We start from the raw sequence: 72,089 nt of genomic DNA on the forward strand, positions 1-72,089 counted from the left end.
AGTGAAAAGATATGGGGGAAACGTATGTGTAACTGAATCACTTTGCTCTACACCTGAAACTAATACAACATTGTAAGTCAAATATACTTCAATAAAATCAACAAAAAATCTTTTCTGGTTTTCTAATTTTCCTTGATATTCTGTGGTTTCTCTACAATGTATTTAAGTATCAATTTGTTTTTATTTATCTTGCTTCATCGCCACTGCTCTTTTTTCAGTCTGCATCTGGTGTTTGTTTTCAATTCCTAAATTCTCTACTATCGTATTTTTGAATATTATTTGTTCCTATTATCTCTAGTCTTTCTTTTTGGGAATTTCTATTAGACATTTGTCAAAACCTCTGCTTCTGTTCCCTATACCTATTCACTTTTCTTCCAAATGCTCTACTCATTTTTCTTGATCTATGATATTTTAAGTGGTTTACTCAAAATTATTTTTCAATCCATTAATCTCTCCTCTGGTGTTTATAGTTTAGTGTTTATCTTGTGTGTTGTGTTTATTTTTACCACTCATTTTTCATCTTTGAGAATTTCTAGTTTTCTTTTTCAAAAGCACCTGTTCTCCTTCACAATTTCCTATTATTGTGTTATGAATTATTTTCTTTTCCTTATACTTGAACATCTTAAACATGTTCATTTAAAAAGTTTTATTTTTCTGTTTTCATGTTGAGAAATAACTAAATATTTATTAGACCTGTCTTACAAATACTTCTTATCCTTCCCCACAGTCTGAAGATGTATCCTAAAGTCATTGTATAGTTTTTGCTGAGACCATTTTGAGTTCACTACTTGTATTGATTCTTACTGAGTTAGTAATAGAAGAGATTTATCTCACTCCAAAACATGATGGAAGTAGGGGTTCTTACTTGTTATAGTTGAGTCTATTTCCATTATATTTAGAAAAACGTCTTAATTTTGCACCATATAATTGGACAGGAGCCAAAGTTTCATGTGGAGCTGGGATTTCTTGCAAAGAGTACATTTTCATCAACAAAGTTTGCTATCCAATCTTCTGTTCCTACTCGGGTTTGAACCCTACTTCTTTCATCTGATTGTATAACCTTCTGGGACACAGTCTTCAAATCCTACTTACTTTTTATGTCCAAAATCTCCTTCATTTCTGATACCTAGAGAATTTACTTCTTGCTTTAAAAACTGGCAGGGTATTTTTAAAGAGGTATTTTAAATCTATTACCTGTATTTCTGTGTGCTTGGAATTTGGAGTGTGCTCAGGAGGGCACTTACAGCATTTGTTCAGTCTACCATCTTGAAAGGGATTATTTTTTAAACTCTAAATGCAATAAGTGGGGAAAACCACTAGACCATTCAGGTATGACCTAAATCAAATCCCTTATGACTATACAGTGGAAGTGAGAAATAGATTTAAGGGACTAGATCTGAGACACAGAGTGCCTGATGAACTATGGATGGAGGTTTGTGACACTGTACAGGAGACAGGAATCAAGACCATCCCCAAGAAGAAGAAATGCAAAAAAGCAAAATGGCTGTCTGAGGAGGCCTTACACATAGCTGTGAAAAGAGATGCAAAAAGCAAAGGAGAAAAGGAAAGATATACCCATTTGAATGCAGAGTTCCAAAGAATAGCAAGGAGAGATAAGAAAGCCTTCCTTAGCGATCAATGCAAAGAAATAGAGGAAAACAATAGAATGGGAAAGACTAGACATCTCTTCAAAAAATTAGAGATACCAAGGGAACATTTCATGCAAAGATGGGCTCGATAAAGGACAGAAATGGTATGGACTTAACAGAAGCGGAAGATAATAAGAAGAGGTGGCAAGAATACACAGAAGAACTGTACAAAAAAAACCTTCATGACCCAGATAATCACGATGATGTATTCCCTCACACTCACCTAGAGCCAAACATCCTGGAATTTGAAGTCAAGTCAGCCTTAAGAAGAATCACTACAAACAAAGCTAGTGGAGGTAATGGAATTCCAGTTGAGCTCTTTCAAATCCTGAAAGATGATGCTGTGAAAGCGCTACACTCAATATGCCAGCAAATTTGGAAAACTCAGCAGTGGCCACAGGACTGGAGAAGGTCAGTTTTCATTCCAATCCCAAAGAAAGGCCATGCTAAAGAATTCTCAAACTACTGCACAATTGCACACATCTCACACGCTAGCTAGTAAAGTAATACTCAAAATTCTCCAAGCCAGGCTTCAGCAATATGTGAACCATGAAATTCCTGATGTTCAAGCTGGTTTTAGAAAATGCAGAGGAACCAGAGATCAAATTGCCAACATCCACTGGATCATCAAAAAAGCAAGAGAGTTCCAGAAAAATATCTATTTCTGCTTTATTGACTACACCAAAACCTTTGACTGTGTGGATCACAATAAACTGTGGAAAATTCTGAAAGAGATGGGAATACCAGACCACCTGACCTGCCTCTTGAGAAACCTGTATGTAGGTCAGGAAGCAACAGTTAGAACTGGACATGGAACAACAGACTTGTTCCAAATAGGAAAAGGAGTACGTCAAGGCTGTATATTGTCACCCTGCTTATTTAAATTATATGCAGAGTACATCATGAGAAACGCTGGGCTGGATGAAGCACAAGATGAAACAAAGATTGCTGGGAGAAATATCAGTAACCTCAGATATGCAGATAACATCACCCTTATGGCAGAAAGTGAAGAAAAACTAAAGAGCTTCTTGATGAAAGTAAAAGAGGAGAGTGAAAAAGTTGGCTTAAAGCTCAACATTCAGAAAACAAAGATCATGGCATCTGGTCCCATCAATTCATGGGAAATAGATGGGGAAACAGTAGAAACAGTGTCAGACTTTATTTTTGGGGGCTCCAAAATCACTGCAGATGGTGATTGCAGCCATGAAATTAAAAGATGCTTACTCCTTGGAAGGAAAGTTATGACCAACCTAGACAGCATATTACAAAGCAGAGACATTACTTTGCCAACAAAGGTCAGTCTAGTCAAGGCTATGGTTTTTCCAGTGGTCATGTATGGATGTGAGAGTTGGACTATAAAGGAAGCTGAGCACCAAAGAACTGATGCTTTTGAACTGTGGTGTTGGAGAAGATTCTTGAGAGTCCCTTGGTTTGCAAGGAGAGCCAACCAGTCCATCCTAAAGGAGATCAGTCCTGGGTGTTCTTTGGAAGGACTGATGTTGAAGCTGAAACTCCATTACTTGGCCACCTGATGTGAAGAGTTGACTCATTTGAAAAGACCCTGATGCTGGGAAAGATGGAAGGCAGGAGACGGGGACGACAGAGGATGAGATGGTTGGATGGCATCACCAACTCCATGGACATGGATTTGGGTAGACTCTGGCACTTGGTGATGGACAGGGAGGCCTGGCATGCTGCTGTTCAGGGGGTTGCAAAGAGTTGGACATGACTAAGAGACTGAACTGAATTGAACTGAAATTCAATCACATTTGTCAAGAAGGATATTCTGGTGCATCTGCCAGCAACAGATTATAAAAATTCTAAATCCTATGTTTTTTCCTGAGAAAGTAAATAAGAAATTTAGATCAATATTCTGAACTCAGGTTCAGACTGTATTTCTTTCTTTTTTTTTTCCTAATTGAAATGTAGCTGATTTACAATGTTGAGTTCTAGCTGGAGAGAAAAGCTTGGGTAAAGGCAAGGAACTCCATGCTAGTGGGTGTGTGAGTGCTAAGTTGCTTCAGTCATATTGGATTCTGGACTGTAGCCTTGCAGATTTCACTGTCCATGGGATCCTCCAGGCAAGAATACTGGAGTGGATTGCCATGCTCTTCTCCAGGGGATCTTCCAGACACAGGCACTGAACCCACATCTCATATGTCTTCTGCATTGGCAGGCAGATTCTTTACCACTAACACCACTTGGGAAGCCCATGCCAGTGGGTATCAAACCTCAATTCCAGAAATCTGTGGATGTTGTCTCATATGGTAAGGTGTCCATAATTTGACTATATGAAGGCTTTTAAGGAGATTATTCTGGATTATGCAGGTGGGCCTAAATATGTCATGTGTTTTCATAAGAGAAAGATAGAGGGAAATTAGATACACACAGAGGGGAAGGAGATGAGAAGACTAAGGCATGAGACAGTCACGAGCCAAGAAAAGCTGGAAAAGCGAGAGATAGATATGCCCTGTGTGTGTATGTGTGTGTTTTAGTTGTCTTAGTTGTCTGACTCTTTGCAACCCCATAGACTGTAGCCCATCAGGCCCCTCCGTCCATGGGATTCTCCAGGCAAGAGTACTGGAGTGGGTTGCCATTTCCTTCTCCATAGATATGCCCTGAGAGCCTTCCAAAGCTGTGTGGCCCTGATGGAAACTTCATTATCAAGGTTTTCAACCTTTATAACTTTTAGCCTTCAGAAATGTGAGAGAATACATTTCTGTCACTTGAAGCCACCAAGGTTGTATTAATTGGTTAGAACAGCTACAGAAAACAAGTACATTCCCGAAACATTTGTGGAGGTGAAATGCTGATGTTAATGGCCAACAGTGAATAAATATATGGCTCTTTCCCTGGGAATTTTTACTTTACTAGCCCCTTGTCAAAAGGAATGTCCTGACAATAAAATCTTAGGCATTTACAGAGAGCCATGGCTCAAGTGGTAAAGAATCCGCCTGCAATGCAAGAGACAGGGTTTCAGTCCCTGGATTGGGATGAGGAAATGGCAACCCACTCCAGTATTCTTGCCTGGAAAATCCCATGGACAGAGGAGTGTGGTGGGCTACAGTCCTTGGGGTCGCACAGATAGACATGACTGAGCACCCATGCACAGGCAGGTCTGGTCGTGAAGGGTAACATTTTGAGAAAGTCAGCTTTCAGGAAGTGCTTACAGGGCTGGTACCAGTGTTCCAGAGTGCCTGTGTTGTCTGGGCTGGTTATTCAAAACTTCAGAAGATCAACACCAACCATAATTGATGGAATTTTGGATGCTGAGAGAATAGGAGAGTTAGAGGGGACAGATTAAGTTCCCTCATTTGTTTCCTTCTTTTATTCATTCATGCATTTATCCAAGCAACAAAGAAGCCAATACCCTTTGATGTAGGAGAACGTCAGACATTGAGATTAACAAGTAAGGGCTTTGGGCGACACAGGCTGGGCTTCCACTCGTGTCTCCCCACTATGCTGAGATGACCTTGACAGAGTTAGGTATTAGACTTGGCAAAGCCTTCATTTATTTAAAAAAAAAATGGGGATAATAATGTCTACCTTTAAGAGAGGTTACAAGGACTAGATGAGAAGCTTATGCAAAGGATTAGAGGTGTGTTTGGGGTGCACTAAAAATTCAGTGCATGCATGTAGGTGCAGTCGCTCAATCATGCCTGACTTTTAGCAGCCCCATGGACTGTAACCCAGTCTCCTTTAGCCAGATTCCTCTGTCCATGGGATTTCCCAGGCAAGAATACTGGGGTAAGTTGCCATTTCCTCCTCCAGGGGATTTTCCCGACCCAGGGATCAAACCCATGTCTCCTTTTTCTCCTGCATTGGCAGGTAGATTCTTTACCAATGAGTCATCTGGGAAGCCACTACTCAGTAACGTCCAGGTAGCATTATAGAGTACCTCCACTTGTCAAGTTGTGGGCTCTTTTTATTTACTTCTTAGTTGATTTATCAGACACTGCAGTTGCCTGTTCCCCTGAAGGACTTTGCCAGAGACAAATGTGAGACATGAGAACTTTTAAATTATGATGAAGTTATGCAGTGTAAGCTATGCTGTGTATGCAACCCACTTCAGGAGCACACAGGGGAAGAGATCCACCCACATGGGCAAAGAATGGAGAGAGGAAGAGGAGGATCTGGAATGGCCTCAAGGAGACAGTGACTTTGAAGATGGGTATAGAAGACGCTAGTAAAGTAATGCTCAAAATTCTCCAAGCCAGGCTTCAGCAATACATGAACTGTGAACTTCCAGATGTTCAAGCTGGTTTTAGAAAAGGCAGAAGAACCAGAGATCAAATTGCCAACATCTGCTGGATCATTGAAAAAGCAAAAGAGTTCCAGAAAAACATCTATTTCTGCTTTATTGACTATGCCAAAGCCTTTGACTGTGTGGATCACAATCAACTGTGGGAAATTTGGAAAGAGATGGGAATACCAGACCACCTGATCTGCCTCTTGAAAAACCTATATGCAAGTCAGAAAGCAACAGTTAGAACTGGACATGGAACAACAGACTGGTTCCAAATAGGAAAAGGAGTATGTCAAGGCTGTATATTGTCACCCTGATTATTTAAATTATATGCAGAGTACATCATGAGAAACACTGGGCTGGAAGAAGCACAAGCTGGAATCAAGATTGCTGGGAGAAATATCAATAACGTCAGATATGCAGATGACACCACCCTTATGGCAGAAAGTGAAGATGAACTAAAAAGCCTCTTGATGAAAGTGAAAGTGAAGAGTGAAAAAGTTGGCTTAAAGCTCAACATTCAGAAAACAAAGATCATGGCATCTGGTCCCATCACTTCATGGCAAATAGATGAGGAAACAGTGGAAACAGTGTCAGACTTTATTTTTCTGTGCTCCAAAATCACTGCAGATGGTGACTGCAGCCATGAAATTAAAAGACGCTTACTCCTTGGAAGGAAAGTTATGACCAACCTAGATAGCATATTCAAAAGCAGAGACATTACTTTGCCAACAAAGTCCGTCTAGTCGGCTATGGTTTTTCCAGTGGTCATGTATGGATGTGAGAGTTGGACTGTGAAGAAAGCTGAGCGCCGAAGAATTGATGCTTTTGAACTGTGGTGTTGGAGACAACTCTTGAGAGTTCCTTGGACTGCAATAAGATCCAACCAGTCCATTCTAAAGGAGATCAGTCCTGGGTGTTCTTTGGAAGGACTGATGTTGAAGCTGAAACTCCAGTACTTTGGCCACCTGATGCGAAGAGTTGACTCATTAGAAAAGACTCTGATGCTGGGAGGGATTGGGGGCAGGAGGAGAAGGGGACAACAGAGGATGAGATGGCTGGATGGCATCACTGACTTGATGGACATGAGTTTGAGTGAACTCTGGGAGTTGGTGATGGACAGGGAGACCTGGCATGCTGCAGTTCATGGGGTTGCAAAGAGTCGGACACGACTGAGCGACTGAACTGAACTGAACTGATAGAAGACTGTGAAAGACTCGATCTTGCGGAAGAGAAAACAACCACATGTGTTCCTAAGGATCTGTGATTACAGATTGTATGTCTACACTCATTTGCATAGGTTTATGTTTTGGAGCAAGGCTATCTTTTTTGCTTTTCATTTGTATTTTCTTCCTTCTGGATGGTAAGTTGAGACAATAACCTACATCTTCTTGAAATAAAATTGTTAATTCTTGCTGAACTTTTCTTCTATAATGTGAAGAATAGCTAGTCAAATTTCTTTGTGAATATTAAATACACTTTTACTTTATATGTATATTTATAAATATATATAAACATCAAGCAGTGCCTGGAGCCAATAGCTGCTCAATAAATTTTACTTATAATTCTCATCTCTTCTATTTACCTTGTTTGCCTTTGCCTCTACACTGTAGAGGCAGTTGTTCATTAAAAAAAAAAATAGTGGATTGGATTTCATGGTCTGGAACTTGAGGGCAACTTGACTTCCAAATTACTGTATCTCCTAGAGATCCTAGCACATACAGAGGGCTCTGTGGGTGGTTGGTGATGGAAAGGAGAGAGAAGGAGCAGAGGAAGGACAGAGATGAAGAAAGCAAGAACGGTCCACACACTACTTTATGAACCCTGTGGTTCATAAAGCTATGGTTTTTCCAGTAGTCATGTATGGATGTGAGAATTGGACCATAAAGAAAGCTGAACACCGAAGAATTGATGCTTTTGAACTGTAGTGTTGAAGAAGACTCTTGAGAGTCCCTTGGACTGCAAGGAGATCCAACCAGTCCATCCTAAAGGAAATCAGTCCTGAATATTCATTGGAAGGACTGGTGCTGAAGCTAAAGCTTCAATACCTTGACCCCCTGGTGTGAAGAACTAACTCCTTGGAAAAGACTGTGATGCTGGGAAAAATTGAAGGCAGGAGGAGAAAGGGACAACAGAGGATGAGATGGTTGGATGGCATCACCAACTCAATGGACATGAGTTTGAGCAAGCTCTGGGAGTTGGTGATGGACAGGGAGGCCTGGTGTGTTGCAGTCTGTGGGGTCACAAAGAGTCGGACATGACAGCAACTGAACTGAACTGTGCCCTGAAGAGTTATCTCCTTCTCCCCAAGGGAAAGGCAAAATAACTTAGTGTTGTGGAATTAAGGGTTTTTTGTTTTTTTTTTTTCCTGAGACTTGCAATTTTCTGACTAGGGTTTTTTTGTGTGTGAGTTATCTTATTTAATCCTCACAACACGCCCAAAGTCCCAGAGGTTGAAATCCCAGTCTGATTCCAGAGTCTTCTCTTTCCATAGCATCATCCTGACTATCAGATACTGCTATTTCTCTAACAAGAAAACAGAACTATCAGAGAAAAGATCAGATTTCTTGTCCAAGGTCAGTTACTAACTGTGTGATCTCGGGTTGTTTACAGACTGCTACCTGCCGGTCCTCAGTTTCCTCTTTTGTGTAACAGCAATAATGCCTGCCATTGCTAACTTCTGCAAGGTTGCTGTAAGGGTCTCATAGTATGAGTGTGTAAAGGAAAATAACCTTTGATAATTGTAAAGCTATAAACATGTGAAAACCTGTTAGTGACATTCATACAAAGTGTCTATAACTGATACCAGATCCTTCACTGAGTAAGGAAGAAAGGGTGGAACAAGGAGAACAGAACAGAGTCAAATATTCAGGCACAGAGGTAAAAGGGCATAAGAACCTGCTGGGGACACTTGAAGGTCTTACTATGCTACTTCATAGCTTTTTTGTCTGAACCAAGGCTGTCCAGACCTGATGTGATAATCTTTACTTTTCTGCAGCCTGTCTTTGTGTTTACCCAAAACTCCGGAATTCATAGACTGTTTCTCACCCCCAAACACATGCATCCATCCCTGGGGAGAAGATCCTTCCCTCTCCAAATATGTACAAAACCACCATCCCCAGCACCGGCTGCGGGCTGGCTGAGCTCAGGGCTATTCTGGGGCAGCCAGTTTGCACGCTGATAGGGGAGGATTAATGAGACAGTCTGCTCATCCATTGCAATTAGAAACAACACTGGAACTATTCTGGGGCTATTTCTATGCAGGGAACTTGAACTGCTCATCAGCCCTCCTCACTCAGAGACCTGTGGGTAATTAGGGCTGTGTTAAATATAGGAGAATCAGCCCAGAGCAGCCCCATCTGTGCTGGCGCCTTGGGTGCTGAGGATACATGGTGCCCTCAGCTAGCACTCCAAGAGCACTAAAAGAAGGATTTAGCAGCAACCTGGAGGGTTTTGGTGTTGCTTAACTAAAGCTAAAAATGCCCTGGCCTTTTAGCCACGCATGGGCTGTCAGAGACAATTCAGGAGTGAAAAACCACGTCAGCCCCAGTAAAGCATCCTGACATTTATGGACCCTGAAGAGCCAAGCCCACAAGTTTGCCACCAGACCATTAAAAGGAGCAGTTCATCTTAGAACTGAGGGTGTGGAAGGAGTATTGCAAAAGTCTATCAACCTTATATCTCAACATGAACAACATGACGGACAAGGGTGAGCAAAGATGCATCTTTATCATTGCAACCGCCTGATCCCAAACAGTTGTGTGGACGCTGGGTCATTATGAAGCGATTTTCTGTCCTTGCGAAAAGTTACTCTTAAGTCAGGAACTAACGGCACTCTGGATTTGAAAAGTCTTAGCAGCCATTAAGTAATTTTCCCATGAGATTGCCAAGGGGCTGAAAAAGATCAGGTATTATTACCTCCATTTCTAAGATTTTATGATCATCTTTATTTTCTAAAAGTTGAAGTCTGGAGAATAAAATCAGGCCCAGCAGCAGGGCCCACAGTAGGTCCAGAGAGAGCCACCTTGAACTCCTGTGGGCAGTCATCAACGCGGGATGGTCCTCACCTCTTTTTTTTATGCTTTTTCCTTTTTTCTGTTTAGCATCATTGATTCACATTACTCTGTCTTCTAGCTTGCTGATCCATTCTTCTGTATCATTTAGTCTACTTTTGATTCCTTCCAGTGTATTTATAAAGATACACTGGAAGGAATCAGATATTGCATTCTTCATCTCCATTTGGCTGTTCTTTTTATTTTCTAATTCTCTGTTAAAAATGTCTAATTTCTTGCACTGTGCATCCATTTCACTCCCGAGATCTCTGATCATCTTTTCAGTCACTACCCTGAACTCTTCCTCATATATAGATTGTCTGTTTCTACTTCACTTAGCTCTTCCTCTGGGATTTTAATTTGTTCCTTTGTCTGAAACATGTTCCTTCTAAAGACTGTGCTTTTCCATGGATGGGTGATGCTGGGTCTTGAGCCTTCTGGTGGGCTAGGCCATTAGATCTAAATCTCTTTTAACTATATAAGAGGAATTCTTAAGCATAGAATGTACTGTTTGATGTTCCAGGACATTCCAGTTGATATTTGAGCTGAGGAGAAAACATATTTATCCGCTTATATTAAGATAGTAGTGATGAAAAAAAAAAAGTTGACTTAAGTGCTCACTTCCTCTTTTGAGCTTCAGGTTTGTTCAATCATGAAATGATTCAGAAGGAAATAATTATAATTTAAACACAACTTACAAAGATTATATAATCATATATGTTTTTAAAGGGCTCAGTAACCTCATGATAAAGACTTCAACTTTATCCTGGCACCAAAGACAAGTGGCTTTTAGGGAATTCTCTTAAAGATAAAGGATAAATTATTACATCTAATCCTTCCTACTAGTAAGGAAAGAGGCACAGTGTCTAATAGGTTTTCTTGAATTTTACAGAACACATATCCTCACTGGGCATGCTAATGAACTCTACCAAGTAACATGAAAGGTTATTAATTTAATTAGAAAGAAAGAAAAGAAAGGAAGTGAAGTCTCTCAGTCATGGCCAACTCTTAGCAACCCCATGGACTGTAGCCTGCCAGGCTCCTCCATCCATGAGATTTTCCAGACACAAATACTGGAGTGGGTTGCCATTTCCTTCTCCAGAGGATCTTCCGACCTAGGGATCGAACCTGGGTCTCCCACACTGCAGGCAGACTCTTTACCATCTGAGTCACCAGGAAGTAAGGCTCCTGATGTATTATGATTTACAGTAACAAATATTTGGTCTTTGTTCCTGCTTTTGATATATAGAGCTCCTAAAACCCTTGGAATTTCCCATGGATGAGAGCGATACCGGTGCTTTTTGTCATGCCAATGAGATAACTTTTGGAAAGCACCTAAGGATGGGAGCTAGGCACTAGGGAAACCAACCATGTAATTAAATATTTGGAACTTTCAGCCCCACCCTAGAACTCTGGAGAGGAGAAAGAGGCTGGAGATTTAGTTCAATCACTAATGATTTAGTCAGTTGTGCCAACATAACAAAACCTCTATAAAAACCCAAAAGGACAGGACTTAATGAGCTTCTGGGCTAGTGAACACACAGAGATTTGGGAAGAATAGTGTGCTCTGAGAAGACATGGAAGCTCTGTGCCCTTTTCCTATATCTTGCCCGGCGTATTTCTTCTACTTGGCCATTCCTAATAAACTGGTAATCTAGTACGTCAAATGTTTCTCAGAGTCCTCTATGCCACTCTAGCAAACTAAATCCAGGGAGGGTGTCATTGGAACCCACAATCTTCAGATGGTCATTCAGAAACACTGGTAATAACCTGGACTTGTGACTGATGTCTGGAGTGGGAGGGTATAGTCTTGTAGGACTAAATCCTTAACCTGTGGCACCTGGTGCTATCTCCAAATAGTGTCAGGATCTAGTTGAATTGTAGGACACCCAACTGGTTTCCAATAATAACTTGGTATGGTGGGGAAAAAACCCACACATTAGAACTGGGTGTAGAAACTGAGCTCCAGAATAAGAGAAGTATCTGCAATATTTCAAGGCTGTCCTGAAAGCTGCTCTTATATCTATACCCAGTACATCCCATGGTGCTAGAAGGCTCTTTATTAGACAGGGATTGTTTATGAAGCCATTCACCTGATAGGTGAATCATAGAGCAGCCATTTAGGATTTTGGAACCAAACTCTGACAGCTTCTTTAGGAATATACCATTCATTTTTTGAGTAACAGTTTGAAATTGAAAGCTTACTCATAGATGATTATTTTATAACACAACCTGGATTGTTCATGAAGAAATATGTTATTGGCCCACTAAGTCTCTACATTGGGCAGGAATAACATTATTTGCTTGTCAAGTGGAACTGCACTATGTGAAATCAGATTCAAGTAAATTAAATAAACAAGTGATCTATTCCTGCTGCATCACTTCCTTGAACTCACAGTTATGGCTTCATGGAATGTACTCTGTGACCAGTGGACTGAAAGACAAATATTTGACCTTGATTGCAGAGTTTTGTATATCTCGATACCATCCTAAAATGAATGGCTACGTCACCTCAGCCCCACTCGGTGGGTGGCCAAGGCTGAGGGTGGTGAAGGAAAAATTTCACAGTGGGCAGAACTTTCAGCAGTACACCTGGTTGTTCATTTGCCTGAGAGAGAGTCAGAAATATGGATCTACATTGCTTCGCAAGAAGTAGCTAATGGTTTGGATGGCTTCTCAGGGACTTGACAAACTGGAGACAGAAAAGTCTGGGGAATAAGTCAATGGACAGAACTCTTTGAATGGGCATAAGATGTACCATGTAAATGTTCAAAAAGCTCAACCTCAGCATAGAAAGATCTTAATAAGGGACAAGACAATGTATTCTGTGAATCTCTGTCAAGTCTGGTTCTCTCAGTCACACCTGTCTTTAACCAGCGGCTCATGCACAAAATAGCCATGATGGAAGAAATGGACGTTATGCATGGGCTCAGTAACATGAATTTCCATTCACCATGGCTACTCTGGCTACAGCCAACACTGAGCACCCAACTCACCCAAAGCAGAGACAAATATCAAGCCCCTGAAATAGAACCATTTCTAGGATAATCAGCCAGCTATATTATGTAGGTTAATTACATCGGAACTCTCCTATTATGGAAGGGGTAGTGTTTGCTCTCACTCTACAGAAACACACTCCTCATATGGATTAGACTTCACTTGGAATACTTTTGCCAAAATTAGTATCTGTGGGGTTATAGAATTCTTATATCTTATTCACCATCATAGCATTCCACAATGCCTTGTTTCTGATGAAGGAACTTACTTTGCAGCAGAGGAAGTGGGGTGACAGGCTCACACTTGTGGAATTCACTACTCTTGCTATGTTATTCATCATTCTGAAGCAGTAAAATAGTACCTTTGACATTTCAGTTATGGAGCTAGATGAATGGAAAACTTTTCAGGGCTAGGGTAATGTCCTGCAAGATGCAGTAAATTTTTGAACATATATGTCAAAAATATATGTTGCTGTTTCTTCCTTATCCAAGATTCACAGGCCCAAAAAGAGCTGTAAATGAAAAAAATTCCTCTCACTGTTACTTTTGGTGATCTACTTGCAAAATTTGTGCTACCTACTCTGCACCTTTGTGCTCTACTGGTCTAGAAGTCTTAGTTTCCAAAGCACAGATACACCTGCTAGGAGATCCAACAATGGCTCCATTATACTGGAAGTTGATACTATCTGCTGACTAATTTGGGCTCCTCATGCTAAAGGAAAAAAAAAAAAAACAGGCAAAGGATGGGGTTGCTGTATTTCTGGAATGACTTGTGACTACCAAGGGGAAAGTGGATTACTATAGGACTATGGGAGTAGGAAGAACTAGGTCTGGATGAAGGGCACCTCTTACGCTCTCATGTCTTACAACAAAAGAACCCAATGCAGGTAGGACTGCCAAAGGTTCAGATCCATCAAAAACAAAGATTTAGGTTATCCCAACAGCCAAGGAACTGGCAGCAGGTGAGATGCTTGTTGAGGACAAAGGGTAAATGGAATGGGTAGTAAAAGAAGTAAGTTATAATTATCACCTGTGATTACATGATCACTTGTAGAAAATAGGACAGTAAGAGTTATAAACATTTCTTACTTTGATATACATATATTTGGTTTATATTAACCAATTCCTTTTTATCCTGTAGCTATTGTACCATCTAATATTAAATGTGGTTAGTCTTTGTATTAGTCTCCTTGGGCTATCATAACAAAGTCCCCAAAACTGAGTAACTAAAAGCAAGAGAAATGTATTACCTTATAGTCTGGAGGCTTGAAGTCCAAAATCAAGGTGTTAGCAGGGTTGGTTCTTTTGGAGACTCTGAGAATATGCTTCATGTCTCTCTCCTAGCTTCTGGTGATATCCAGTAATCTTTGGTGCTCCTTTACTTAGATGAATCACTCCAGTCTCCACCTCCCTAGTTATATGGCATTGGTTCCTCTGTATGTGTCCAAATCACCCTTTTATAAGAAGGATGTGTCCAATTATACCAGTAATTGTATTAGCTCCCATCCTAATCCAATATGACCTTTTAAAACTTTGATTACATCTGCAACTATGCTATTTTCAAATAACATCACATTTACAAGGTCTGAAATTAAAACTTCAAAAACATCTTTTTGGCAAACACAATTCAATCTACAATATCCTTATATCTCAGTATTTAAATTACAGGATTTCAAAGAGACAGATCTCAAGTACAGGAGAAATGATTGCCCCCAAATGAATAAAGTAACACATGAGACTATGCACTCTCATTTGGAGAAAGGATTAGTATCTCTTCAACTGTGGAAGTGATAACTGCATCTTCCTAGGTGGAAACATCACTTTCTAATGTCTTTGTTTGGAAGTTATATGGTTAAGAGAAGTGTAAATGGATAGCAAGTTGGCAAAGGATAGACTCTGGTGGTTTTGTGCAAGATCAACTTAGCTGAATATGAAATTGCATTTCCCAGAATTCCTTTATCTATTTCATGCTGGGATAAGGTTCACCTTAAAGTTAATCTGCATGAGATTGGAACACGAAGTGAAGCAGCAGCCATTATACTATGAACAGGGCACCAATGACTATTGCAACCAATGCACATTTTCACCGACCTGGAAACTCACCTTGGCTTAGGGCCATAACTGTGACTGTGGCTCTTAAAGCTATTTCCAGATCTCCTCCTTTGCTTCATAAGTCCTGCACCAGGTACATGGTCAGAAACATGGGCAAGGCTACTTCTGGGTACTGGATACTTCTAAGTCACCCACATCATGGAAGTTGGTAAAAGGCAAATATGGGCACTATTTTTTTCCACATAATTACAGTTCTTCCTTGTTCTCCTTTACTTTATGGCCACCTTTTCTCCCTGTTAGCTCTGTTGATCCACAGAGACGTGGATCATCATCATCAAACATGGAGGCAATGTACTGCCATTGACTTCTTCACTATAGCGCACAGTTGTCTAACCCTGTGTATCTTCCACCAAACACTGGCAAAGTTTGTCCCAAAGGAGGAAATCAGGAACAATGGAAAGCACTGGTATTCATAGTCTACAATCTCTGTAAAGTCAGAAAATCTTCTACAGATAGGTTTTGGACAGTTATTTCTAAATACCTTCTCATTGCCTTTCTGGATCCTTACTCATCATTTTTGATGCTCTCTTCCACCCACATCCATGTATTATGACAGTCTCCAATGAGAGCTTTAAAACAAATATCAACCCATATTTCTGGAGATTGGATGTTACAATGCTTGGGGAATAAAATATAATGTGTTGTGGCTTATTTATAAGAGCCTACTCATAATCAGGGTGACACCCATATTTCTTGATTTCTATTCAGTTTTACTTGCCAAACTTCTCGTCTTCCAGAAGATCTAGTTAGAGCAATTTACAAGCATTCTATCTTATTCAACTTCTGAAGTGTGATTTAGTTTTCCTAGTTCTATATAGTCTTTTTGTTTGTTTTACTATAAACTCCCATTTTCTCCTGTTCCCCATATTTTATCACCTTTCAGAGGGTTGTCTTTTCTCATTTACCATCAACATGTGGTTTGGCAGACATGTGCATTTCCTCTTTCATATCTTCCCTTGTACATGTCCTCCTTTTGTCAGCTTCCCCACCCCATGTCCTGCCTTACATGTCCTTTTCCAGAAGTTGCTAGCACAAACTCTTCCATGAAATATGAACTCTATATCTGGGTTAATATTCATTGATTGGAAACATATTAACTGGGGGGGGGGGTGGGAATGCTTATAGAGGAGCTGATTCTATTTAAAGTAACAATGCCTGTTTTTTTATTTGATTAGATATGTTACAGATTCATTCTATTGTTAAATTAATCCAGCATGAAATAATTCTTGCTAGACTCAGAGAGTAATATGTGCATCAGTTATTCAGAGACCCTGTTTCTCAGACAACAGTGAATTCCCAGCTCAGTCCCAAAGCTCCGAGACAACAAATGAGGCTCAGAACCTGTAACAGAGCAGAACCCTATGGGACCTTCCCAGGGCAAACTCCTCCCTCATATCCTTGGCTTAGCTCCTTTTTGAAGTGCCTAGATGATAGTATTGATGCACATTTCCTGAGTTGTTTCACAGGTGCTAAAACCACCATCAAAGAGAAGAAATTAACTACTTGATGCTCATGAGCACACAGCCCCCAGACCTACTGGCACCTAAGCAATGATAATGTTAAGCTCTGTGACGCTGCACTATCACCTCACCATCAATCGATCAGAGAATTGCACAAGCTGATCACATACCTCGGGACTCCAGTTCCTTATCTTGTCCTTAAAAATGCTTTGCTGAAACCCATCTAGGAGTTTGGGTGTTTTAAGTATCAGCTGCCCTGACTCCTTGCTTGACACCTTGCAATAAACACTGCACTTTCCTTCACCACATCCTGGTGTCAACAGATTGCCTTTACTACTTGAGGGTGAGCAAACCCAAGTTCGACTTAGTAACAAAACCTGGGGAGTCTGGTTTCTAGTGCAATGGCTTGGTTAATCCATGTAAATTTCACGAAGTGGTTAACATTCCTCATGAAGAAAGAGGCTAAGTGATTCAAAACAGATTAGTAAAATAAAGACGAGTTTCTCAGAATTCTTGGTATGCTCATTGGCAGAATTCCTATCTGCCCTAGGACAATCTTGCTCTCAAAAGCATACAGTTATAAAGTTCACAAATCATAAATTATTTCCATATTTTGCTCAAGAAACTATAGCAATTCTTATTTTGTTAAAAAGAAAAAAAAGGGGGAATAAAACTCACACTATCAGAACTTTAATATTTGGACTTAGAATAAAGAAAAAGAAATATATAGTAAATCATTATATATTTTAAATCCCTAATTACACATCAATCCCACTCCTTAAATATGTTCTAGCACCAAGAAAATTGTTAGACTGAAGAGTAGAAAGCACCATAAGAGAAATTTGCTTTTCACCTTATTAATGCTTTGTAATAAACCAAACTAAGTCAAAACAGCCTTCAATTAATTCTTGTTAAATTCAGTCTCTACTTTGCTAATCAAACAAAAAGTTAAATCACTTCTAATAGAAAAGATATTTTTTAAATATTAAAAATATTTCATTATAACACTGGTTGGCAAATGTTCACAAGGATATTATGTCCAAACGTACTCATATAGAATTGGAAATTTCAAAATCATTCTACTTTTTTACTCACCTTGGGCAAATTTTAATTTGCTGTGAATCTTCCCTATGGCCAATTCCCTGGAGGCTTCTATTTTCAATAAAAATAGAAAACGTTTGATTTGTTTTCTTCCCCTACCCCCTCCCTACTCCTCTGTGGACTGGGAACCCATGGAATACCAACTATGTATTAACCAAGTGTGATGGGGAAGCTGTACTTATGAAGTTGAATTCAGTTTGCTGGCAGAAAAGTAGGAAACAGCAGTGTGTTGCAGTGCATACCAGGTCTTCCGTGGCAGCTCAAATGGTAAAGAATCTGCCTGCAATACTTCCTGATTAAAGTTACCAAAGATGCCAAGTGGGTAAATGACAGTGGAAGGGGGATATCAAGACCCCTACAATATTGATATTGTAGGGGTCACAGACATTGATCAAAGAGCCACTGGGGAGATAAGAGAATTCTAACCAATCAATCTGGCAGTGACCTGGTCACCAAGGCTCAAAGGCTGGTGTCAAACCTCACACCTTTTTCAAGGAGATTACCTGAGGTTTCCCCTTTGTAAGAGGAATTACATTGGCAGAAGTGGATGGCAGGACTGTGACAATAGAGGGGACCATGACCTGGCCGCCTAGAGCTTTTTCACTTCCTTGCTAATTCTCTCTGCTTCACACTGAGGCCAGAGAATATTTCCTTTCCCTCATCTCTCTATCCCTGTATCAAAAATTTGTGTTTACTTCCAGTTACGTTACATGGACAGCTTACAAGAGGTAAGAGATGCTTGAACTTGAATTGAGGCAAAGAAGAGGAAAAAGACACATTTCCAAATGATTTTCATTTATATAATGAAAATAAAATTTTTACACAATCAACAGAAACACACCAAGTTTTTTTGCGAAAAATATTTTTAAATAAATTTTTGTCTTTTTTTTTTTTACATTCTGATATACATATGTAACAAGGTTTATGGCACTGTAACCAGAATCAAATCAAAGAGAAGAAAAAAAAAAAAAAGGAAAAAGGTGGGAAAGAAAGTAACTGGTTTTTTTAAATTCCTTTCTATCTCCAAGCTGGCAACTTTGCACTATTTGTCTATTTTTCAGCTGCCAGCTCTAACTCATTTGCACACTCAAAACACCATATTATTGCACAAGAAGCCAGTGAAGGCATATGGTATAATGGTCAGTTCCTTGCTATTTGAAAAAAAAAAAAAAATCTCTTAAACACAAAGAGGGAAGAAAAGTAATCCAGAGTATGAAACACACAAAATCAACAGTATCCTTTGTCTCTTTAAAGAATGTGAAGGGTTCTTAGACCACTTAAGCTGCCCTGGTCTTCTCTTTGCACCAGTGAGCACAGCAGGGCTTGGTTTGGTTGGGTTTTTGTTTTCTATAAGGACAGGTCAGGCAGATCCTAGGTCTTCATGATTCAATGTCTTTTCTACTTACTTTGGGTTCTTTTTAATTGGTTTAAAGTATAGTATCTTCGGTCTATGAACCTGCACAGACTAGTTAATCATAAACTCTACAAATAGCTTAAAAGGAAAAGGGGAAGAAACAGGTTTTATGATATTTTTATTGTTGGCTTAAAAAAATGACTTCTTTAGACTCCCTGCTTTGTCAGTTGGTGGGAAGTAAATCTCAACAGCATCAAAAGTTAAATTCTTCTCACACTGGTTAAAAATAAAGTTTTTAAACAAGTTTGTTTCCATTCACAAACTTTACCCCCATCTAAAAAAAGAAGAAAAAGAAAAAAAGAAAAGAAAGAATCCATACTCCTTCCTCTTCATCTCCTCATGGAGAACAGTCATCCTTTCCAGCCAGACTATGGTCACACAACTGTCTCCACACCCATCAGCTTTGGTGTAAGGATTCGCGGTGTCACACCGTTGTTCAGGTCTTCCTCAAACTCCAGCAACTGCCCCATGAAGTTAAGGTTTGGGGAAATAATTGGTCGTTTGCCTTTGACAAATTTATAAGCATCAGTCATGGTCATCCGCGTGTGCTTCATCAAGTAGGCGATGACGATGGTGGCAGAGCGGGACACCCCCGCCTGGCAGTGGATGAGCAGCCCCTTCCCACACTGGTGAGCTTCCTCTGGAATGAGGGAGAAAAGCAAGAGGTGCAGGGCAGGGGAAAGAGAGATGGAAGGAGAGAGGTTAACGTTTATCTAGACTTGATGATGTCATATTTTGTAGAGAAAGATGACATTAAAATGGTTTGGAAACTAAGTATAATTTCCTACTTAATTGTGTCTGTTTATGTCACAACCTCCAGAACTGGCTAAAAGCAGCATTAGCTTGAATAAGAAGCTTATTTTACGTTTAGAGGGACGAGTAGGTGAAAGAGTCATTCACCATAATACTGGACTTCACAGGTGAAGGTGGTCAACTGAGGAATGAGCTGTGACATAATCAGCCTAAATGCAGTCACTGGTTAAGTAGACCCTTCTGATTAAGGATGTTAATTCCCATCGTCACACTGTGTCATTTATCAAAACTAGTGTTATTAACAATGTCTCTCCTACCTGTGATACAGAACAAGCACTTCTTTTCTTATATTGTAGAACTGCTCTGTACAGGAACTAGTATTAAATAGACAAGAGTGTTACCTCCATCTGAACTGTCCAATCCCCTCACATGCATACATGTTGTTCTAACATGGTAATGATATGGATGACGGAGGAATTCCAGTGCTGGCTCAGAATCCAGGGCAATCGAAAAAGATAATACTTTAAAGGTTTTCAGATATATTGAAAACCCAGGAGAACAGCTTGTGGGCACCGTCTGAATGGATTCTCAGTGACACTTCTAGACTATTGGGTTGGCCAAAAAGTTCATTTGGGTTTTTAGAGTGTACAAATACCCAAACGAACTTTTTGGCCAACCCAATAAAAGTCATCCCAAAGAGAGTATCCCTGAAAAATATACCAGTTAGAAGACAGGGAAAGGAGTATGTAAAGGAGAGCCAGATTTTAACATAAACTACTTCTACTGGTTACCCACTCATAGATCAACAAAACAAACATTGAGCAAATTTTCAACTTAAAACTTCAGAGATTTGACTTACTTCTTATAGATAACAGTATTTTACAAAAGCATCTCCTGTTTTCAATTTCTTCTTTTTAGCACACACTATTTAACGGCCTCCACCCCAAGAGTGGGAAGCATGGGGGTAAAGAAGATAAGCCACAAAGGGCTAGGTCTGGCCATGGTTCCACCTCGTAGAGGACCTTGCATGAATCCTGTAATTGCTCAGAGGCTCAATCCTCCTATCTGAATAATGGGAGTAATACTAACCAGGCATAGGGGAATACAGGAATAATATCAGCCAACGCAGCAATAACCAACTGTCATAGTTAAATCCTAAACCTAGACTCTGCTTAGTTTACATCAAACTCTCTGTGGATGCTATTATGTTTCTAAAACAGGCTGTATTTTTCTTAAAGCAAGACTGTAAGATTTCAGTTTACCCAATGATAGAACAATGAAAATTTAAAAATTGTGCCTGTGCAGGGTGTGATGTGGAATTGTTTCCAGCCTTTAATGCTATTTATTTATTTTTTGTTTTGTTTTCTTTTTAAAAAACCGGGTAAGCCTGAATAATTTATAAGGAATGTGGATGCTTTGATTGAAATCCTTAGACCCTAAGCACATCTTATGCTACTCATTAAATAGAAAACAATTTCTTAACTTCCCCCAACTGGAACTAAGACAAAAAGTTGCACTCATGACATTATATGTCAACCAGGAAGTTCCTCATCTACTTGGATGCAAACTTTTTTCCCTTGGGGCTCAAGGTTTGATTCAGATATCATTAATAAAGAGTTTAAGGTATCTTTGCATCCACAAGCATTATGCATTAGAACTATTGTAACATTTGACTTACAGAAAAATCCAAACAAAATTTCTGGCCAACCCAATAATAGAGCCTTGTAAACACTGCCCACGCTTCTGGCCCCAGTGTCTGGCCTTGGAGTCAAGAGCATTAGGCTCTGGTCCCTTCTCTAACACTAAAGTTCCTATAATCTAGAAGAAGTCACTTTACTTTTCTGAGTTTAGTGACCACTCAGAATTTCCTTCCAGATTGAACATTTCATAGCCCTACAAACCAGGCAAGATTAGCAAGAAAATGCCTGGGCCAAGTGACCAGACCAACTCTACAGCAAATCTACCTACTTCATGGCTGATAAATCCAAGCTTTTTTTTTTTTTTTTTCTGACAAAGGAGTACTGAACGTGAGTGCATTCTTCCTGAGACAGAGGCCAGTGACAGCTTGCTACAATATTTAGGAAAAGGGCTGGGTCACTCTTTTGTAGTAAGAAAGACTGGAGTCACTTGAGAAAAAAATTGTTGAGTGTGAAGTCCTCTCCAAGTGATCATTTAAGCCTTGCAACAGTTTGAGGCTTAGAAGCATCAAAAGTTAAAGTTAAGGATTAGGGTTAGGCTGGTCGTTGCTTCCCTGTGGAGATTAAAGCCTGCTGCTGCTAGAATTTTCTCTCCTTGGGAACTACACGGGCTATACCATTTGCTCTTTCCTACTTCAATGAGCCTGGATGAACTAAGGAAATTTAGTATCATCTCATGAGCACTCAACCTCACACCCTTTGGCTACACAACTTTTAAGAATGGAGAGACAAAGCAAAGAGAAGGGGAATACTACTCCCCACTCCCCCCACCACCTTTGCACTGATGTGATACATAAAGATGTTCACTATAGCACTATGTTTCTGAAAAATATCCTTCAGAAACGATCCTTCAGCAAATGCTACCTTGACCTCAAGCATTGGCAATTAACTCAAGGTAAGATTAGATGGCTGGATGGCATCACTGACTCGATGGACGTGAGTCTGAGTAAACTCCGGGAGTTGGTGATGGACAGGGAGGCCTGGCATGCTGCGATTCATGGGGTCGCAAAGAGTCGGACACGACTGAGCGACTGAACTGAACTGAAGGGAGACACGGATGAGCTTAGAAGCCCGTGTCATACTTATAATACAGCCAGCACTCAGTACCTGCAGGGCATCGGTTCCTGCATCCCTCTACTCCTGTGGATAAAATCCATGGATGTTCAAGTCCCTTTATATAAAATGGCACAGTGCAATCAGCCCTCCATATCCAGAAATTCCATCAGTGGTTGGCTGAATCTGCAGAAGTGGAACCTGTGGATCCGGTGCTGTGCTATGCTTAGTCATTCAGTCATGTACAACTCTTTGCGACTCCATGGATTGTAGCCTGCCAGGCTCCTCTGGGGATTCATGGGAAGCCCATGGGGATTCTCCAGGCAAGAATACTGGAGTAGGTTGCCATGCCCTCCTCCAGGGGATCTTCCCAACCCAGGTCTCCCTCATTGCAGGTGGATCCTTTACTGTCTGAGACACCAGAGAAGCCCACCAGAGGGCAGGCTATATTTAACTCCCTACAAGATGCCAAGAAATCTCAGTAGACCATATACCGACGCACCTGTTTTGGCCACCAACTTCTTCCTTTCTACCAGTTCTTTTGAGATGATGTTATAGAACATCTCAATGCTAACCCCTGCCAATTTTTCACTGGGAACTGGAGACATGAGGTGGTCTCACTGAATGGATTCCCAACCCAGTTGAATGACTGTACTTTGATAACCATGGCTCCAAAACACTTGCTGGGTTATGACTTAGGAGAATACTCTGCGCCAGGTGGGGGAGCCCAAAAGCACTTCCATGGAGCTTTTCTGCAACTCAGGCAGAAATCTTGGACCTGCTATCAAAGCAAAAAAGCCAGAGGGAAAAGGAAGGCAGAAGGTGAGACTTCCCCGTGGGAGATAGTTACCGATGAACTCAAAAGCCTCTTCAAAGTACTGCCGCAGGTTCTGCTTGTTGCTGTCGGTGGCCGGCAGCCGCTTGTAGTTGAACAGGCCTTTCTCGTAGTGGTAGAGGGGCAGGTGGGTGGTGACGTTGATGACGTAGCCGATGTTCAGCCGCTGCATCGTGTCCAGGTCCTGAGCGTCCTGCTCGTTGCCAAGGAACAGGAAGGGCAAGATGGGTGTCAGCTCCGCGTTCTCGATGTCGGGGGTGCTGGGGATGGACTGAGGTAGCATGCTCGAGGCCGCAGACGCGCCGCCCCCCACCTCCCGGCACTCTTGGAGCTGGAGGGAGTTATCACAGAGGTTTTCATGGTTCTGCTTAAAACTGCTAAGTCCACCTGGAACACAAACACAGGAAGTGAGAATGACTCCCCCCTCGAACTTCAGAGCTGTCAGAAGAATGAATGCGTGTAGTTGCTTATTGCAGTTTTAGAAAGAAAATCAAAACACAAATGAAAGTCCCTTGGGAGACCCAGGACAAATTTTGGAGGCTGCATGCAGTACTTTGGAATTGTGCCTTTTATACAAACTGGGGCATGTTCCCCTGGAAAGAGTTCCACGAAGCATCAGGTAATTTCATTAGCCGCACATTTGATCTGCCCCTAAGAGTCATATGCTCAGTGGCCTATATACAACCTTGCACTTTAGGAGCCCAGGAAGGCACAGATGGCTTCCTCGGGTGTAGAATTTCTGCCAGTAACTAACTGGGCAGTGGAGGTGTGTGACTTGCACCCTTTGTAAGCTCACCTCACCCAGAAGGCCAAGTTTGCTCCCAAATAAGAGAGTGGTTACAAGCAAGGACCTTAGAAGAACCCAGATTATCTTGGTTATAATCCCAGTTCCACCACTTCTTGGGTCTGTGATCTGGATAAGTTAATTTCTCTCTCTTGGCCTCAAATTCCTCATCTGTAAAATGAGGGTAATGGCATATACCTCTTAGTATGATTAGGAATCTGGTATACAGGGATCCGGAGGGGGCAATGGCACCCCACTCCAGTACTCTTGCCTGGAAACTCCCATGGACAGAGGAGCCTGGTAGGCTGTAGTCCATGAGGTTGCTAAGAGTCGCACTGGACTGAGTGACTTCACTTTCACTTTCATGCACTGGAGAAGGAAATGGCAAGCCAATCCAGTGTTCTTGCCTGGAGAATCCCAGGGACAGGGGAGCCTGGTGGGCTGCCGTCTATGGGGTCGCACAGAGTCGGACACGACTGAAGCGACTTAGCAGCAGCAGCAGCATATAGGGATCCATACAAAGTATGAAAACCTCCCCCTCATCAAATGCAATATCATTTATGGGAATATATATCTTAAGGAAATCATCTGACCAAAGATATCCAGCTAGATGCATAAAGATGTTCACTACAGCAGTATCTGTTTTCTAGAAAGGCCAAGTAAGAAACAAAAACATTTTTGAAAAGAGAAAAGTTGTCAGTCACCCAAGTGCAATATTATGTAGCCATTCAAAGTTGTGAAAGGACTACGAAAATAGACTATGTTTCTATTTAATATTAAATGAAAAAATCTGATTCAAAAATGTTCACCATCCACATGATCAAAAGCTAAAGAACCATGCAAAAAAGAGCACTAGTTTAAATTAGGAAATGTATGGATTATAGTCTATTGCTTAAACTTTTTCTTTAATATTTGTTAGATGTGTTTGTGGGTAAGCCAAAAGGATTATTATGAAGGTCAAATTACACAATGTACATGTAAGGGCTATGAAATGAAAGTTGACAATATTACCTACTCAGTGAGCTCTAATTCTTATCCATCAGATACACTCTGGCCTTGCCTCTGAACACAGGCAGAAGCTGGAGATTGCCTAGAAGCTGAAAGTCATCAGAACACATTTACCACTCCCCCTCTCCTCCAGATGGATGCCTTACTTCTCTCTTGATAGTTTGAGGAGATAAGAGAGGAAACATAAGTGTGAACAGGATATGGTTGTGTTAAAATAAATAAAGGAAGTTGAACTGTTCACCAGTTTCTGAATCTATGTCCTTCTCCATTTCAAGTCTCATCTCTGCCAACCACATCAGGAAGCTCCAGGCTGTACCCCAAGACCAAGTCTCAGTGCTGTTCACAGCCAGTGCACACAAGTTGTAAAAACCCGGGAAATCATTATTTTTATTAAGATGCAGCCATGACTCAAAGATGATTTGAAAGGAGTGGTATCATGACCATCTGTGTCTAAGCCTATTTGAAAAGAAAAACAAGAGCCACAAATTCATTTTAATTAATTTCTAGAATTAAACTCTGCCTTTACATCTTATTAGTTTATTCTGCTATGAAATAATGATTAAAATAAAAAGTTTGTCTGGATCCAAAGGGATCATTTTTCAAGCAGACGGAAGAAATGGAGATTACCAGTAAAAACTTCATTAGTGAATATACCTAAACAAGAATTTGAAATTACCCACCGTCACCAACACAAGCTCCACGAAAGAGACTGAAGAGTTATTTAGAAGTCTGCTCAGCTTTGGCTCCATAAAATCCTAGTAAACAGTTCCACACCAGTTCTGTGATGGGAACCTAGTTCAGTTTTTTTTTCCTTAAGAAAAGGACAGTTGTTACACTTTTCCATATAAGATGAGAGGACAGAACAACAAAACAAACTCAAAAGAAGCTTTTAGGGGGTAGGTCAGGGGGCGGAGAGACTTCTCTGTGTTCTTATTTAGGGTACTCAAGCTGTAATTTGTCTTAAAAGCAGCTAGTTTGGGGGAAAAAAAAAAAACTGCATGCCAGAAAACCACACACACAGAAAAAAAGCAGCATAGAGCTTTTTAAAATTCTGTCTCTACACCTCCTTCCCCAATGACATCAGCTGGAGACTCCCCACCTGCCCAGTTGCCATAGCAGTTACACAAAGACATACAATGACATCAGTTGGCATGATATCAGCTCTTTGAGTGCAAACAATACAAGAAGAACTACTTTGTTTAAGGCCTTTGGTGCAACTGTGTTCTGGGGAGCCAATGACGTAATGCTAACAGGTGGCATGAGCCTTCCATTTGCCTAATGGGGGGAAAAAGCCCATGGGGGAGGGGAAGAGAGGGAATTGGAGACAGACAGACACAAAATGCTCTGGATCCCAGGGGGTGCTCACGTGCAAAATTATGTGTATGTTTAAGCCATGTGGGAACTCTGTTCATAGAATCTTTGGAGGCAGAGTGCATAGAAAAGGAAATATTCTAATTCACACATATTAACTAGACAAGGAAACGTTCATTGAGGGATATGAACAAACAGTCTGTTCAACTGCCAGTCTGCTGACCAATGTCAGCATCAGTTCTCCCTAAGGGTCATGCACAGCAAGATACTGCAGTTCAAGAACTCTGAGGATGGTGCTTACAGCAAAATGAACCAGTAGAATCTTATAGTAGTAGCTTTGAGAGAGATGTCTGTAGGGAGGACTGTTTTCTTCCCTTAGGGCTTTGGAAGTGAAGGGAAGGAGGAGGGCTCATGTGGTTCTCTCTTCCAACAACTTTCCCTCCACCCTACCTCACCACATCCCATAGAAGCTGAACAGACTAGTCACTTCATGAGGAGTTTTGATTACTTTGTATTTGTTAAGACAACATAGGAGCATTACAAGATGACAACTAACAACTGAAGTGGAAGCAGTGTCGCATGGTGGTTAAGAGAAGGGTGAGAGACAGTCAATTACAGACTGCAACTGTGATTCTGCCTCATGAGAGTTGTAAGACCTGGTACAAATCTCTTTTCCTCATTAAGCCTCAGTTTGCTGATCTGTGAAGTGGGCATAATATCACCTACCCAAAGAACTGTGGTATAGGATACCTATGTAAACATATGATCGGGCATTTGATAAGTAATATTTCATTACTACAATGTCATCATTGCTGCTGCCCTCACTTTCAGCAGATCTGCTGACTCTGAAGTTTGTGAGAACCCTCAACGCAGTGCAGTGATTCTGAGGCCAGACTGAATCCCAGCAGTGCCAAACACTGGCAATGAGACCTTGTACAAGGTCCTTACCTCTCGGCTTCTCCGTTTCCCGGCAGGTGAAACAGGGTCACCTACCTTATCGACAGTCTTGAGAATTAAACTGATTTATAAGAATAAAGTATTTTGAAACAATATATAGCACATATTAAGCACTTTTTTCATAACTTTGGAAAACTACCATTTTAAACATCTAAAAAAAAATTCTAAGACAAATACCATGTGATATCAAGTGATATCCACTTATATGTGGAATATAAAATATGACACAAGCGAATCGATCTATGAAACAGAAACAAAATCATGGATAGAGAACAGACTAGCAGTTGCCAAGGGGGAGGAATTTGGGGGAGGGGTGGAGTGTGAGGTTGGGGTTAGCAGATGTAAACTTTTATATATGGAATGGATAAACAACAAACTCCTACTGTATAGCACAGAGGACTATATCCTATGACAAACCACAATGGAAAAGAAAATTTTAAAAAAGAATGTGTATATAGGTGTAACTGAATCACTTTGCTATACACCAGGAATTAATACAACATTGTAAATCAACTACATTTTCATAAAAAAAAAAAAAAAAACTAGATATCTCAAAAAAAAAAAAAAAATTCTAAAGAAGCCAGAAAAGGAGGAAAAATAAAGTACAAACTGAATGAATAAAAGAGCTTTAAGATATGAGGTTATAATCCAGAAAAAAATCTGCTTAATATAAAGACTCTAAATGATAAATAAACTGATGTTCCAGAGTTTTTATTTTAAAAGTTTATTGAAAATGAACTAGGAACCAAGGTATCTGAGCAATTTTATAGTTTAAATAATATACTTTTATTATAAAGAAAGCAACAGCATCCTATGTTTCCTAAACAATGAAATCTGATTTCATTTTCTTTGTCCTAGCTTTCCCAAGAAAAGTCTGCATGTCTTTGGATTCCTGGTTTTGCCAGAGGAGAATTGAGTGTTTTCAATAAAATCCCTCTTCTCCCCTCCCTCCCCTTCTCTCTCCTGTGCCCCCAAGTCCCACTGGCTGAGTGATCTCTATAGACACAAAACTGCTCGAGAAATTATCAGTGCAAATATTTCCCAGGCATGGGCAACAGAACTGGGGGCAAACATTTCAAACCTTATCTCAAAACCAGGTTCTCTGCCAAAATGAGTATGGTCAGCATGTGGATTCTGAATGGCAACAACAAAGAATACACAGCACCCCCACAAAACACGTAAAAATGCAACTGGTGCGTTTCCTCCAACAGAAGGTCAGTGAGGTGAGAGTACCACTGAAGCAGTGGGTTCTAGCTGAAGTGGGAAACCTCTCTTTATAGATGCATTTCAGCTCCTGTAGCTGTTTTGGCTATCCCAGCCCTAGAAACACAAGAGCCCTCGGTAATGTGATTCAGAAGCAGTGCTCTGGGTGGCAAATTAAAGAAACTGCATCCAAATGCAGAATCTATAAGCAAGACATTTCCATCTTTCAACGATGGCCAGCACTTTGACATACCAGCTTTTTGGCTGTACGCTAAGTTGAAAAGAGAGCATTTTCCAGAAATCTAATGAAAATGCTCACTGAAGGTCAGCAAATGGCATGAACATCCAAAGAAAAGTGGAAGGGGGTACAAGATGGACTTTGCTACAAGCCTGCTGCAAGCATATTCTTTGTCACTTTTTGTTGTCTAGATTTTCTTACTGGGTAACTAGTTTTCTAAAGTAAAGAGGTGCTTGATAATAGTAGTTAAGAACATAGACTCTGGAGCCAGACTGCTTGTGCTGAGAATCATGGTTTCTCTAACTAGCTGTGTTACCTTGGTGAGTTATTTAACACCTCTGCACCTCAACTTCCATGCCCATTATGTGGAGCTAACAGTAGTGTTTATGTCTTAGAGCCCTTAATATGGATAAGATGCTACATGAGTTATTACCACTATAAATGAGAAAGCGATTGTTAGAAAATGGGTCCTTATGGATACTATTTTGTGGGTCCTCTGTGGAAACTGGAGTCCATCTGAGCAGACTCTCAAGATCCTATTCTCACAAAGCCTGAATAAATTGGAGCTGATGTCAGGCTTCCAGAGCTGAAAGTCTCAAAGACAGAATATGGGGTGGGTGGGTGGGGGAGTGGGGGTGGAGGTCGGGGATTGTTTCATACTTTTCAGGAAAGAAAATCACCCACCTTAACAGGAGAGAGGAATATTAGGATATTATAGGATATTAGGCATATAATCTAGATCCACAAAGATTACTTCTACCTCTTATTCTCTAAGAAACTGTCTTCATAAGTCATAGATGCAACAGGGGATTTTATGGTAGGAATGGTTTCAAGTTCAATACCAGAAGGTATCACCTGAACTGTTTTATGATCAGTTGTGCCCCCAGGGAATGCATATCCTTTCCTAAGAGAGGTTGCATTAAAGAGGGAGAATGAGTCAAAAGTACTGAGTCACCAGGTGTAAGGTAAGAACAAAAGGGATAAAAGAAATGACTTTGTTACCAGGGGAAGAGAGGAACTTAGAAGGCTGAATCCAACCGTGTTGCTGGTGGAGACTGTGAGTCAGAGAAGAGTATCCCTATGACCCTTAAAATGCTGTCATTTCATTGCTTACATGTGAACTGTCCAATGTGTGAAAAAAACATAAGCAACAAGTTACCATAAAGGTTAAAACTCTTTAAGAAAAATTAGGATCTTGAATTCAAAGGAGCACATTTTTATTATTTGGGCAATATTTGTGTTCTGGGAAGATATATCTGTTCATTTGTTAGTCCCTTGACTCATGGATTTTTTACTGTCTGTTCTCTCTAATAGGAGATACAAGTTCTCTACAGATGTATTTTCAAAGCCAACTGTAGAAGGTAGTCTGTTATATACCAGGCATCAGGGAAAGAGTGCAGGAATAACCTGATTTAAATCCTTTTGTATACAGGACTTAGCTATATGTTATAGGAAGATAGGTGATTTGTTGATATATTTGATACCAATAACTGTAGGTAAGAGATCAATCTCTCAGTCATGGATGGGTGATCAATCTCTTTTTGGAAATAATTTAGGTAAGTTAAAAGATATGTGAAAGGATCTCTCTGGTGTCTACTTTGCTGCTAAGTCACTTCAGTCGTTTCCGACTCTGTGTGACCCCATAGACGGCAGCCCACCAGGCTCCCCCGTCCCTGGGATTCTCCAGGCAAGAAAACTGGAGTGGGTTGCCATTTCCTTCTCCAATGGATGAAAGTGAAAAGTGAAAGGTAAGTCGCTCAGTCATGTCGGACTCTCAGCGACCCCATGGACTGCAGCCTACCAGGCTCCTCAGTCCATGGGATTTTCCAGGCAAGAGTACTGGAGTGGGGTGCCATCGCCTTCTCCGGGTGTCTACTCTACCTAGTGACAAATCATAGGTGGAAATTACTTCAAGAATGTCCTCACAAAACTGTCTTTCCAAAATAACTATTACCCCTATCTTTATATTTAATAGTAATTTAACAAAGTTATATTTAGTGATGTTTTGAGAGGGGAAAAAAAAACACAGAAAAGTCTTCAAAAATTTATGCCAAAATATTCTCAAATTTTGAGTTAATAATATGGTCCTTTCATTGAATTTTCTGCTGGACAAAAATCATAATTTAGACTATTAATGCTTACTTGAAATAGACATTCCAGATTATTTGCCATCCTTTCTACTATAAAAACTCAGTAGGTTATAAAATCTAGCACTCTGGATCAGCTAATACTTAGCTATAATATGTATCAAGAGCTATAATAATTTTTGCTCTTTCCTAAATCTTTATATAAGATGCAATGTGCTTTCAGCTAAATATTTGTTTCTACATACTTCTATACTTCCAATTATTAACTTGTTTGGGGGCTCTGACTTCTTGTGTTTTAAAATATATCACTTCCTTCTTTGACAGAATCTTTATACTGCCCTTAATGGAAAGAATTTTTTTGTTGTTAATTCCTGCCTAAATATTTACCTCAAGAAAGCAAACAGAGTCAGAAAGATCCAATGACTTAGGATCTTTGATTTATAAAAACTGAAAATGAAGCTTTAATTGTATGCATTTCAAGAAACGCTGACAAGGGCATGTTTTTGTCAAAGTTTAAAAGTTTCTCCTTCTAACCCTACCACCCTATCCTCAGCTCAGAAGCTGTCCCTGCTCCCTCCACTCTGGCCACAATCAGCTTGTTCTCCATATCTAATAAGTCTGTTTCGGTTTCGTTTTGTTTGTTTATTTGGTTTGTTAGGAGACAGACAAAGTGAAGGGAATGAAGAGGTACAAAATTCCAACTGTAAAATATATAAGTCATGGGGATGAAATTCACAGCACAGGGAATATCAATAATATTGGAATAACTCTGTATGGTGACAGATGGAAATGAGGCTTAGCACGGCGATCATTTTGCAATGTATAAGAATATTGAATCACTATGTTCTACACCTGAGACTAATGTAATATATGTCAATTATAATTCAACAGAACATAAAGTGAGCTAATTTTATAGTATTTAAATAATAGATCAATAAAGCTACTTTAAAAACAAATCAAAACAAAACCAAACAAACAAAAAGCAACAAAAATGAAGTTGAACATGGAATGAATTTTGAGTTTGGGATCAGCAGATACAAACTATTTTGCATAAAACAGATAAATAACAAGGTCCTACTATATAGCACAGGGAAGTAAATTCAATACTCTGTGATAAACTATAATGGAAAAGAATATGAAAAAGACTCTGTGTCTAGGTATAACTGAATCACTTTGTTGTACAGCAGAAATGAACACATTGTAAATCAACTATATTTCAATAAAATGAATTTTTTTTAAAAGTTACCTCACTACCGAATTGGTGGAGAAGAAAGCTGGGGATTAAATTTCAGCCTGCTGAAGTAGCTCTCAACTGCACAAAAAAAAGCAGTTTCTTGTTACTACCCTTGAAAGGTGGTGCACTCGTGTTGCCCCCTTCTTAGCATTTGTACTTTAAGGCTTTAATGAGTAACTAGCGTTTAGGATAGAGCAGTTTAATTTGTGTGTATTTGAAGAACACGGGCAGATTGTTTGAGAGCATACTTCGCTCTCCAAGTATGTAAATACAGCCTGTTTCTTTAAATCTGTTACCTCATTTATTTACATTAGAACAGAAAGCACTGCCAGAAGCAACAGCTGATGACAGTCATACAATTTTCCACAAAGACAACAATTAAACAGCTTTGTGTTCTTTTAATGAGCAGATGACTTTTCTGAGAGAAGGCTTCAAACTTAAGATCGCTGAATTCCCACAGCCAGGAACCCCTCAGGTTTGGCAGAAGTCACTGTGACTTTAAGGAAAAACACCCTTTGACCCCTGGTCCTGCCAGCCTGCCCGTGTTGGCCTCTCTTTCTCCCTCCCCACCCTCCCCCTGCCTCTCTCACAAAACACTTTGGAAAGAAAACAAAAAGGAGCTTCTACCTGGAACATGTCTGATGCTTAAATGTCCAATGAATCGGCACAATATTTTTGAAACCTATTTTTAAAGAGTTGAAGTGAAGATGGGAAAAGTGGTCAAGCCTCCCTCCTGTCCCCCACCCCACCACACACACCATGAGGCCCCTTAGTGTAGAGAACACCATCTTTACATCACCCTCCCCATTCTGCCTCCTAAAAGTTTCAGGAAGCACCATCTGGAAGGCAGAGAGATCAAGCCAGTTAATCCTAAAGGAAATCAACCCTGAATATTCATTGGAAGAACTGAAGCTGAAGCTCCAATATTTTGGCCACCTGATGGGAAGAGCAGACTCATTGGAAAAGACCCTGATGCTGGGAAAGACTGAAGGTAAAAGGAGAAGAGGGCAACAGAGGAAGAGATGGTTAGAGAGCATCACCAACTCAATGGACATAAATCTGAGCAAACCCCAGGAGATCGTGAAGGACAGGGAAGTCTGGCAGGCTACAGTCCATAGGGTCGCAAAGAGTGGGATATGACTTAGGGACTGAACAACAGCAGCAGCAACCTGGAAGGCAGGGGGTAGGCATAATTGATTTTTCCAAGTCGCTTCTTCAGCCTGAGGGGCAAGAGAAGTTATCCATGCTCCCTTAGGCCAAGCCTGCACTGGTCAGAGCTGACCTCTATGGGTCTACTTGTACCCTTCTTCCCCCAGTCTGTCCAAAGTCCCACATTATGGTCCTTATTTTCATTGGGAGTTCATCTGCCATGAGATTGAGCTTCACATCCACTCACAAAAATGCCAATTAAAGAAATTAATGCAATAGTTTTTCTTTTAAAGACAGAGCTTTGGGATTCAATCAAGGGAACAACTTTCTGCGACAAAGTGTCCCTATCAAACTACAGATTGAGTATATAGAGGGGCTGATAGAAAGACAGCCAAGTTCAATCCTCCCGTTCCTGAAAACATTGAAAGTTCAGATTTCCTTCTGGTCCATCCACATCTAAACTTTACCTATTTCATCCCAGGCCAACCAGTTCCCAGGGAGAAAGGCACATCTCGAACATACAGCTCAGGCCTATGGGTTTTCTAAACAGACACACCTGATGAACACAACTTTTAAAATCTCTTTTAGGGACTTTCCTGACAGTCCAATGGTTAAGACTCTGTTCTCCCAGTGCAAGGGGCCTAAGTTCAATCACTGGTTAGGAAACTAAGAACCTGGAGACATCAACTAAGACCCAGCGCAGTCAAATATATAAATAAGAATTTAGAAAATCTCTTTTATCTGAGAGCAAGTCCTCCCAGACATTTTGAGATTTGAGTGACAGGCTCATGATGCCCCTTCCCTCTCCCCTCCTCTCTCCCTCCCCACCAGTCAGGGTCTGATGGGAAGAGATGGATGATCAACATATAAAACACAAATAAAAAGATAATGACGATGAGGGCCATAAGGTGCCCTCCAGTTCTCCAGTGCTGTGAAAGGGGGCCGATTAGATCAGGTTTCAGGGCAGGCCTCTCTGGGGATAAAAAGGGATTGACTGGTTTGGAAAACGGATGGAGGGGAGGGGACTCAGGAGAACAGTTGAGGCAGAGAGGACCGCAACTAGAGGCCAAGGCAGGACACTCATGAGGCCTTGATGACTCAAAGGGACAGAATGTGATGAAGCAGAATGAGGGAGCAAGAGTGACCAGAGGCGGCCCAGGAGTCTGCAGAGGGCCTCTGAGAGCCGTTAAGCAATTGGGATGTTAATCTAAATTCATCAGGAAGCTCCTGAATGTTTAGAAGTCTGTAATATGTGATCAATATGAGTTTGAAAGGGAACGAGAGAGAAGAGTGAGAAAAAAGTTATTAATAATTTGGCAGATGGTACAGTTTATCTATACTCCAAACCTGGGCAAAATTCATACCCTTCCTTTTGCAGAATACACGTTTTGTACCCACTATGGACTGACTGTGTCTCCCCCTGTCCCCACCCAAATTCTCATCCTGAAGCCCTAATCCCTAATGTGATATTATTTGGAGATGGGACTTTTGAGAAATAATTAGGTTTAGATGAAGTTATGAGGCGGGGTCCTTAAAAAGGAGGTTAGAACCTTATAAGAAGAGACACCAAATACCTTGGTCTGCCCCTCTGTGTGTGTCTCAGATTGAGGACACAGGAAGAAGGTGTCCATCTGCAAGCCAGGAAGACCTCACCAGCACCTGACCATCCTATATCCTGATCTCAGACTTCTAGCCTCCAAAATGGTGAGAAAATAAATGTCTGTTCTTGAAGGCACCCAGTCTATAGTATTTTGTCATGGCAGCCCAAGCAGACAAACACAACAATGCTTTGAATTCCCATATAGCTTACTTTTTGAAAATATAAATTATAATGCTTACTTTTGAAGTACCACACCCATGGCTGTGGACTGCCTGAGAATCTGACCCCTGGGAGCCAGCTCAAGTAGGTACCGTATCTCAAATTCAAGCCAGAAGTGGTCCAAGGTCAAGATGGGAAAGCTGCCTAAAGCATGCCTGTGGAATCTCTAGAACCTTCGTGCCACAAGCCAGCTACAAGCAGAGGAGCCCATTTCTTCCCCAAAACACATGTCTCCTCATTAGTTATACTCTCCCTGTGGATCAGTGCTGACCCCTGTCCTTCCTGCAGCCTCTGTCTGGGTTGAAGAAAGGTTTAGCTGGAGACTTTCTGTGTATCAGGGAGGCCACTCGATACCATGTTAGGGTTTCTCCTCTGTTCACTAAAAAGCTCAATACCGGTTAATCCACCAGGAAGGATTAAAGAAGGGGGAAAAAAAAATCCATGAGATCATGCTGGAAGACTAGAGAGGGAAGAATGTTAACAGGAGAAGAGAGCTATAAAACACAAAGCCATGTTTTCCCCAAGAGCTCAAGCAGATACTCTCCATGCTTGCTTAGGTCTCTGAAGAGAGGGGAAAGCATTCTTTGCTTTGCAGCGCAGGAGTTTAACTAATGAAGCATTGCTAAACAAACAAACAGAGGAAAGCCCAGGCAAGTTATTCATTAAACAAGCCCACTGTACAAAAGGAAAACTGTTGCTTAATGATCCACCTCCCCTGAGGACCAGCATTTATCTTAGACCCCAAATTAAACACATCACAACTTCACGGCAAAAGTATGTTTCCCAGAGGGATTTAAGTAGAGTCCAATTAAATAAATCTCTAGAAATATCAAAAGCAGGCCTCAAGAGAGAACATATTTCTACTGTGAAACATTCCCATTGGAAATCATGTTCGTAAAAGGTCATCTCCAAACATCCATGACAAGAGGAGGGGATGAAAGGCAGGAAGCGAGACAGGGTCATGTGAGTGAAGGGTGGGTTCCATCCTTACTATCACGTAGGGAAGCGCTGGGCAAAGAGGGCTGTGAGCATCTCCGCTAGCTGTGGGTGACACTCCCACGTCCAAACAAATAGCTTTTACAAGGATGTGTTTTCATATGATCTGAGGGTCAAAGGGCTGTGGCTTAGGGAATTCAGGAAGCGGCAGGGGAAAGGATCAAGTGTCAACATCAAACCATGAGTTGTTTTACTGAACCAGTGTTTTCAGTTCACAAAAGGCATAGCAACAACTTCCTCAAGCCACTGAGCTGAATTCTATATTTGGCAAGAATACTAAGCAAGTCTGAGCATTAAGGATAAACTGCCAGAAAGAGCAGGCATGAGCTCTCTTGGCTCAAGGATTCACTGAGTCAGCTGTGCCCAGTGGTCCGAGCCCCACATGAGGGCTGAACGTGGAAAGATCAGCCTAGAGCCAGGTGAGGGGCCTTTGTGTGCCAAGAGACACACGAGTTTGCACCAGGTCAAAAGCTGGTGTGTTCCCATGTCATGGATCACCTTCTGGGATGAAAGGGAAGAAAAAATAAACCAGGAAGCCAGTACATCTCTGGCAGGGAGGACTGGGATCATATATTTTCAGTGTAGACTTGAGGTTCAGTGGAAGGTCGGCCAAGGTTGGTTCAACCTGGGATGGGTGGAAAGGAGAAGTGACTTGAGAGGCACCCCACATCTGGCACCATCAGGTTGCCCAGTGCCCTACCTTGAAGCCAGGCCTAACATTGCTCAGGGATCAGAAGTCCTGACAGCAGGGACTTGGAACACTGCCCCCCTTTCCATGCTGCATTCATACTGGGTGCTAGCTCTGTGACCCCTCTTGCCACTTCTAGAAAACCAGGGGTTTGGATCATCTGTAAGTTTCTCCCCAAAATTTCGGCATTCTATAATTTCAGCACAGTGTGGACAAACTGGACATCAATGGACAACCAAGAGAGACATTATCATGGGATTTGTGAACCCTAGATGACCTGCTTCCCACCTCAGGGCCTCTGCACGTGCTGTTCCCTCTTCCTGGAACTCCCTTCCCCTAGGTCCTCGTGTAGGTGATTCATACCTCAGATCAAACAAGATCCCGTCATAAAGGTCTTCCTTTTATTTACAGCAACTCTCCCACAGATCTCTTTCACTATGCTGTGAAGTTTTAAAGTTTCATAGTCTTCACGGAGAAGACAATGGCACTCCACTCCAGTACTCTTGCCTGGAAAATCCCATGGACGGAGGAGCCTGGTAGGCTGCAGTCCATGGGGTCGCTGGGAGTCGGACACAACTGAGCGGCTTCACTTTCACTTTTCACTTTCATGCATTGGAGAAGGAAATGGCAACCCACTCCAGTGTTCTTGCCTGGAGAATCCCAGGGACGGGGGAGCCTGGTGGGCTGCCATCTACGGGGTCACACAGAGTTGGACACGACTGAAGCGACTTAGCAGCAGCAGCAGCAGTCTTCACTGACCGCTTATCTGAAATCACTTGTTAATTTCTTCCCTTGTTTTTGTTATTATTAAAGTGTGGATCCCAACAAAGCCGAGCTGTTGTGCATCTTAGAGGAAACACAACGTCACTGCCCTGTGGCTCAGGCGGCCTCTGCACTTTCCAACAGCATGATCTCAGCAGAGTTCCTTAGCCTCCTTGCACCCAAGCTTCCTCATTTGCAAAACAGGGCTAATAATAGTTCCAACAGGCAACAATAGAGTCACTTCAAGGATTTAATGAACTAATATTGGGAGTTATTCATAGAAATTAGAAGTATGCACTGTTTAGCACCTAGAGCCATACCTGATTTATTATAGTAGGTGCTCATTAAATGTTTCTAGAGTTTAAAGAAGACACACATTAGTTGTGATAGGAAATGTCACTGAGGGTGGAAGAGTAACTTGTTTGAAGTCAGTAGACCTGAATTCCAATCCCATCTCTGCCAATTACTAGCTGGGTATCCTTATACTGTAACTTCTTTGAGTGTCAGTTACAGGTAAATAGCTATTCCTAACTTATATCTCGGACTTCCCAGGTGGCACAGTGATAAAGAATCTGCCTGCAATGCAGGAGACATGAGTGTGATCCCTGGGTCAGGAAGATCCCCAGGAGAAGGAAATGGAAAACCACTTCAGTGTTCTTGCCTGAGAAATCCCATGGACAGAGGAGCCTGATGGGCTACAGCTCATGGGACCACAAAGAGTCAGACAGGACTTAGTGACTAAACAGCAATGAAACTTATAGCTTCCTTGTAAAGAATAGAAACATTGACTATGAATGACAGAATTTCTTGACACGTTGATTACAAACAATAAACAGTATGTTACATATTTATTAAAAACGTTTCTAGATTAAATGAGCTTTGGAATGAGAGGAGAAAGATCCAGTTCCTTGTAAAGATGTACTATATGTTGCTCAGCATAAAGCTAGGAATTTAAAAGATTAAAATGTTTTTAAAAATATATAGTCTTTGAAGATAAATCAAATGAGAGAAAGAAAGAGATGAAGGAAAAATTGAGGAAATTTAGCAAAAGGCCTGGGCAGAAGAAATGTTTTAAGACTCCTCAAATACCCTGTGATAAATCACATTGGAAAAGAATATGAAAAAGAAGGTGTGTCTGTCTAGATATGACTGACTCACTTTGCTATACAGCAGAAATCAACACAACATGGTAAATCAGCTATACTTGAATTAAAAAAAAAAACCCTGAAATGATGCCATCCCATTGAGACTTGTATAGGACAGGTACAGGGCCAGCCAGGTGAGTTTAGCGTGAGGACACAGAAATCCTGTCCCTCTCCCAGACTGGGAAGGAGGGCTGGAAAGGCTCATGGGGAAGAAGTAGCCTGTAGGCGTGACAGACAGCCATGCCTGAGGATGACTGGGGTCAAAGACAAATCATTCCCAGTGGCCTTTAACATTTTCTCCTCTCTCCATGCCTCCTTCTCGCTGCTGCAGCTGCAGCTAAATCGCTTCAGTCGTGTCTGACTCTGTGCGACGCCAGAGACGGCAGCCCACCAGGCTCCCCCATCCCTGGGATTCTCCAGGCAAGAACACTGGAGTGGCTTGCCATTTCCTTCTCCAGTGCATGAAAGTGAAAAGTGAAAGTGAAGTCGCTCAGTCGTGTCCAACTCTTAGCGACCCCATGGACTGCAGCCTACCAGGCTCCTCCATCCATTGGATTTTCCAGGCAAGAGTACTGGAGTGGGGTGCCATCGCCTTCTCCACGCGTCCTTCTTGGCGGTTCTATATAAGCAATGAATGAATAGAAAGAGCCATGAACAAGTAGAAGCTTACTTAGGAGGGAGCACTCAGCTTGTGGGATGTCAGGGAACAGGGGGAGAGACCCCCCCCAGTCCATTTACACACTCATTTATTAAGTATAAACATGTGGGCTGCGGGGGACAGTACTGAAATCTAGTTGGGCCCCCTCCCAGCTAACTGGCTTGCCCAATGAGACAAGCTGAGTTAACAGACAGATGAGTCACACAGTGTGAAGTTACCAGCCCCAGGGCCATTTCTTCTGCCTCCCGTTGAAGGGACAGAGGCTGGAAGTAAAATCAGCAATTCTCGGTTCCTCCCATCCCTCCCTCTCAACCTTGCACCTTTGAGCAAGTTACTTAACTCAGCAGCCATTTTAAAATATAATCATATCCTAAGAGCTTTTTCTTCAAACATAGGAGTTTCCTCTTCTCTAAAAAAGACTGTTCCAGCCCTGGTTCTCTCACAGGGGTCACATTACTGGTGTTCTTGAAAGACAGAAACAAAGGCCTCAGAGACACTGGTCTTCTGGAAGGTGAGGATCTCAGAGACACAGAGTGAGCAGAGAACGCCCAGTTTTCTGTGTCTTTTTGGTTGGTTCTCACAAACTCTTTCTAACCTTCCTAGAAACTGGGAGTTAGCTCCCACAGTTACTGAGAGTGGCAGTTACCTAACTCTCTGCAACCTCAAAGCCGAACAGTTCTAAAGAGCAAGCCTGGCATAGTGGTAGTATGCAGAGTGCCCAGAGCTGGCCCAAGTAGGTAGAAATCAAGTCACTGTGGGCATTTCAAGAGACTTCTTTTCCAATTCTGGAAGAGTCTTTGTTTCATTCCTTGTTTTCACTGGTAAAGGAATCTCCCCTTGCAGTAACTACACAGCTTAAGTTTTTCTTTTCTTAGAAATGAGCCTTCTAGGGCAGCCCCAAGATGCCCTTGTAGGAGTCCACTTTCTAGGAGCTGGTGACCTAAGAGGGCCTTCAGGAAGAGAGCCAGGCCTCAGCGGTAACAGAAGGGTGACAGTTAGCAGGACCACAGGGAAGACAGAGTGTCTATTTTAAGAAGGAAGGCGAAACCAAACTGAAAAAGAAAAAGAAAACACGTGGAATGATGGTTTAAAAATCCAAACCAAAGCCCCCAAAGAAAAGATCTGAACACAGCATTTAGGAGATGTCAATAGGACACGTATGACAAAAGTGTGATTCAAAACATTGCTGCTGCTGCTGGGTCACTCAGTTGTGTCCAGCTCTTTTGTGATCCCCATGGACTATTTAGCCCACCAGGCTCCTCTGTCCATGGGATTCTCTAGGCAAGAATACTGGCAACCCATTTCCTTCTCCAGGGGATCTTCCCGACCCAGGCATCAAACCTGAGTCTCCTGTGTGGGCAGGCGGATTCTTTACTACTGAGCCTGGGAAGCCCCAGACATTGCAAACTACTTAAAAACCAACCAACAAACAAAAATTACTACAAAACACACCTACCTATGTTATCACCCTACAACAGTTTCTGGTAAGGAACTTAATCCCAACACCAATATTTAAAAATCTCTGGTATCAAAGTGATAAAAATGTAATATATATGTCATCACCCTTTATGTGGTATTGTTGGACATGAAGAAGCAGAGGGACCCCAAGAGTTGCAGGCTGGAAGGTTCTGGGCATGGCGGTGTCAGAGGCTACCCTGTCTGAGGGCCAAGTCTCGTGGTCAACAGCAGTTGCCAGAAGACTGAGTCATTTCACAAGTCTAGAGCATAACTGGCCATTGTCACCTGAGATGTGGGGTTAGAGAAACAAGCAAGTTAAGCTACAGTACTCTGTTTTCCTGGACACTATACCCCTAAAACATACATCTCAATGGAAAGCAGTCTATTCTTATAAAACCACACTGTTAGGGGCAGCCTGTAACTGCCCCTAACAACACAGAATCAATACAGACTCAAGTTAAGGGCATGGAACCCAACAAGACTGTCCCTTACTTCTGATGCCAGCCACAAGCCCAGGGGTTCCCAGGCCACTCGCACTTTTGACCAATCAGCTTAAAATTCTTGGCTTCCCACACCACTCCCCACTCAGGTTGGATAATTCACTAAATGGCTCACAGAATGCAGGAAAGAGCTTGATGGTTTTATTACAAAAGATACATATCAGGACCAGCCAAGTGAAGAGATACACAGAGCGAGAGCTGAGAGGGTCCTGAACAAGGACCTTCAGTGTCCCATGGACTCATCAGCCTTCCACTGTGTTCATGAATCAGAAAGCTGAATGCAGCTCTGGAGTTGAGTTTTCATTAGGGCTTCGCTACTAGGCCCCACTGAGTGAACCAGTCACGTGACTGAATTCAATCTCCAGCCTCCACTTCTTCCTAAGTGGAGCTCAAACTACATACAGAGTCCCTTCCCTATAATCACATTGCTTTACATCAGCTTTGCAGTAAGAATTTGACTTTCTGCTGTGTGACTTTGGCAATTTACCTAATCTCTCTGAGCCTCAGTTTCCTTGTCTAAAAAGTAGAGATAATAATACTGTTATCACTACATAGAGATCAGCACTATTCCATAGAAGTATGATGCCAGTTACTATGTAACAAAGCTTTTTTCTCATAGCTGCAGTTTAAAAAAGGAAAAAGAAATTGGTAGAATTAACATTAATTGTATATTTTACTTAGCTCAACATGTCCAAAATAGTATCATTCCAATGTGTAATCTACCGTAAAACAATGATCAACGCAATATCTTAAATGCTTTTTACACAAAGTATTTGAAATCTAGCATGTATCTTACACACACAGCACACCTCAGTTTGGACCCATCTCATTTCAAGTCCCATGTGGCTCATGGCTATCATATTGAGACACGGCTGCAGATAGAGACGACTATTGCTGTCTTCGCTGAATGAGTTAATGCTGAGTGTCCATTTCGCAAATGTTAACTACAATGTGTGTGTGCACATACACACCCACAGTGACCAAGGACTACACCCTAAGGTGGTCTAAGCCCTGTGTCAGGCAACTCCCACACAACATCAAATATCCTCCATCTTCTCCGGAAAAGAAAAACTTTAGTTTGGAGGAGAGAGGCTCTTGGGTGAATCATTTACAGTGTGTCCTTTTATTCCCAAACTCCATCTCCCCAGCCCACATTTGCCCTTGGCAAAATCAAGTAGCCATGGACAATAGCTTTTGATGAGAAAAGAAGCCCTGAAAGCAGCCAGATGGGGAGTCTCAAGAAACTCTGAATAGCTGGGAGGTGGGGAGGAAGAAAATTACAGTGGGGGGGTGGTGCTGTGGCTCATGAAGTCACTGAGTAGCCCCTCTGCTCCCCCTCAGGCCATCTCCCAGAGTCATCGCTTAGACCTCAGCAAGTGTACTTGCCAATCACCCCACTCTTCGGTCCCTAGAAAACGCTCTGCATTGTAAATGCAAAAGGATGTCATGAGTAGGAGATTGATTTCAAGGCAATTATTTAGGCAGCTTTGTAGCATCTGATTTCTCAGGACCCAAAACATAATCAAAGTTTTTGTTTGTTTGTTTGTTTTTTAAATGTATGCATTAATAAGAAAAGGGCTTCCTAGGTGGTACTAATGGTAAAGAATTCACCTGCCTATGAAGGAGATGCAAGAGACACAGGTTCGATCCCTGGGTCCAGAAGATCCCCTGGAGTAGGAAATGGCAACCCACTTCAGAATTCATGCCTGGAGAATCCTATGGGCAGAGGAATCTGGTGGGCTACAGTCCACGGGGCCACAAAGAGTTGGACACCACTGAGTGACTGAGGACATACAACACATTATTAAGAAAGCCCTGTCTTTGAATAGTGGTACCCCACATTCAGCTTCTCCCAACCTTTATAACAAAGCTGCCCATCACCCTGGCATTCATCCAATTCAGTCAGTTCTCACTGGAGTGGGATATAAGTTCCAAGCCACCCTTAAGGTAGGAACGAAGAGATTTGCCTAATAAGGGCAGACAAATGCATTTTTACATAATATGCAAGATTAATTATAATAAACTCAATCCAGTTCACATACTTTATCAAGAAAGACAAGCTAATTATCTGTCAGAGAATTACCTCCTATTTAAAGGGCATTTTACCTTAATTTGGCAAATGAACTAATGGGAATTGTCTTTCCATTCTGATGTATTCTTTTGACTGTTTAAGCACTCAAAAGATTTCCAAGCTGCACTAAAACCCCAGGGTTTTAAAAAATAGGAGAAAGAGGCAGGGGCACAAACAATAGCTTCTCACAAAATCGAACTCTTTCTGTTGTTATTTGCAAGGATATTCCTTTCAAAATGCCTTATCAATAGCATCAAACTGCGATTTGATTCAGTGACTCAGATTTCTGAAACAAGGAGCTGGTGTTGGTCCTGCCAGATCATTCACATCCACAATATTTTCTGGTTTTTAATAGTATTGACTGGGTGCCTCTACACTCCCTTACTCTGCCCACCAACGCAGAAATTGGAAATTTACAGTACATGCCTTAGGGCACGTGTGTGGCACACACAAAATTTGTGCAAAGGCCTCGTGATGAAAGATAAAGACTTCCCTACAAACCAGTAACTTTAACAGGCAGTTGGAGCTTATTTTTGAAGAGACACGCAGGAATGAAAAAATGAAGGAGGATTAAAGGGAAAAAAGAAACCCAAGGTGACTGGCCTGGAGCTTCCATTCCTCAATGAAAAAGTGGAGAAACTCCCAAACAAGGGGTTCCCTCCAGAGAGTTCTCTTATAATATCAAAAAGTTGGGACTAATCTTAACTTCATGAGTAGGCAAACGAATGAAGTAAAAAGTGATACAACCATAAAATAAGACACGTTATAACATTCAAAGAGAACCTGTGATGATTATACAGGAAGTAAAAGCATATGCAATATAAAGTGAAAATGAATTTCAGTTTCTGTATGAAAAACTCAGCAAAATATGCACATATATGGGTAAGGAATGCAGAGAATATGTAAAAGTGAAACTAGGCCAGTCCGGGGGATTAGCGTGTCATCTAATTTTTCTTTCTAAAATTTTCTTAATAGTCCAGCAGTGGGTATATAATTGAGTCTTTGCTAAGACTTAATTTTATAAGATTTCCTTACATAGAAATAGTATATAATTTTCCAGAGTAGCACTGATTCAGAAAAAAGTCCTGATGTAGTTACCTATCCACCCCACTAGAAAGGCTGGGTTTTTCCAAACCTTTTAACATAAAAAAAATTTGCCAAGCATCAAAGAGTCATTTCTACTTACATTCACCAGTGGCGATGTCAATTCATTTGACTAAATTTATTACTTATATATCCCTTGGAGATAGATATATGATGATGAGCTTTTATTACAGATATATGGTATTATAATTATGATACATTTATAACAAATGTTAGCAACTATGTGTTTGGCATTGTTCATATATATATATATATATATATATATATAATCTAAATTAACCTCAAAGAATCCCATGAGGAAATTGTCATTCCCCTCCCTAGTTTATGGAAAAGAAATCTGAGGCACACCAATTTATTTCACTCAACTTCATGCTGCTAATAAGTGGCAAAATTGAGATTCAAACTCAGCAGGCTGACTCTAGAATCTGTGCTGTTAACTTACTATTAATATATTCTCTCTGCTAGAAAAGATGCAAATTTCTAATAGGAAAGCTGAATACAAATGCAAATCAGCCAATCAATTCACTGAAAAGTCACTTAATCAGCTCCTTACAAAGGGGAAGGGAAGGAAAACAGGAAGCAACCTGGCCAAACACGTGAACCCACAGAATTTGCTTATTTAGTAACAACTCAAATGCAAACCAAAGCATTATACTCCCACTGGGGTTTAAAGGATTATTACTAAACTGAGAGTTAGGAAATATGGATTCTATGCCAGTGCTGCTACCAACTACTTAGGTTCTCTTGGGTGAGTAATTAGTTTCCATATCTGTAAAATGGGACAGTGTAAAAAAATGTTCAATAATTCTGCCTGAATGAATACCACTTCAAGCACTTGGTTCCCAGGGGTCCACTCTGCTATCCTTCAAGGATGTTATTTACGCTTTTTCTGGGGTCTGTCCCTGTCACACTTTCAGGTTACCTGAGCTGTACTTATAAGCTTAGATTATAGAACGGAAGAAGAAAGATAAAGAAAGTAGAAGAGGAAAACAATAAATAGTAAATAGGTTGATAAGATTCTTATTCACTAATCTCAAGAGAATTCACTTCCCAGAGGTAATGATAACAACAAGAAAGTCTTTACACCCTTGAGGGGGGAAAATTACATAGGTAATATTATTATCCATATTAATAGAACAGATAATGAATATAAAACATAAATAATCAAATACTGTCAGGTCTTAGAGTCTTTGTGATATAGTCATATATACCTATCAAACATGCCTTCTTACTATGTATAATTTCATACCTGTCTTCCTTCTTCCTTATCTACTCCCAACTCTAGAAAGTGAGTACATTCATATGGACAAAAGAAGGAAGCTTCATCTTCAGATCCACAGGCTACTAGAAGAATGGACTCTAAACTTCTCTGTGTTGAAAATACACAGAGCAGAAGCTTCAGAACGCTGTGCCCAGCAGTCTCTACCAGGTACAGCTGAGTGACCTTGGACAAGTATCTGGGCCTCTCTGAGTCTCAGTCACTCATATGTAGAATGCAGTGTTATCATGAGAAACAGTGTTCCCATGTCAGAGTCCACTAGATAGCAAACATTTCCTAAATGCTACAAATAATCATTGCAGTTTTCAAATGTTTCTTTCATTGATTGGTGGCTCTAGTTAGAAACCTCTGCCGTGACTAAAATTTGAAGTTTCCCAAAGCTGGGATATAATTCAGGATGAGGTCACTGAGCAGCCAGCTCCTCTCTGAGGACATAGTCAGCCACTCTGAGCACTGGAATTTTCAGTTGAGGAAATACAAGAAAATGGTGGGGTGGGGCTGGGGGGCGGCCGATATTGTAACCAAGGACACTTCATAGATTAAGCACAGTTAAAGGGACCCTAAGGAATGAGATCTATAGCTCGCTTGTAAATAAACATGTGGCCAGCCTGGAAAGAACTGAGCCTTTGAGATCCTTAGAGCTGGGTTTCAGTTCTCATTCTGAAACTCACTGGTTAATAATCGGGGCAGGGGAGGGTATTGAATCTCATCCTCTGATTCTCCCTCTGTAAAACTAGGAATCTAAAACCTCTCTCAGGAAGCTGTGCTGGGAACTAACTAAGACGCTGATGTGATACCCTGATGCCCAGCACATAGAAAGCTTTCAATCACTTTTTTTTTCTCCCCCCAAACTATCTGGAAAATAATTTTCTAATTTCAGGGATGATAGGATGGTCAGTTATATGTGATTAAATAGTGTTCCACTGTCAGAGTAAAATATCACTCCATAAGAATCATCAGACCATTCTTATAGATCTTACCATAAAAAATATGTTTTTTAATAAGAAATACAAGGCCCAGGAAGATGTCCTGGATCCCTTCAAGGAAGTCCCTCTGAGAAGTCTGTCTTGTCTTATTATTTTAAGAGGGACACAGACATGTTGTCATAACGACAGTAATTCACGGCCTTGGAAACTGGAACCCAGGACTCCAGTCGAGGAGCCTGACAATCTGGTCTCTGACTCGGACAGCACCCTCTGCCCTCACACCGGTCTCTTTCCTCTGCACCCCTGCCCCTCCTTCCTTTCCTTCCAATCTACTTTTTCTTCCCTGTCTGCCAGGAGCAACAGCTGGTGATATTTAGCCCAGTGGTAGCAAACCCCAGGGCCACAGTACAAAGAATGTGGGATTATTTCTCCCATAGAATAAGCACCGAGTACTAAAGAACTGGACAGTAATGTTCGGCCTAAAGGGATGCAAAAGTAAGCTCACATGAGCTCACATCATAAGGGGAAAAGCTTACACTCCTCAAAGGGAGGACGGCCTGACAGTGCCCCCTGCATCGGGTAGCTCCGTCTATTTACTTAATTGAGAATTGGGCAACAGATGCCTGACAGGAGTCCACTGGGAAGTAGAAAGGCCAAACCACACCCTTTGTTGAAGAACTCTGAGAGAGTTTAGCTTGATTTCAATGTCCGTGAAATTCCAGTCTTGGGGAGGGGTGGTAAAAGAAAGATAAGTAGACTTCTATCGCAAATAAAACATCATGGCAATATGGATAATTTGATGAATCTGCAAACCTTTTCTTTCTGTTAGTGATCTAGAGGCAGAGCATGGGATAGCAGACTTTATCTTATATGAAAATACCACGCTGCACAGCTCATTTCTGTATCCAAAAGCATAGGCTCAAGCTTGTTTTCCCTTTAAGTTACATAAAATATGGGTCTTGTTGGGGTGGGGACTGGAAATATATATATATATATATATATATATATATATATATACACACACACACACATATATAATGTATTTATAAATATACTTATATTTACATAAATATAGATATATTTCCCAACTTTCAGTAATAATAGATTATACAGATATAAGCTGAAAAAAAAAAGATGCTGAGACTTTCCTCCTCACTTATGCATAAAAGCATCCAGAATCCAGGACTTCATAATTAGAAAGGATACTACATCAACATGAATATAAAATGTATATTGAAATACTCTACAATAAAATTCAGACTGTGGTTCACACTCCCACTTTTTTCTTCCCTCCCATTTTTCTAATTAGTAAGTTTACAACACATGGATCTGTAGCCACAGAAAATCTGTGCAAGAGGGACCCACACAGTTTAGGGGAAATAGCACAGGCTTCAAAATGATAAATGCTTGTGTTTTTATTGAAGCCCTGTCCCTTAGAGTGGGCTTCCCTGAAAGTTCAGTTGGTCCCTTAGAGTAGTTTTTAATTGTACTTGAAAACTCTTTTTTTCCTAAGCAGGCCAAAACCTTGTCTCTGAAATACCATTTACAATGTTTGTTTGCTTTGCATGCCCTCTTTTCATAGAGAGCTTGCAGGAAAAAATAAACGCAGGTCTTATTCCTATCAGCAACATGTCCCAAATTAGTGAGTTTCAAATGACACAGTTCCACTCCAATGCACAGAGGAAGCCTGTCAGCCCTGAGCTTCTTGAGACAGAGTATGTGCATTTCCTTTTTTGATAAAAAACCCAAAAATTTTAATTTTGGATCAAGACTTTGGAAAGAAATTGTGTTGGCCCAAGGAGATGTGCTTAGAAAAGGCCAGACTCTATCTTGAAAGGGAAAAATAAAGGAGAAAAAAGCCAAAGGTCACACAAACATGGATTTCCTAGGAGAATGATATTTCCTCCAGATAAACTGTTCCCTAAACAAGATTTTGCTGCAGAAGAGAATGAAAATCCACATAGGTACATGAGCTGCAAGGTGGAATGGATGTGGAATATTAGCCTAGTCCACATATGCTCTCATTTTAACATTCAAAGTATCCTAGTTATGATGGCAGATGCCTTAGCCTAAAGACCAGTGCTGAGCCTAGAAGGCACTCAGTGAGACCTGATGAACAATCACTTTACTGTATAGCAGTAATTAATGCAACACTGTATTGTGAATCAACTATACTTCAAAGAAAAAAAACAAAAAAGAAAAATTTAAAAAGTGAATGAATCTCCCATACCCACAAGGGTTTAACATCCATGGAAACCAACCAATCCATAAGTCTTTAGACATCTAGGTACAGGAGTGCATTTTGATAATTGTTTTCCAGCTCTTCCTGAAACCATTAAATTCCCTAGAAGATGGGATCAAATAATCATTAATATTGTTCCATATTTCTAAGACCCAGGTAAATATCAGGGCTATGAGCTTGCTGGTTTCAAAATATCTTAGACTTAAGTCCTTATACTTCCGGACTGAAATCCCAAAATTCAAGAACAAAGGTAGCAATACTCAAAACGATTGATCGTTGTTGCTGTTCATTCGCTAAGTCATGTCCAAATCTGTGACCCCATGGATTGCAGCACACCAGGCTTCCCCGTCCTTCACTATCTCCCTGAGTTTGCTCAAACTCATGTCCACTGAGTCAATGATGCCATCCAACCATCTCATCCTTGATTAAACATATTATTTTAGGGACTTCCCTGGCAGTCCAGTGGTTAAGACTCTGCCTTCCAATGCAGGGTACCTGGGTTTGATTTCTGGTGGAGGAGCTAAGACCCCACAGGCCTTGAGGCCAAAAAAACAAAACGTAGAAAATGAACTTATGGTTGCCAAGGGGAAGGGATAATTAAGGACTTTAGGAAGGTCATGTACACATTGCTGTATTTAAAATGAATAATCAACAAGGACCTATTGTACAGCAGGTGGAACGCTGCTCAATGTTATGTGCCAGCCTGGATGGGAGGGGAGTTTGGGGGAGAATGGATACATGTATATGTATGGCTGAGTCCCTTCACTGTTCACCTGAAACTATCACAGCATTGTTAATTGGCTAAATTGGCTATACCCCAATACAGAATAAAAAATTTAAAGTTTGGGGGAAAAAAAAAAAACATAGTGAACTTAATAAACAGGATGGATGGATTTAAAAAAAATTAGAAGCAATATTTAACAAATTCAATAAAGATTTTAAAACAGATATATCTTTAAAATTATGTATGCATTATTTTATATTTGCATGCAATATAGTAGATACTGTTATCATTAGATTATAGTACACACCTACACACACAGACACACACAATCAACCTATCGACCTGGAAAGACCTATTTTTGCACTAGGGTTCTGAAATTAATCATGCATGTGACCTTGGATGAGCAATAAACCTCTCTAGGCCCCAATTCCGTAACTGCATAAGAAGAAGACTGGACGAAATCGATGGTGTCCCAGTTCACTGCGTGTTTGAATCACCTGGGAGCTTTTAAAAGTCCTGATACTTCAGCTGGACCCCAGACCAATTTAATCAGAATCACTGGGGGTGGGAACAGAGCATCCTAGGCCTTAAGTTGCCTCAGATGATTTCAAGGTGCAGCCTGCAGTGAAGGTTCCTGGACTAGTGACCTCTAAGCCTCCTTCCTCCTCTATAACCTGGGAGTCTCGAGTTCAGAAGAGGTGAGATGACTTCTCCTGGCCTTCTCCTGGGATGAGAATTGCTGCCCATCTTGTGTCCTGTAGCTGTTTGAACCAAATTGCTTCAGAACTGCAAACCAACACATTCCTATGCCCAAACTAGCGCTCCCCAGAGATGCTGGGCCAGGCAGAGTCTGGTTGGTGCTAACACTAGAAATAAAGGAAGCAGGGCCAGCTCCTGGTCAGAGGTTAATGCCAGCTCCTGAGAGCAGGAACACCACAAGGCTATGTCTAGAGAATGTTTCGGTTCTGTAATTTTGCCAGATCTCCCTTCCTCTACCCTGCTTTTTCTCATCTAAAAGGAGTTTCTTGAACTTGTCCTTCACAAGCCAGATGGTTAACTTAACTGATCTGAATGGGTGAGGACAGTGGTTCCTACTTAACATGCTCTCTAGGGCTGTGCTTAGAAAAGGGACACCCCTTCTTCCCATCCCGCTGCCCCCTCACCCAGTCTCATGGATGAGATTCTGAAAGGACGTGGGGGTAGTGGGGCAGAGCCCAGGGCCCTGATTTATTGACAGCTATCTATGTGCCAGACACTCTATTTACATTGTCTTTCATCCTTGATGTTGGAATTATCCCTGTCTTACAGTGAAGAGAAACGGGCTTGGAGTGGTAACCTGAGTTGCCTAAGGACACCTCCAGTTGGTCAGTGGCAAAGTCCCGATTGGAGCTCAGGTGAAAGGGAGATAAACTCTGCTGAACACACAGTGAACGGACTTTTCACTCACATTTTAATTAGGAAGCAGCACAATACGTCCAAAAGCTTAAGGAAGATACAGTCAACTATGAACCAGCTCGGAGGAAGGTTCAAGACTCACTGAAAGAAATGAGCAGGCCTTTCCATGAATTCCCTCCTTTTCCCTGGCCTTCCATCTCATCAAAACGCAAAGCTTCAAGAACTTTTCAAAATGAAGCATACTCCCCACTCCTTCCACCTCCCCTTTTATAGTCAGACTACAATTCTTATTCCAAAAATAAATCAGCCTGATGAGAGGCCAGAAAAAGCAAAGCTTAATAGTTTTATACTTTCATTATTTAGTTAAGGGACATTCGTTGGACAGATTTATCATCACATTTTTACAAATTCCCCACTGAATAAATAATTCTAGGATATGCCGAAATTACTCTGGCCTTCTGACCCAACATGTCTTTGTAATTACTTGGCACTCCAACTGTATGCTACTTAAATTAGGTAACAGTCATCAAGTTATTTTTAGGCCATAGCAACACACACACACACACACATACACACACACACACACACACACGGCTGTACCTAACTTGTTATTTGCACTCCTTTGGAAGAGAGGCCAAAACTGCAGTTTTACTGACACCATCATTTCTGTTCAACCAACAGTAATACTACTGGGCTACATGGAGGGAGAGTTCACTCTGTATTAGGAACTGTTCTAGACACTTTGTACACATTAATTCATTTACTACCTAAACTACCACCAGGAGAGTGCTGCTGCTACATCCTTTTTGTAAACAAGGAAAATAAGGAAGTAAGGGAAGTAGCCATTGGCCAAGGGCACATAGCTAGCAAGGCATGAGCCAAGACGCTCAGACAGGCTGGCCCCCTGCTCCTGCCTGACTCTCTCCGCCATTTGCTACACAGCTAATATTCAGTATGTCTGGATGTTAAACAGAAGCTCAGAATCACAATACTAAACGTGTGAAAATAGATTATGCCTTTGTTTCACATATCTTAAAAAAAAAATCCTAACATCCCTGACGGACAAGAGGGAGACTTTTGTTTCTCCCACAAAGCAATGCAGAAGATAAAACATACTTCCTCGGGGTCTCCAATGTCTAAGCACAGCCCTTCACTTTGTCATCAGACTCAGTACTGCCTACAAGTGTTGACTTCAGAGCCCTTTGTGCCTATGGGAAGATGTGCCATCTATGTGGCTCACTTCAGGAGTTTTGATGGGAAGTTTTCTAGCATAAAAAGTTACCTCTCTATGTGATCAGATCTTTGCTACTGAATCAGCTTCCTGAAGTGGTTACTCACTCATCCCCCACCAGCCCTGCCCCCAATAAATACCACTGACTCAGAGGCAGGCTTGTCAGTCACTCTTTGTTTTGTGACAGCACGGAGCAAGTACAGGTATGGGACCTGATAGACTCCTGTGGAAGAGGACGCTACAGATCCCTCCCAGTCTGGGGGAGTGGGTGGGTGTTGGTGGGGTGGGGGGCGCTGCCCCATAGATTCAGTAGTAGCCAGTTAGTCAAAGTGGAATTCCGAGCTTGAAAAAGTCAACAACAGGGACATGACACCAATATTTAGGAGTGAAAATGTTGTCCATACTGTACTATAAAATATGCCCATACCTCTTAATTTGAAAGCATTAAGTTTAAACATGAAACATACTGAAATATAGTCAAATATTACCTATATTCTAATATATTTCAACAACCAATAAAGGAAGAGAAAGCAGAGAGGGAAAACATTAACAATTGTTTAATCTGGGTACTAGGTATATGGCGATCATGATACTCTATTCTATGTTTCTCTGTATTTGAAAACTTTAATATTAAAAGTTTTAAAGACACAGATTGTCTTTAAAGAGGAGGTGATAATAGACTATCCATTCCTACATAGGTAAATGACAAATTACTTCCCTGAACCCAGCCTTGCTGAAAAGGGAACCTTACAAACATCATAGCAAAGATGGTAGCTCTCATTATGGAAAACCCAGAATTGTCTAGCCTCCTTATTCAGCTGGGTGCAAAATCACATTAAAAGTCAACTTTGTGTAAAACAGATTATAATTCTTTCAAAGCCTTGCAAGTCTCTATACATGTACTTATTTGACTCATGGTTTGCCAGGTGGAGTAGAAGCACAGGTCTGATGCCATTTCTTCTTTGGAGGATGAGAATAAAATACGAATTCAGATATAGGTCCCAGTGGGGAGGGGACTGTAAATTAGAACAGTCCCTTAATCCCAGGGTCTTCTGCGCCTCTGATCAGTTTCTTCCCAACCTGACACAGCATTACTAAAACAGTGTCTGAGCAGCCGCTCTACTTGACAGGCAGCACCAAAAATGGAGAGCACGGCACTGAAACAGGGGGACATAAAACTTGGACAGGGAGGGCAGCAACCAGTGTTTACAAACAGAAACCAGAGACTCAGATGGGTCAGCCATAAATTAACCCGGGATTGTACTGAAATCTCTGAAAATAAACTCCCAAAGCCTTAGAAGCATCTACCCCAGATGCTAACCAACACCCACCCCTAGCCCCACCACATCTTCCCTGAGAAAACCACTCCTTCCAAAATGGTACTGCTACTACTCTTGCTAAAATAAAATCTTACATCACCAAGGGTAGGGATTACCAAAATAAACCTCAGCAGAAAAGCCTGATCAGAATGGTCTGATAGACTCACTCAAGAACCTAGGAGAAGTTTGCTGGCCATGCCTTCTCAGAGGTACCCACCCCATTTTCACCTCAGTGGTGGTATGGCATTAACTTTTGGTTTACCCAGATGAAAGGGCAGCTAGAGGGGCATTCTAATATTGATCTCTTTCCCTTCTTTACCATCATGGCCCCAATTTTAGGCCATTCCCCTCCAAAGAGACCAAAATCACAATGACAAAAATAATAAAGTACATTACAGACCCTTCTGCTCCCAAACTACATATCTTCAACAAAATCCCCAGATAGTTGAAGAAAGAGCCCAAACTACAAATAATACAACCTCTACCACCAGTGCAACTTCCAGGTCGACCGCTGCTCTGTCTCACCAACCCGAAAATGATGAGCCCTGTGGGCGGTGGTGGCGGCAGGCGCCCAGCGGTGACATCAGCAGCATGTCTGGCCCCGCCCCATTGAGGCAACCTTACTGACACTGAGGAACAAGCCCAGGCTGCCTGGGCTCTCAGCTGCATCCACAGGAAATGGTGAGAGGAATCCCACTTTGATCAGCAACACCTAGGAGATTCATTTCCCAGCAACCGACAAGCCACCCCCATACACAATAATGCCCACTCCAAAGTAGGGGGTAGAATCTACAGCTCCTCCTTAACACTCTCAATGTTTAAGTCCAGGGTCATCTTCATGTGGATTATTTGATGCCTGTTCTCAGATCATTTGGACGCAAAAGGCCTGCTTTCCCTCAACAGCATCTACTCTACATGAGTGACAGACCACCTGGAAGATCATTCCATTGGTTATCCGTTTCTTGGCTCCCCAATACAAACAAATGAGAAGTGTGAAGAGTGTATTTTCTCTTCTGAAAGAGATGAGACAAGCCAGGAGCACATAGACAGAATGCTAGCTGGGTAAACCTACTGGGAATCACTCAAAGTCAGCCAAACAAGAATACAAAACGACAAAATACAAGGATACACAGAGGAAATATGAACATATCAGTAACCACAAGAAAACCCATCAAAAACAACATAAAATGCCTGGGTGCTGCTGGAACACTCTGGATGTAACTTCCATGATGTTCTCCTTCCCCTGAGAGCCCACCAGCCCTTCCTTAAGGGAAGCTGTACCTTTGTTCTAGTTCAGCCCAATAAGAGTAGGCTCGAGGCCAGTGAGGGTGGGCAGGGGAGATGAGGTCCAAGAAATTTAGAACTGGATTTCTAAGAACACTCCTCAACAAAAGGCAGAATGCACCACTGGGAAGACAAGAAGAATGGCAGAACTAGCCCACAAAGGAAAACCAACTACCTTGCTCATTCCAATGGCCTGTTGCAATTTAAATATGCAAGGTGTTCAAAGGAACCCAGCAATGCCTTTGGTCTACACAGTGCAAGAGACTGGATGCCAATGTGGCCCAGACTGTGTGCCTTGACCCAACACTCAAGGAAAGAGAAGAAAGAAGAAGACTACCACCATCACCACCACCACCTGACAGAAAACACTGAAGATGAAGTGTGGTGTACAGTGTCCCAAAGGATGGCATCCAAGGGCAAAGAGACACATCTGGGAGGGACAGGGGATGCGGACTCCCTCTAGGTTAGGCAATGCTGTGCAGAAGGAGCCCAGAGACAGGTGGGCAATTAATTCCTCCTGCCAGGGCTCAATGACACTGACATCCAGTTATTCACGCTCAGTGTCCTGGGGCAAGTGACCCACCATCCCATCTTGGACAGAGCTATGATGTCAACGGTTGTCAGGTGACACCAGAAGAAACAGTGTGTTGGGGAGTATTTCATAAAATGACTCTATCCCTTGGAGTTTTGGCAAACGAATGGATGTTTGGGGTGAACTCTCGGAGGGGCCCTAAAATAAGGATCTCTGCCCTTTTTGAAGGTTACTTTCAGAGAGGTGAGAAAGAGGAAGAATTTCCCACAGAAAGAACTGGTACCTGGAGGTTTACTTGCAGTTCACCATGGTTGCGGTTTTCTCTGTTCCATCAGCTTTGGTTAAGTCTGAGAGACAAGAACTTTCCAGCTAGTTTGAATGGAACAGAGTTACCAGTGCAGGCATGACTGCAGATGCCATCTGGTGTCATAGAGCCCCTTTTTAGAAAGATGAGAAAACCATCTCCGAGAGGGGGAAATGACTTGCACAATGCAAATGAGAAGGTGAATTAAAGACTAGAGCCCAAGTCTTCTGGCTTTCAGTTCAAGGTTGCTGGGTTTCTCTCCCAACCCCAAAATAATTAAGAGAGGGCATGGAAGGGAAGACAAGAAGAAGAAAGGCAATTCTGGTCTTTTGCAGCCAGTGGAAGGAGAATGCTAGTACTTCTCAGAGAAAACCCAGGGTGACCCCAGGGCTGTGCTTGGGGAGGGGGTGGGGGCATTACCTTTCAACACCAGAGGTTCTTTGCCTTCTCTCTTCAGAGACTCGAGGACTATGTGGAGTGGCTGGGAGGGTACCACTCGGCTCGGCTCATTGGTATTCTCATCGTAAACTATAATTTCTTTGGAAAAGATCCTCTTGAAAGAGTCCTTGCCTTCCCTACAGGAAATCAAGTCTAAGACAGTGATCTTGCCCTGCTGCAGTCTCCGCCGGCTGATCTTATCGGCACAGTTAATGTGGACAGCTCCTTGGATGTGACTTTTGTTGTACTCCATGAAGGGCCGGCAGTCAATGATGACAGGGCCCTGGCTTGGCAGGTGACTCTTGCTGCATTTGGTCATCTTCTTGGCCAAGTCATTGGGGTAGATTATTTTGATGCTGGCTAGCTGTTTGGGGGTCCCTGCCACGGGGCTGCCCACCCCACCTGATGGACTTAGAGAGCCTGCATTCTCACTGTTGTTGACCATCTGGCTGGCAGGACAGGTGGTAGAGCTTCCGATGGCGGTGGTGGTGGTGCCAGCGGCAATGGCCTGGGTTGGGGCCTGATTGTCCTTGTCGTAGGTTGCCACAGTGCAGCAGCTGGCACTGCTGCACCCACAATTCAGGGAGCGGGCAGAGCCGCTGGATGAGGGCATATACGTCAGATTCGCAGCCTTTAGGGACACAACGGTGGTGGCGATGACAGGAGGGTGGCTGGTACTGCCAGGGGCGGCAGAGCCAAGGTAGCTAGAGTCTAAACAAAGGTTGAGATCCTGAGGTCGAACGGGCCTAGACAGTGCCACCACTACCCTGTCGTCTAAAGGAGACGGAGGCATGAGGAGGCTGAAAACTGGCAATTCAAGAAGAACTCAAGACAGTCTGTAAAGAAGGGGAGGGGGGGAAAGAAAGAATAAAGTCATGTGACACAAAAAGCAGTCGAATCCAATCCCTAGGAAAGGACTTTGCATCCCTCTTAGCGAAGTCGTCCTAAGTGCCCAGTATCCTGTCACTCAAAGCTTGACTCTCACCACTATGGGTTCAAAGAGGATGCACGCCTGAGGACCACCCCCCACCCAACGCCCTGTCCTGGCTGAGTCTAAGGTTAGATGTAAAGTCTATGCAAATGTTGATGAACAACCTTTCATGGACCCACATCCAAGTTCAGCCTTAGAAAAAGTACAAGCACAAAGGATCAGAAAAGCTCAAGATGGATGGGAAGGTTCTTAAGAGGCATCTCTTCTGGGCCTCATCTCCAAGGCAGAAGTATACTGCAATCATCTGAGAAGGGCCCATACGTCCACCCTTGCATACTTTCCATGTAATTCCTTCAGCCACTGCAAAGGCAAAGGAATGACCAAGAGTGCTGGCAAGGCTCATGGGAATATACAGCAGCTAAATATACATCAGGGGCAGATGTCAACTTTCTGCATATCAGAATGAAAGTAGCCCTCTAAGTGAATCTCTTCAATTTTGAGCTATTCTTACTTTTCTTTCTCCCAAGTCCTTTGAAAAGCACAACAAAGTCGTATTAAAACCTCCCATGTTTCCTATTACCCTCTTATTTATAAATTAATCTGCATGTCCTCTTTCATTACATACTGGTCCCCTAAAATGAAGCCTCAAGCTAAAGAGGCAGGTCTGAAAACCCTGATCCTGACAGATCCATCCCTCAGATGGCTCCCCTGTGGCACCACCCACTCCACTCCTGCCTTTAAGAAAAGGACCACTTCAACTCTCCATTCTCCTCCTTTCCCTACAGGAACATCCTAGAGCTTCAATCTTTTGATCTCACACAGATGTGCCCCCTCTTCAAGAGGATGGATTCATAAAGAAGACTTCCCAGTGAGAAGTAAAGAGTTGCCCACAGGGGTCTATGTTCTGTCTCATGAGAGGGTACCTGCAAAGGGACAGTTCCTTCCTCCCCATAGGCATAGAGGTACTCCACTCCCGGGCCCTGCTGGCTCCTCTCCTACTAGACATACACACAGAGGAGAGGAGCTCATCTAAGCCAACTTTAAGAGATGTCTGGAAAAATGTCATCCAACATCCCTCTACACAGGACTGTCACCATTCTCAGACACAGAGCCAAAATGTCACAGGCAGAATACACACACACACACACACACACACACACACAGGGGCTCGCACCTATCACATCCACAGATCCCCACCGGACTCAGCTTTCTCTCACCACCTTTGGATGGGCAAGAAGAATCCAACCCCTGTTCTCCCTCCCTTTCTCCTTTCTTTCCTCCCTCCCCCTCCCCTTCCTCCCTTGCGTAGTATTTTTTGAAGAGCGAGTACTAGTCCAGAAGCTATAACTGTTTCCCAAGTCTTTGCTATTGTGTTACCTAGTAGGGTACGTCCCAGGATCAACAGTCCATTTCCCTTGAGAGGGACGCAAAAGCGTGCTCATGGAGACACAAGCTGGGACCCCCACCTCCACACAGAGTGCGCGGCGCGCACAAACGCTCTCTCTCTCTCTCTCTCACACACACACACACACGCACACGCACGGAGTGTATAAAGAGACCTGCATCCCTGCAGCAGAGGGTCGGGCATATATATTGCCCGTGAAACCATCCAGACAGCCTAGGAAACCTCCCGAAAAACACTGAGCTATCCCCCTCCCACTCTAGCCGCCCTTCCACCTCTAGTTAGCGGCTGGAAAGAAAATTAAGTGGTCAGAGAATGCTGCTTCCCCACTCCCGGGCACTTAACAACCTCCTTCGCAACACAGCGCACTAACAAGTCCCTGGCCTTTAAAACTGCCGCAAAGCATCCCAACAAACCTCATTTTTTCCTTCGCCCCCAATCCAAGTAGACTGCAGAGAGAGTAAACGCACAGGGCGGTGTGAGCCAACAGCGGGAACACTTTAACCTCACCTGCTGTGGCTCCTCCATAAACATCGCAACACACACACGCGCACACACACACCACATACATACTCACTCACACTCACACCGCCTCACACCCCTGGACTCTCAGGAGTAGCCACGGTGACTTCCACTTACTTCATAAATAAGTGTAACCCTCCACCATCTGGCGCTCCGCTTCAGCAAGGGATTCGCACATTCAGCCCTCATTCACTAGGCTTCATTGATCTCCAGCAGCAACATAGTTACTTTCTCTTTTGCTACACTGTAAATGTAAGGTTCTGAGGGGGCGGGCCGGCTGCCGACCGACGGCTTGTTGAACCAATAGGAATCCGGAGAAACCTGACCGCTACTTCGCTGCAGCCCGCGACCAATGGGCACCTGGAGGGGGCGGAGCCGGGGCGTGGCCATGGCTCTTTAAGGAGGGTTTATCCGACGCCGCTTTGGGTCCACAGTGTTATAATACGGACGGTGATGTCATTGGCAACCAATCAAAAACTTAAAAGGGCCAACTGGGGCCCGCGCGGAGCAGCTGCTCTCTATTTACATGTAAACCGAACCTGCAGGATGCAGTTAACCCTTTCCGGGGCTGAATTGTCAATGGGCTGTGTTTGCCGCTCCACCTAAAACTGGCTCTGCGAACTTGGCGGGATCCCTGTATATCGCCTCAACAAGGGACAGACCACGCTGTTTATTTTCCCTTCTTACTCTGGCTGGATGATCAACCGTGTTAGAATAACTTTCTAAAGGCAAGAGGCAACGAGAATAATCACTATCCCCAGTTGGAAAAACGGGTTCCCTGAGTCCCTCGAGGTGACTTGATAAACCGAAGATTCACGGACGTCGCCCAAGCTACACGAGCGAAGGGATGAATGTAAGCGCGCGGCCAGGGACATCGCTTCTTCTACAGTCTGGGCCCGGGGCCACGCGCTGGAGGCCTGAGCTCCAGCGGGACTGGCAAGTTTGCCGTCCATCCACTGGCAGTGAGGCCCGCCAGCTTCGCCGCGGCCCAAGTCCTCGGGGCCGCCCCGCTTGCTCCGCGCCGCCAGGAAGCATCGACCGCCCGCCCGCAGATGTCGCTGCCCCTCCGGCTGCCCTACTGCTGCCCGGCGCGGCGGTGGCGCGGCGCCCTGTGGCTCGCCTACTTCAGCGCCCCAGTCACGCCCCCGCTTCCCTGCCTGCCTCCCGGAGCTCCATCCGTAGCTCGAAGGCAGCGATGCGGAGGGCTGCTCGGAGGCGGCAGCCTGGTTCCCAGCCAGAAGCTACAGAGGGCGCGCCCCCAAGGGGCTGCACAGGCGCCACCCCATAGCCCGCGCGCCCTTCCTGGCACCCGGGCAAGGCCTCCTGCCCGCTAGCGCCCCCTCTTCCACCCAGCGAGCAAGGTCCCCGCGCCGCGCTCAGCAGAGCTGCGCGCTACCGGCCCGAGGCCCTCCTTCCCTTAGCCCCTCTTCAGTTGCCCGCCACCCTGTAGGGGCCCTGGGATCCGAGGACCCAACAGCCCGGAGCTTCTGGAACAGCAGCGGCTGGAGGAAAGGAGCTGAAGCTGAGAAGAAATAACCAACTTGAAGTGGAGCCGACGGAGAACTGGAGGCGGCGCCGCCCCTCTGGGTTCTCCTGTATTTCGTCGCGGGAGGGGTCGCGGTCAGAGGTGACCCTCTGAGCAAAACAGGGGATTTGGAGGCGGGTGTGTTGCCAGCTGGCCTGTTTATCGTCAGGAAAAATCAGAGAAACTGCTGGAAAGTCTTGGGGTAGGAAAAGAAGTGGAGATGATGAGATAAACTGCAGAGAGTTTGCATCAAGGAACCCTAAAGAAATAGAGCTTTTTTCTTTTTCCTCCGTCTCCTGTCTGAGAGAGGCAGGGGTGAAAGAGTGAAATAATTATAGTGGAGTAATATGTTATGAGCACCTATAGACTATTTGGCTATGAATTTTTCTCTTACCACATTGAAGGTGTCTGGAGACATACTTCAGGTTGTAAGCCTGATAGGCAAGCTAAGTGACCTGGGGACATATTCACATCATTGCCTTAAGTACAGACCTGAAATTTGAAGATGCCAAACCTTGGCCTGCTGGCCAGCTATGTTCAGTGAGCTGAGAGATCCCATATATACATAAGCACACAGTCTAGGCTTCACAGAGGTGTTTCAAACTGAAGTGAATGCATGCAGTCATCTTAAACAGGAAAGGATTTTTGTAGCCCCCCTCTCCACACACACCAACACACATACACATTACCCTTTAATGATAACCAGTGACTGGCTTGGGGACACCACTTGGTCCTTACATTTTTGGGGATCAGCAGATTCTGGCCAAGAAAGATGGGTTCTGGATAATTTCCACAAAAATCAGAAAACTTCCCAGAGGATCTAACCCTGGATCTATTTGCAGCTTTAATAACTTGCCTTTTCCTAACTGTAGATAATTATTGAAAAAATATTGACTAATCCAGGGTTGGAGAGTTCTGACTATAAGTCCTGATTCTGACTCTCATCTCTTATACTGTTCATCCAGAGACACTATGTTTATTTATATGTCTGTAAAATAGCAAAACTCCAGCTCAAAAGAAAAAGGAAAAAGTTCAGTTCTAGTGTAAGCAGTTTGGGGGTGGGAAGTGGGGAGGTAGGGGGAGTAGGGGGGAAGGTGAGGGGGGAGAGGTTCTGTGCAGATCAAGGGCATTCAGTAAAAAAGTATTGTCTTTGCTTCAGGAAATGCTGTGCCTCTATTTAAAGGTACTCACCATCTATAAGTTATGAATTCATTGCTGACACCTCAGTATCTAAGTCCAAACAAAGCAGGAATTTATGCAGTTTAGGAATACTTCTTAACAGCCTTTCTACAAGGCCCTGAGGGGAAAGTAACTTCAAAAGGAAATGCAGTTCATTTAATGAGATGATTATTTTACTATAGTTTCAAACTAGTGGATTATTATAATTTAGTTGGCTAAGACTCTAAGCCAGTTCTACTGAAAAATCGGGAAAGATGGCAAAATTCCTCATCAGTTATCAAGCCTAAAACTTGGAATAAACATGTCATTAACATATACTAAGATGTAATTATTTTTTAAATTAAGCATCTCTAAGTGTATAGTTTATATTCAAATTATAGTGGTAGAAAAAAACAGATTTTTTTGTACAAAAAAGAGTTGATTTTGTTCCATTTTTTGAGTCATAAGTGAGGAAATAGTATCTGAAGTACTACCTTTAGATTTAAATTAGTAAAACCAGCCAACCAATGGCTGTGAACCTGATCTGTATACAAATATCCGGCAAAGCCTTAATGTTCAATTTTAGTCCTAAAGAAATAGTGAAGCATCTTCACTGCATTTGAGTGTTCTAACATGATTGTACTGAGCTGTATCTTTGTTCTGACCGACAAACATTGTGAGAAAAATATGAGTTCCTTCAGTGCATAGCACTGTGTTAAAGCGAAAAGGTGAAGCTAACTTAAGCCAGCATATAAGACATAATATGGATAATATCAAAAAGTGTATTAAGGACTTCCCTGGTGGTCCAGTGGTTAAGACTGCACACTTTCGGTGCAGGGAACACAAGTTTTATCCCTGGTGGGGAACTAGGATCACAAATGCTGTGCAGCTTGACCAAAAGAAAGTGAAATCACTCAGTCGTGTCCGACTGTTTGCGACCCCGTGGACTGTAGCCCACCAGACTCCTGCGTCCATGGGATTCTCCAGGCAAGAATACTGGAGTGGGTTGCCATTTTCTTCTCCAGGGAATCTTCCCAACCAAGGGATCGAACCCAGGTCTCCCACATTGCAGGCAGATGCTTTAACCTCTGAGCCACCAGGGAAGCCCGAAAGAAAAAAGGATGTATTAATTAAATGACTGCTTTTACGTGCATACAAATGGTTAAGTGTGTGGGATGATGGCAGAGGGTTGGGACTGGTGAGATCTAGGTTTTCAAAATACTCAAGGTTGAAGTGGATTCCTGAAGATACTAGAATTAAGGCAGAGAAAGGCTTAGAGAACATTTAGAAAGAGGAAATTGCGGGATAAATGTGATGTTAAATCAATAAGCAGTGGGGGATGAGCAGTGGGATAGAAAAGTGAGGTGACGAGCAGATAAAGCCACTGAGACCAGCCTGTGGAATATCCTGTGACACTTCTAGGCCTTGAGAAAGGCTAAGGAGAAGGATCCCCTGAAAGAGCGGGCCACCGCAGTGCCTGTGGGGGTGACAGAAACAGAGGACCCACCTACAATTTTCACGGTCTCTGAGTTTTGAACACAGGAGGCCTGCAGATCTTTCCTGTTAAATTCATGGGTAAAATGCAGTTTGGGGCTTCCCAGATGGCTCAGTGGTAAAGAACCCAACTGACAATGCAGGAGACCAGGGTTTGATCACTGGGTTGGGAAGATCCCTTGCAGAAGGAAATAGCAACTCACTCCAGTATTCTTGCCTGGGAAATCCCACAGACAGAGGAGCCTAGCGGGCTACAGTCTGTGGGGTCCCAAAAGAGTCAGACATGACTTAGCAACTAAAACAATAAGTAAGTGTGCTTGGGACTCAGGAAAAGGTTCTGAGGCACTGAAGTTTCTTTATCTGCATGTTCTAGTGTGATAGCCACTTGCTGCACGTGACTGTTGAACACTTGAAATGTGACAAATCTGATTTGAGATGTGCTCTAAGTTTACACTGGATTTTGAAAACTGTATAAAAAATGTAAAATATCTCTGTTACTTTTATGTCCATTACATATTGAATTGTTTATGGTTTGAATATATGAATTAGATAAAATATGCTAATAAAATTCATTTTACCTATTTCTCTTTTCTTCTTAGAATATGATTATTAGAAGATGTTCAATGACTTATGCTATTTATATATTTCTATTGGACAGTATTCTTCTAGAACCTGAAATGGCTCCTTTGATTTGAGGTCACTTTCGTACCAAAGGCACCAGAGCCACAGAGCTGGTCTAACATTGACCTGGAGGGGACTTGAGAGCTTATCTAGGCCAGTGGTTTTCAAACTGTGTTAGGATGAGCCAGAGGGAGGAGGGATGTGATGCAAGTGGGGTGACTAAATCCAAGGCAGCAGAGAGCTGGTGGAGCTCTAAGACCACCACCCACCCTCGCCCCGACTGCTCCACTCTTAAGACGTATCTACATATGTTACTCCTGAAACTCCAAAGTAAGATTTCACTGGAAGGAAAGAACAGATTCTGGCTATTTTATTTGTTCTTTCTTTCTTTATTTTTTAATCCTGGTCCATTGTTTTACCTGCAAACCAATCTGAGGCCCAGAGAATGCAGAGGGCAGGGCCCAACACCAGGCTTGACATCAGCCCTCATTTCAAAGTCCAGCCTGGCAGTAGAGGAGGTGACTGAGCTGTTGGCTTGGGAATTAAGAAGCTCTCAATCCCATGGACAGAGGAGCCAGGCAGGCCACCATCCTTGGTGTCGCAAAAGAGCCAGGCAAGACTTAACAACTAACCAGCAACGGTCTCAAGTGCAGTGAGAAATGCCCTTTCTGTAGTTAGGTGCTCCTCCCCCATGTTCCACACCATCTGTGGTCTCACACTTGCCTCCTGCTCTTTGTCAAGAGGGTTCTGACTAGGCCCAAGTGTGTGGATCTTGACACCAACTTATTTCCTTGTGAAAATAACAAACACTAACTCATTGGCCCTAGGTCTCTGGCAATGCCTTGCTCTGCAGTGGATGGCTTATTATTATTATGTGTTGCTACATCAAAAACTTAACATTTTCCCCTTTGCCAAACTGAGCAATCATTTTCTCATTAAGAAATGCTGTCAGGCCCAGAGGCCTTCAGCCCCAGGAGGCTATGTCAGGCTGTGTTGTTCATATTGTGGGAAGCAAAGATAAGAGATAAACACACATCTTTAGCATTCTTAAACCCCCTTAGGACTTGTTGCAGGTCCAACATGAAGGAATTAATCTTACCTTCTCAGCATAGCCTAGTGGATTAAGACAGTACCACTTCTGGATACTACAGTTTCCTTTAGGTTACTGAGTGTATCTTGAGCTTTATGTCCTTCACAATTAAACATTGATTAAACTGATTCTAAGGGGAAAAAAATAATAGCAGGTAACATTTTTTAGTGTTTTGTTTTGTGCCAAGCACTGTTGAAAGAGATTCACAGACATGAACTCATTTCAATCTTCATATCCATATGGATGCTGTAAGTAGGTACTTTTATTAGCCTTACTTGAAAGATGAAGAAACAGAAATACAGACGGATTAAGTAATCTGCCCCAAATCACACAGCTGGAAAGCAGCAGAGGCAACATTTGAACCCAGACAATCCGGCCCCAGAGCATCTGCTTTTAACAATTCTGTGTCATTTAATTCACAGTCTCTATGATTTTATAAACTTCTATCATATCCCCCTCAGCCTCCAGACTGCCAGGCTATTTTTAATTACCTCTTTGGAAGAATTCACTGTTTTTTCCTCTACTTTCTCCCGAACTTCTCAGAGTCCACTATGTCTTGGTGTGGTCTCTTTCACCACTGCATCCTCCATGCTTCAGTTCAGTTCAGTTCAGTCACTCAGTCATGTCCGAATCTTTGTGACCCCATGAATTGCAGCACGCCAGGCCTCCCTGTCCATAACCAACTCCCGGAGTTCACTCAGACTCACGTCCATCGAGTCAGTGATGCCATCCAGTCATCTCATCCTCTGTCGTCCCCTTCTTTTCCTGCTCCCAATCCCTCCCAGCATCAGAGTCTTTTCCAATGAGCAAACTCTTCGCATCTATTAAGCGTCTACTTCGTTTCCAGAGTCCTCTCAAATAGTTCTGTAAACTTGTCAGTGTTAGGGTTTCACTGCAGGCTCGACTGACAGATTCAAGGAAGGGCCAATGACTTCTCGTTTGCCAACCACGTCTTGTTGCTGTCCTATCCCTAACATAGGACAGGAGCTAGCACAGGGTGAGTGCAGAAGCTCCGTTGAATAAACAAATGAGTGAGTCAGCAAATGAATGAATGAATGAATAGCATTTTTCTTATATGTGCCATGAATTGTTGGTTTTTTTAGCTGCATACCCGGGTTCATCTGACACTTTTATAATTACTCATTTTGCCTTCTCCCTGATAGCTGAAACTTGAGGGACCGCTGAAGTCCCTAAATTCAATCCTCTCCTGAATGATTCACGCAGATGTTAATCAAGCATCTGTCTTTGGGGATCCCTGTTGTTTACACATCATTCTTGTTTGTTTGTTACCATATTATCCCATTTACAGTTTGAATCCAATTTCTTTTCCACTAGCACCTATGGAAATATTAGCTTTCTCATTATATTCCACACAATAGTTGTATTTTTGCATTTGCCAGCACTAATGACATTATGTTCATCTTCCACACTTAGGAAAATATCCCTCATTATTTTCACTGTTTCAACAGAATGAAGGTATCTTCATTTTCTCTTTTATTTTCCCTTTTATTTTCATTTCTAAAGCAACCACTTTAGAATTGCACTCTTGGCTTGCAAGGGCCAAGAATGTACAAATGTGGTGGATGAGTCCCTTTATGGGTGAATTTAAGTATTCTCTATATGCTGAGTACTAGGCCTACAGTACCACCCCTGGCACATAGTAGGTGTTCAAATGAATTCAAGTCAGATCAGGTCAAGTCACTTCAAGGTGTTAAACAAGTAAGAGAAAAGTCTCTATTGGAATTGATGACATTTTTAGTTCAAGTTGGAATCTTTAAGATGGAGGAATGGATGCCATAAACTTTCAGCTCACAAAAATTCAGAATTTTAAGAGAGAGAGATTGGATCAAAGAGTGGCCAAATGGAGTGCTGGAGCTCTGTTTCATTCAACTACTGATGCATAGACCAACCTGGGAATGGATGAACCAACAACTGTCTCCCCTCTCTTTCAGGTCAGGTCAGTTCAGTTGCTCAGTCATGTCCGACTCTTTGCGACCCCATGGACTGCAGCACACCAGGCTTCCCTGTCCATCACCAAATCCTGGGGCTTGCTCAAACTCATGTCCATTGAGTCAGTGATGCCATCCAACCATCTCATCCTTTGTCGTCCCCTTCTCCTCTTGCTTTCAATATTTCCCAGCATCAGGGTCTTTTCCAATGAGTCAGTTCTTCACATCAGGTGGCCAAAGTATTGGAGCTTCAGCATCGACCCTTCCAATGAATACTCAGGACTTATTTTCTTTAGGATTGACTGGTTTGATCAACTTGCAGTCCAAGGGGCTCTCAGCAGTCTTCTCCAACACCACAGTTCAAAAGCATCAACTCTTCAGCACTCAGCTTTCTTCATGGTCCAACTCGCACATCCATACATGACTACTGGAAGAACCATAGCTTTGACTATAGGGACCTTAGTCAGCAAAGTAATGTCTCTGCTTTTTTTTTCTACCCCATTCTCAGGAACTAGGAAAACTAGTGCTACTTGATAAACTTCTCATCTGAACTTTAAATGGCATTACTGACAGCAACCAGTCCAACGAACTGTTTTCCCTGTATTATGCACAGAACAGAAATGACAACAGAATTCTGATTCCCTTGTCAATGCACAATCCCCGTCCTCATATATTATGTGACTCTTCCAAAGTAAGAACTAGAAAAGCTAGAGACTTAGACACTCTCCAAGGTGACCCAGAATATTTTACCAGTTGTTGTTTCTAGCCTATATAGAATTTGTTACTGCTTTCCCTAAAGTTCAATTTTTTTCTTTCCCACTTCCTGTCTTCCAATGGTTAAGATTACTTCTGGGAGGAATAAGGGAGAAATCAAAAGAAGGAAGAAAAGAAGAAAAACGGAAGACTGAGAGGGCTGGAAATTTTTCTTGTTTTCTTTTGCTTTTTTTTTACATTAGATATTAAATTTTTTATTGACATATTTAGTTTACAAGGCTGTGTTAGTTCAAGTGCATGGAAAGTGATATATAATAGGCATTATTTTTTATTCTTTTCCATTATAAGTTATTAAAAGATATTGAGTGTAGTTCCCTGGGCTATACAGTAGTAGATCCTGTTGTTCACCTGTTTTATAGATAGTGGTGTATACATATTAATCCCAAATTCCTAATATATCTCCCTGGCCCTGCTATCCCCTTTGGTAACCAGAGGTTTGTTTTCTAGGTCCGTGAGTCTACTTCTAGTTTATAAATAAATTCTTTTGTATCTTGTTTTAGATTCCACATATAAGTGAAATCATATATTTGTTTTCTTTGTCTGTCTTCACTTAATATAATAATCTCTAAGTCCATCCATGTTGCTGCAAGTGACATTATTTTTTATGGCCAAGTAGTATATATATTGGAGAAGGCAATGGCACCCCACTCCAGTACTCTTGCCTGGAAAATCCCATAGGCGGAGGAGCCTGGTAGGCTGCAGTCCATAGGGTCGCTAAGAGTAGGACACGACTGAGCGACTTCACTTTCACTTTTCACTTTCATGCACTGGAGAAGGAAATGGCAACCCACTTCAGTACTCTTGCCTAGAAAATCCCATGGACGGAGGAGCCTGGTAGGCTGCAGTCCATGGGGTCGCCAAGAGTCCAACACGACTGGCGACTTCACTTTCACTTTTCACTTTCACGCATTGGAGGAGGAAATGGCAACCCACTCCGGTGTTCTTGCCTGGAGAATCCCAGGGACGGTGGGGCCTGGTGGGCTGCCCTCTATGGGATCGCACAGACTCGGACACAACTGAAGTGACTTAGCAGCAGCAGCAGCCGTTTATATATATCGGAGAAGGCAATGGCACCCCACTCCAGTACTCTTGCCTGGAAAAATCCCATGGGTGGAGGAGCCTGGTAGGCTGCAGTCCATAGGGTCGCTAAGAGTAGGACACGACTGAGCGACTTCACTTTCACTTTTCGCTTTCATGCATTGGAGAAGGAAATGGCAACCTGCTCCAGTGTTCTTGCCTGGAAAATCCTATGGACTGAGGAGCCTGGTAGGCTGCAGTCCATGGGGTTGCTAAGAGTCAGACACGACTGAGCAACTTCACTTTCACTTTCACTTTTCACTTTCATGCATTGGAGAAGGAAAAGGTAACCCACTCCAGTGTTCTTGCCTGGAGAATCCCAGGGACAGGGGAGCCTGGTGGGCTGCTGTCTATGGGGTTGCACAGAGTCGGGCATGACTGAAGTGACTTAGCAGCAGCAGTATATATATATATATATTCTTTATCCATTTATCCAGTAATGTACATTTAGGTTGCTTCAGTGTCTAGGCTATTGTAAATAGGTGCTGCTATGTACATTGGGGTTCATGTATCTTTTCAAATAAGAGTTTTTTCTGGATATATGCTGAGGACTGGGGTTTTGTTTTATTTATAAATTATTTCTTTGTACTTTTGATTATGGGACTGGGAAAGATACATTTGGGCAGAGAGGGGCAAGGACTGGTCAAGCAGAAGAAATGTTGCCAATTCCAAACATTTTTGTTTTCATGAGATAAACAGACTAGAACAGAATTTGGCCACAGAAAGGAGTTGTCGAAATCTTTGCAGCCAAAAATGAGGTAGCATTGAAGCTCAGTCTGGCTGTCCACAGCAGATGATGGGCCCACATTCATGGGGTGGGAGGGAAGCAGTCACGCTGCTGGTCCTGCTGCATCTCTGTGAGGGGCAACTCTGACCCAGACAAAAGCTGATTGTTTTTATGCCAGACCAGGGGGCATCAAGTATGAGAGGATCTGGTAGCAGCCCTTGGGGAGGCTTAGTGAGTTCAAATGCATGCCCAATCCAGTCGCTCAGTCTTTTCCAACTCTTTGCAACTCCATGGACTGCAGCACGCCAGGCTTCCCTGTCCATCCCCAACTCCCAGACTTTGCTCAAACTCATGTCTGTCAAGTCAGTGATGCCATTCAACCATCTCATCCTCTGTCGTCCCCTTCTCCTCCAGCCTTCAATCTTTCCTAGCATCACGGTCTTTTCCAATGAGTCAGTTCTTTGCATCAGGTGGCCAAAGTACTGGAGCTTCAGCTTCAGTATCAGTCCTTCCAATGAATATTTAGGACTGATTTCCTTTAGGATTGACTGGTTGAATCTCCTTGCAGTCCAAGAGACTCTCAAGAGTCTTCACACCACAGATCAAAAGCATCAACTCTTCGGCACTCAGCTTTCTTCATGATCCAACTCTCACATCCATGCATGACTACTGGAAAAACCATAGCTTTGACTAGACAGACCTTTGTCAGCAAAATAATGTCTCTGCTTTTTAACATTCTGTCTAGGTTTGTCATAGCCTTTCTTCCAAGGAGCAAGCATCTTTTAATTTCATGACTGCAGTCACCGTCTGCAGTGATTTTGGAACCCAAGAAAAGAAAGTCTCTCACTGTTTCCATTGTTTCCCCATCTATTTTCCATGAAGTAATGGGACCGGATGCCATGACCTTAGTTTTTTGAATGTTGAGTTTTAATACATGCCCAGAGACACTGTACTCAAACCTTGGAGAACCCCAAAGATGAGTTTCTCTGATCCCATAGTATGAGGAACAGATTATGCCTCCTTCTCTCATGATGATGCAGAGCTTTTCCCTTGTGTTTTTGAGCTGCTGTGATCTCCATCTGTGATGGTTAATTTCAAGTGTCAATTTGACTTGGCCATGGTGCCCAGAGAGATGATCAAACAGTATTCTGGCTATTTCTGTGAGGGTCTTTCATTGGGTGGGACCAATGTTTAAATCAGTGAATTTTGAGTCAAGCAGATTGCCCTCCATAATATGGGTGGGCCTCATCCAACCAGTTAAGGATCTCAATAGAACCAAGACTAACCTCCCCCTCTGCCAACAAAAGAAAGAACTCTACCAGCAGAAGGCCTTTGGACTTAAAATACAACATTGGTTCATCTTAGGTATCCAGAATGGCAGCTCATTCTGCAGATTTTGGACTTGCCAGCCTCTATGACCAGAAAAGCTTTTTCCTTAAAACAACCCCCCGCTTCCCCACTTCATACACATAAACACACATCCTAGTGGTTCTGTTTCTATGGAAAACCCTGATTAATACACTTATACAACCTTCATTTTTGTGGACAGAGCAGAGCAAGACCTGGGAAATAAGCATTCTACTGAGTGTTAACACAGCTCCATTCCTTTCCTGCATTACAGAAGACACACTAAATTGAGTGTACCTCATCTTTGCTGCTGCTGCTGCTGCTAAGTCGCTTCAGTTGTGTCCAACTCTGTGTGACCCCATAGACAGCAGCCCACCAGGCTCCCCCGTCCCTGGGATTCTCAGGCAAGAACACTGGAGTGGGTTGCCATTTCCTTCTCCAATGCATGAAAGTGAAAAGTGAAAGTGAAGTCGCTCAGTCGTGTCCGACTCTTGGCGACCCCATGGACTGCAGCCTACCAGGCTCCTCTGTCCATGGGACTTTCCAGGCAAGAGTACTGGAGTGGGTTACCATTGTGTAAAACTACTCTGAAACAGTAATGACTACACACTAAATAAATCTAGGATAGAAAAAAAAAATTTGGAAATCTAAGCTATGATTATTAATGAAGGAAAACAAATCCCCCTGCCCCCCACACTATAATTTATTAGGAGACAGCAGAAAAAAGCAGTAAGGCTTCTAGTTTTAGAAATCTAAAGCAATCTAGAGATTGGAAATACAAAAATAAACAAGATAAGTTTCTAAGCCTCTGATTTGTGTCCATTTAGCCTGAAGGAAGAAAGATGAATATTTTTGCTTTCCCCCACAAATGCATATTTAATCTTTATCTAAACATCCTGAATTTTGAGCCCATCAAGAGCTTCTACAGTCAATGCAGATTGCTTTCCCAGTGTTCTATCATGTATTAAGAAAGCTATTTTAAATCCCAGAATTAATGGTGACATCTTGTTGCAGTTATTTATTCCTTGTTTTGCTTTCCCAAGTTAATCGACCTACAGTTGAATTATTACAAGATCTCAGCATAAGGGCCTAAGGAGTGGATTTGGCAAAATGAAGAGGTCACAGTTCACAAAACCGCATGGGACATAAAAATGTACTGTATTTTTGCAGCTGCCTAATGTTTTTGGTTTTCCTGGCTGTTTATCAGGAATGTGTGAAGCGCTTGACTGAATATACAGCTCTCTGCTTCATCCTCCTT

The 72,089-nt window shown here is 42.4% G+C and overlaps 1 protein-coding gene and 1 long non-coding RNA gene across 2 annotated transcripts; both read right to left on the reverse strand.

Annotated features, from left to right (window-relative positions):
- Positions 1-9,439: 9,439 nt before the first annotated feature.
- LOC129653932 (uncharacterized) lies at positions 9,440-16,055 on the reverse strand. Its single transcript, XR_008715293.1, has 3 exons — positions 15,047-16,055; positions 14,194-14,397; positions 9,440-10,492 (listed from the first exon to the last, which is right to left on the reverse strand). It is a non-coding gene; the product is annotated as an uncharacterized LOC129653932 (long non-coding RNA).
- A 2,479-nt stretch (positions 16,056-18,534) lies between these two features.
- On the reverse strand, positions 18,535-59,324 carry DUSP10 (dual specificity phosphatase 10). The gene is made up of 4 exons (XM_055581934.1): positions 59,187-59,324; positions 56,197-57,050; positions 23,384-23,755; positions 18,535-19,670 (listed from the first exon to the last, which is right to left on the reverse strand). The coding sequence occupies exons 2-4, from the start codon at positions 57,005-57,007 to the stop codon at positions 19,405-19,407; spliced, it is 1,449 nt and encodes a 482-aa protein (XP_055437909.1). The 5' UTR covers positions 57,008-57,050; positions 59,187-59,324; the 3' UTR covers positions 18,535-19,404.
- Between the last annotated feature and the right edge of the window lie 12,765 nt (positions 59,325-72,089).

This window comes from Bubalus kerabau, chromosome 5 (genome assembly GCF_029407905.1).
Source record: "Bubalus kerabau isolate K-KA32 ecotype Philippines breed swamp buffalo chromosome 5, PCC_UOA_SB_1v2, whole genome shotgun sequence".
Taxonomy (NCBI): Eukaryota; Metazoa; Chordata; class Mammalia; order Artiodactyla; family Bovidae; genus Bubalus; species Bubalus kerabau.

What these genes read in the sequence shown, in the direction of transcription:
- DUSP10 (XM_055581934.1), bottom strand. Translation starts at nt 57,007, where the DNA reads ATGCCTCCGTCTCCTTTAGACGACAGGGTAGTGGTGGCACTGTCTAGG. An exon ending in AGAACCTCTGGTGTTGAAAG is followed by an intron (nt 23,756 to 56,196) that starts GTAATGCCCCCA and finishes TTTGTGTTCCAG; the next exon opens with GTGGACTTAGCAGTTTTAAG. An exon ending in AGAGGCTTTTGAGTTCATCG is followed by an intron (nt 19,671 to 23,383) that starts GTAACTATCTCC and finishes CCCTCATTCCAG; the next exon opens with AGGAAGCTCACCAGTGTGGG.